This window comes from Manis javanica, chromosome 1 (assembly GCF_040802235.1).
Source record: "Manis javanica isolate MJ-LG chromosome 1, MJ_LKY, whole genome shotgun sequence".
Lineage (NCBI taxonomy): Eukaryota > Metazoa > Chordata > Mammalia > Pholidota > Manidae > Manis > Manis javanica.
Genome location: NC_133156.1, coordinates 39,287,503 through 39,359,591, shown reverse-complemented (window position 1 = coordinate 39,359,591; position 72,089 = coordinate 39,287,503).

The window sequence follows — 72,089 nt, the reverse complement described above, 5'->3', positions numbered from 1 at the left end:
TCCTGGTACTGCCCTTCCCTCAGGCAGGTAACCTTGCCGAACCTCAGTCACACAGGACAGAGGAAGACTTACTGACCCCATAAGAGGTATGGCCTAAAGGAGACAATGGGGTTCAAGCATCTGGAGGGTGAAAATGGCATTGTTATTAATAATATGTACATCCTGGAATAGGAGCCCTTCCCTAGAGTGGGAAGCACTTTGTCAAGACAGCAATCCCTTGAAGAAAACCATTTTCTTTAAACAGGGCTTAAACAGGACCATGGAGAACCAACGCAACTCTTTCACATGGTCTGTGTTTTGTAATTGCATCTGATACTATATTAAATTATAAAGACTGATGGTTATGGAGCAGTACTATGGACCAGGTACCATTCTAGGTATTTTTTAATGCATCTTATTATTTGATGATCAGAAAAGCCCTTATAATAATTAGTTACTATTATTATTATCCTAATTTTATAGGAAAATAAGACTTAGAAATTTATCCAAGATCCCTTAGAGAGCAGATTGCAGAGCCAGAATTTACCTACACACATACATGATCCATTTCATGCATCTTATCTAACTTTTCTGTGGAGAGATGTTGGGATGACCTTTTATCACATCACAGTAGCCTTTCATCCATGACCAGACTCACCTCCCACATTGTTCCATGCCTTAAGTTGGGACCCTGTTGACCGTGGCTGGAAATCATACTCAAAGGTTTCTCCAGCCAAGCCCTGAAAACCCCTTATTTTATATAATCATCCAAAGGTATACCCCAAGAACACTCGGAGATCATCACTGAATGCCCTCCCTTTGCAAATGAGAAAATAAGACTCAGAGAAGTGAAGAGACTGCAGTAAAGACACACAGCCAGCTCCCCGCCCAGCCAAGTCTAGAAGAATCCAGCTCTCCAAATCCCTTGTTCCCATTTCATGTTTTGTTGACTCTAATGTCACAGTCTTCCTCAGAATGAAGCATAGGCTTTCACCAAGGTTAGTACTAACTGTTGATAGTCCGCCTTCCATCCCTTGTTCCCAGGGCCTGTGCCCATGTGACAGCGGGGAGCCTCCACCATAAAGCTGACAAACTGACCCTTGTTGCCCTGCCAGTGAGAATGTCCACTTGCCAGCATAACAAAGCTGTCTTTGTGACACCCCTCTCCTCCTCCCACTCATTTCCTGCAGCCTATCTTTGCCCTCTTGCTACTCTGTTGGGACCATGCTTAGCCATCATGCTAAAAGCATAAGTCCATTGTGGATGTTTCTCCTCTTATCTACAAAGACTTTTTCACTAGGTTCCGGGATGTAAGGGTCATGAAGAGGCTGAGCGTCTGTTCATAAACTTAATAATCCAACAAATAATTATTGAGCACTTACTATGCAATAGGCACTGGGCTATGTGCTAGAATATAGTGAACAACGAGGCATGATCCTAGATCAGAATCTACAGTCCAGAAGGAAGCACAAATATTAAACAAGCAAACACACCAACAAATAAAATGATAGTGAAAATGCAATGAAGGAAACAAAACAGGGTACTTTGGAGAAAATAATCAGGAGGCCCACGTAGGATCAAGTACTCACAACAAGGCCTTGCTAATGGGGCAGCCTCTGAGCAAGTGCCTGAGGAGTGCTTGCAGTCTCCACAAGAACAGTACAAGAACTTCTTTATAATTCTATCCCTGGCCTTTATTCCAGGTTTTTGGCTTGTCCCAAATCATGTTTAATATGTTTTAATTATAAAAATAAGATATATTCATTGCAGAACACTTCTTACAAACTCTAAAAAAGATAAAAGAAGAAAAATTAAATGGCTCACTAGCTCATATTCCCATTATTGCTAGCGGATACATTTATATATATGCCATTATACAAAGGAAACTTTTATTATTGAAAAGAAAATGCATGGACATGGTAAAAAAAAAAAAAATCCAAGACATAAAAAATGTGTAATAAAAATTAAGTTCTCCACCCTAGCCACCACCACCCCCAGTTTTATTCCCCAGAGTAACAGTTTTGTGTAGACTTCAAGAAATACATGCTTTTTTTTTTTTACATAAAATAGATTACATTCTATAGGCCCTATTCTGCTCCTTGCTTTATCATTTAATGATATATCCTGGAGAAGCAAGGACAAATAATCTTTATTCCTTTTTTAATGATTACTAATGCCTATTTTTACATAGCTGAGACCACATCATTGTATAATAACCTTGCATCCTGCTTTTTTACTTAATATTACATAATTAAAAATTCTTACTTCATTTAAAATTATTTGTAATTTTTAAAAAAATTTTTAGTAACTGTAAAACACCCTGCTATATGAGTAAACCATAATTTACATAAACATAAACATTACCTTTATGAATATTTGTAATATTTTAGAAAATTTTATTAATGGATCCATGAAAAAGTTACATAAAGCCTTTCCTGTGTTTCTCTACTTAAAGAATCTTGAATTCATTTTTACAAGAATTTATTGAGACCTCTTCTGAACCCACCATTGTTCTTTAGTCTACTGTAATACCAAAGGTAGATATGATGTGCATATTAATATCTTTAAGAATAAGAATATGCACTGTGCCATCCACAGGCAGCCTAAATCAGCTCTGCTCTACGCAACAAGACTAATCTCTTTTCTTGCTGTTTTTGCTACCTGACTTATTCCTCTCACAACTGATCTTTCCTCACCAATAGAGTAATAAGATAAAGAAAGTCCAGGGCTCAGAAAACGGAAGAAAGGCCACTTGGGCAGCTTAGATTCTAGGTCTCAGCCTCTTTCTGTTTTAGGAAAAAGATGTCCTCCATGTAACCCAGAGCATTCTATATAAGCATAGAAGGCTAAGCCCAAGCTGGTAATGAAATGTGCCTTTACCTGGCCTTGCTATGGGCACACAGCTTTTGGGAGCCTTGCTGGAACTGGGAAGGAGTGGCTGAGACCACACAGCATTTGGATGCCTACCAAATACCTCCACTAAATAGTTTTCTATCTGCTTGCACATAATTACTGTTTCAGAAGATCTGAATGAAGGTAGATCCTGGAGCCAGAGAGATACACAAGTTATTTAACCTCTCTGTGGCTCCAGTGTTCCCATCTTTAAAATGGTGATGATGGGACCTATTTTATTGTACTAAGAGAATTTTCTGAGTTAATTTCATGTAACTTAGAACTATTCCAAGGACAGCAAAAATCCTTATAAATGTTTATCATTGGAATTTGTAGTAGGTAAAAAATGACAGTTGAGCACTTAAGTTTTCAAAAAAATTCCCACAGCATGACAGAAGAGGCCAAAAGGAATCAAATACTTCACAAAATCAACTGTAAATATTCAACATTCCTCAACAGATATTTGAGCATGGTTAGAATGAAGTAGGTGAAACATTGGCTGATGTGCTGAATTATTAAGACCAAGGACTAGACCAAGCCAGGTGGATTTCCCTTCATCCATTACATGGACTCTTGATAGAGGAAATGCTATTTATTATTTCAATCATTAATTGATCTAATCATTTCAGTTATCCAATTTTATTTCCAACAGTTCTAGGAAGGGTTGAGGGTATAAATTTCTCTGAAAGGCATTCCAGGCAGAGGGAATCATATTAGCCAAGCATGAAAACAAGTATACTGCGTGCTCAAAGGATGACAAATGACTCACTGGAGACAATACTGGAGACTTTTGCATGTTTGAAGCCAAAACCTAGCAGAAGATGATCCTTGAAATATTGCAAGTGGGTCAAAATATGCAGGACTTCTAAAGCCACAGAGAAGTAATTATCCAACAAATATAAGAAAAGGGGTAATTCTTCATATTTCTATTTTAAATAACACTCTATGTGGCCGTGTAGAGAATGTACCAAATGGCAGGAAAACTAAAATCAAAAGGCTGCTTTTAAGTTGTTTAGAATCTAGGTCAGAAACAAGAACCTGATGTAGTGTAATGAAAAATTCAAAAGAAAGAGAGGAAGACATCAAGAGACCAGAGGAAAAAATCAATGGGTCTCAGTGACTGTTTACGTCATAGACAAAAGAAAAAGAGAGAAGAGGTAAAGTTGTTACAAAGCATCACATTGGAAAGACAGGCAGTTAGAGCACAGAACAGTGAAGTGTTGGTGGTTACAAAATGTTCATTGCAAATGGCAGTATTAAAAAGGGCACATTCTGATTCATATTTGACCTGATTGTTTGTAGTTCATAATGCGTAATCAAAACCGAAAGTTTCTGTGATGACTGCCCTTGCACTGTTCACCATGTAAGAACTTATTTACTATGAAAGAATTTGTTCACCATGTAAGAACTTGTTCGTTATGCTTCAGAAGATTGGAGACTGTTGAGAATTAGGCTTGGGGTTGATTAATAATTGTGCATTGAGTCCCCTATACAGAATTTTATTGTTGTTAACAACCATTTGATCAATAAATATGAGAGATGCCCTCTCAAAAAAAAAAAAAAAAAGAAATAATAAGTGCCAGCAAGGGTGTGGAGAAAGGAAGCCTACTGCGCTGCTGGTGGGAATGTACATCGGTGCAGCCACTGTGGAAAGCAGTGTGGAGGTTCATCTAAAAACTAAAAACAGAAATGCCGTATAGCCCAGTAATTCCACTTATGGTAATTTATCTTAAGAAAATTAAATCACTAATCTGAAAACACACACCTATTCATTGGTGCACTATTCACAGCAGCCAAGATATGGAGGCAACCAAAGTGTCCATCAGTAGATGAATGGATAGAGAAGATATGGTACATAGACACGGTGGAATATTACTCGGCCATAAAAAAATATTACTCTGCCATTTGCTATTAACATGGATGGAGCTAGAGGGTATTATGCTCAGTGAAATAAGCCAGGCAGAGAAAGACAAGTACCAAATGATTTCACTTATATGTGGATTCTAAAAACAAATCAAACAAAACAGGAATAAACTCATAAACACAGGGAACAGACTGGTGGTTACAACAGGGGGTGGGGATAGGTGAAGGGGAAAAAAAGTAGTGAGAATGAGGTGATGGCTGCATGAGTGTGTACATAGGTCAAAATACACCAAGCAGCATGTTAACACTTGTGCATTTTATTGTATGCACCTCAATAAAAGGAAGAAACTCATAAAAAAATAAATAAATAATAAATAAATAAATAAAATAAAAGGGGCACATTCTGGTGGTACTGAGCCACAGAGGAATCCCTGGAGATCTAAGTCACTGTGTTCCCCTGATATCAGAAAACAGCTGAATTGGAAAGTTGCTGAAACCAGAGATGGAGGATATGCCGGAGATAGTCTTTACCCATTTGACTATGGTGCCAAATGTATGTTGGTCCTGTCAGTAAGAATCTCCCTTCATTGCCCTCCGATGTTGTGACATTCTCCCAAACCCTCCACATTGCATCTCTCTGCCTCCTGCCAAGAGTGATGTGTCTTTTCTCTGCATCCCCATGGTATCCAGCACACATAACCACATGATGTTATAATAATTTGTTCCACTACCTATTTTCCTCTAAACTATGAGCTTCTTACTGGCAAATAATGTGTCTTGTTTACCTCCATAATATCAATACCTAGCACAACATCCAGGGCACAAGCGACAATCAGAATTCCATGATGCAGAATCCCTTCATTGCCTCATACCCAAAGATAATCATGTTCAGTTCCATTAGCCCCTCAAAGAGAGTTGCAGTGTTAATGTTCCTTGACTTGTTAAGATTGACAGGAGATGTACAGTCTGACAAATTTTAACCAAGACACTCAGATGTTGTCTGCTGCACTCCAAAGGCACGATAGACCAATCTGTCTTTCTCATATCCCTACCCCAACTATTTTGCTTTCTCCATTTCTGGAGTCTCACAATAAAAATTTTAAAAATCTCTGCTTTACCAATACCCAGAAAAATAACAACAAAGGAAGTGAAAACCTAACTCAAAATGAAAAGCTGGTGACAAGCAACATATTTTTCTATTTTAATTATTTTATTTGTAAACCTCTTAGAGGTCTGAATGGATTGTAAAGAGTATGCCAGGATTTTGAGATTTAATTTGGGTTTTACAAGCAGTGAAAGCAAATGAGGCATTTATCTCAAAGTAATTTCTCAACTGATATTCTCCTTAGTGCACTGACAAGGAAACGAAGATGAAGAATAGAGAATTAAATAGTCCAAAGTCACATGCTGAACTGGGGAGGACAGGAAATGGAATAGAATTTCTGATTCTAAGCACTGACCAATGGCTCTTAACCTGTAATGGGCAGAAAAATCACCTGGTATATTTGCTTGAAATGCAAATTCTGGGCCCCAGGCCACCCGGCATATCAGACTCAAGAGGCTGTACTTTTCCAGGCTTCCCAAGCGATTCCTATGAACACTTAAATTTGAGTGCCACTGATCCGACAGTCAGGGGTCAGAAGCCACACCGTAAGAAACACTGCGCTAGACTCTTCAAATAGTTCTGCTCTATTTGGCTTAATCAGAAAGCCACTCTGAAGAATCTAAAGGAGGCAGCAAGCAGGGGCTCGGGGAGGCTCCTCCCTGTAAACCCTCTGGCTCTCCAGCACATTCCATGTTACCAAGCCAGGCCCGGCAGACAGGAGCCAGCCCCCCACACACCTATCCCCACTTTACCAAGGCCATTTTGCCGACATAAAAACTTTCCCTTCAGTGCTGCTTTTGAAGGGCTGCTGGGATGGGACAGCTCCCCATTCCCAATCCTTCCTGTAAGTTTTTTTTTTGTTCTCTGTACAATTAATTAGCTAATAATTTTTGCTTCTGATCCATTCCTCATTAAAAAGCTGAATCCCGAGTTGGAGCTGTCGGAACAAAGGTGGAAGAATTTATGTCTTAATTTTGGTTCATTATGGCAGGAAGCCTCTTGCTCCCATCACGCTCTCCTCGGCCCTCCCCTCCGAGCTCTGACGGCTCGGTGACCCTAAATGCCTCTCTCGTGGCAGCCGCCATGGAGGCTCTGTCTCTGCCCTTTATCTTCTGCTGCCTCATTAAGAGAAATGAACCTGAGTCTGAGAAAGATGACACAGGGGAAATAAAAATGTAATCCCTTGGTGCCACCTATAATGAATTGTTATGAAAACCATGAAAATATCTGTCTACGGATATTGTTCTTTGATTTGAAGTCAGTGTTGTAAGCGGTAATTTTTGTCATTAAAGCTGTTAATCTGCTCAGCGCTCCTCATAAGTTTTTATGAAGAAAAACAGCCCTGCTGCCTCCCCGCTCATTGCAGGGTACTTTGGAGGCCAACGAACATGCAGAGCACCGTGGAATAATTAGCTTTAATTATGGCTGATACTGCTGTCTGTTGAAAGTGGAAGGACTTCATGCTGCTAGGGCTGGGGATGGGGCCTGCTCAGCCTTCACAAGACCGGAGGAGAGGGGCCTGGAGCTTCGAGCCAAGCACAGCCAGCCAGAAACACCATGCACTACACCCCGGCCAGGGCAGATGCACGCCGGGCACATGCTCACACCCAAGCAAGAACCTGCACGCTCATGTGCATACACACACACACACACACACACACCTCACAACATAAACACTCCCACAATTTCATCTCCCTCATCCCCCAATCATCATACTCGGGTTCAACAACACAAACACCCACACCATCCATTATTCCCATACACTTCTCATCGTAACATAGGTATACCAAGTCAGGACAAGACTTAAACCGGCTAAGACAGGCGCCACAGAAACTCAGTACACACAGCCAGCTACAGCAACATACACATTCAGCCATATCAAAAGCATACCCCCATTCGCTCAGCCACAACCCACAGCCACCACAGCACACACATCTTCACCATGACGTATGTGCTTTTGATATATAAAGCCAACCCCAAATAGATACATACCCACCTATGAAACACACAGCTGTGCATTAGCTCCAAAAGGCAGCCAGAGAAATTACCCCTATTACATGAAAAGCCTGGTAAGCAGTTCTGGAGCAGCAAATGTTCTTGACCTCAAAGAACTCATTATATGGTCAGACATAACCATCTAGACCAAAAACAACTGGCAATTCATGTATTGATGCACTGAGTATTAATTATGTGTCAAGCACAGGGTTAGGCACTCTGGGGCCTTCACAGATAAGCAAAACATGATCGGTGCCTCAAGAAGCTTGTGGCAGACATAGATTGCCTCTTTTGGAACAATTTGTCCCACCTACTGGGAGTGCTGCCTGCCACTCCAGGGATTCTACCAGCTGCAGAGAGATGCCCTGCCCAAGGTCATTCCCTGCCCAGAGTGGCCACATCCAATGGCTAATCGCTGTCTGAGTGGACAAGCCTAGCCATTTCAGTCATTGCCAGGCAACTCTAACTGGCCACAGTCATCCTGTCATCAGTGGAGGTTCTAATAAGGTCTACATCACAGGTCAGTTTCTCCCTCTGCCATTCCTTCTTCAGTTTTCATTTTCTGGGAAGAGTCTGCTTCCCAGGGAATGTAACCTGTGACAGCTAAATTTAACACCATGGATGCTTTAACACACATTACTCTAGCAAGTAAGCATACAGACAGTAAGTGCTAAGGGGACTCTTTGGAAAGAGTAAGGAATTGAGTAGTAAGAGAAGAATTTATGGAGAAAGTGAGGTTTAAACTGGGTCTGGAATGATGGTTAGCATTAAACAGCTAAGGAAGCACATAGCTTTTCAGAGAGAAATGACAGGAAAAGGCACAGGAGCAGCAAGTACAGTGTGTTCTTACCTCAAGGAAATAGTGAATGTGAGAATTAAATGAAACTGTGAATGGAGCTTCAATTGATACTTCTAAAAAGGTTGCATTTCATCTGTTAGAACATTTGATTTCAACATCTAGCATATTAATCACAAGGGACACTTACCCAAAAGTACATCTAGCATAGTTACAGTTGTAGTTGATGGGACATCATAAATTGAGGAATATTTAAAAAGAGAGAGCAGGTTATGGTTATATTTTACAAGGCTGGTAACCATCACCAAAGCAAAGACAATATTAGAGTTCTATCATTGTGGTCCTCCAGGCCATCCAGCCAACCATCCAGCCATTCAATATTTACTGGGCACACACTATGAGCAAATCACATTCCAAATAAGTGCCCTCATGGACCTTACCCTCTAAATGTAAAGACAGATATTAAACCAAGATATGAACAAAAATACAGAAATGATTTTCGTTTTGGTTGGGATAGTAATGTGAATACAGTGTACAATATAAATATATCAGCTGATTCAAGCTGTCCTAAATTGGGGAAAGACAGTAAGTCAAAGTTTTCCCTGAAAATTTTAAATTTTCAATGGTGGAACCATTTTAGTACTCAGTTGCTGGGTCTTCAAGTATATGAATAAGACTTGCTCCCTTCTGAAAAATAGGAGGGAAGAGAGTTGCAAAAATTTAAAGACAAATTTTGCCAAATTCACTTTTCCATAGGAGTGTGCTTACGTGGAGAAGGAAAAGTAGGTAATGCCATTTGCTTGGTCATGACAGTGGGTGGTTACGGATGGACTGCATATATGTGCATGTGCAGTTTACTTATTCCTCTTAAAAGAGTATCTCCTAGGAATACTTGAGCTTGAGCTTGAGCTGGATTCCTTGTATCAGGTTGACCAAGGTTCACACTCTGCTCAAATCCTGGAGCAATGCTGGGGTGAGGGGTAAACAGTGTACTGTAACATCGGAAGCAGGAGCTGAAGTTGTGCTACCGCTTCTGGAGTCCGGCTGCCCCCTCCCCAACCCCAGTCCCCAGGCATTATGCCTCCTGTTACTAGGGACTTTGCATAGATGAAGCATTTGTTCCCAGCAGACTGAATTTTGAAACATTTGAAGTTCTCCCTTTGTTCCATTTTAACAGTATTCAAAAATATATAGCTTTGGTGCTGCTTTGAACTAATTGCCTCAGGAGTTTTAAAAAGAGAAAAAAGACCTTTTCTTTGGCTCATCACTCAATTAAAAAATAACATTTGGGTTTAGTTTCAGAATTCAAAAATTAGTATTCATTTAATCATTACAGTTCAAGTTCCTGTAGTTGGCCTAACCCAGAAGAATCTCTTCAGTGAGGCATTGTAGTTGCTTAGAATTCATCGAAACTGCCCAACTACTCCCTCCTAGGCCTAAGTCTATGGGCTCAAGGGGAACGGGAAGACGGTCCTAGCCTGAATGAATGAGAACACTGACTCCTACTAAAGGGAGCAAATAAATCAAACTATAAACTCTTACTAAGCTAGGAAACAGGGGAAACTTTTGCAATATGATATTTATATATATATATATATATCAGACACTGAAAATATACATAATGGTGAAACACTAAGGATACCTGTATGAAAACTAAGAACAAGCAAAGATGCTTGAGATTTGCTGTCGAGGTTTTTAGCCAAATCAGTAGGAAAAGAAAAAGAAATGTTGAATAAATATTGGAAAAGAAAAGATGAAATTATTATTTATAATCATAATTATCTTCCTAGAAAAATCCAAGGGAATCAACTGAAAAATTATTTAAACTAAAAGGGAATTCAACATGGGGTAAGATACAAGATAAACAAAAATTAATAGCTTTCCTCTATGCCAGCAAAATCTATTAGAAATTACATACTGAAGAAAGACCCCATTTACACAGAAATAAAAATGCAAAGTTCCTAAGAATAACTTAGTCAAAAAAGATCAAGACCTATATATTTTTTAATCTTTTATATAAACCCAGGCATGATCAAAAAGAATCAAGCAATCTGAACCTTACACACATGATGCTATAGAGAGCTTATAGATCTGAACTTCTTTCTATTATTAGTTTTCTTTGCAAATTCTCTTCATAGAAATAATAATTTTGCTTCAGTTTATGACTGAAAGTTCATATATAATATAAATATGCTTAGGTATTTGTTAAATGAATAATGCCTAAAATACGTCCAAAATTATCATATCTTTGTTATAACAATAAAACTGTTTAATTTTATGTGGCACCTTCACACGCCATCCTTAAAAAAACTCTATAAAGTAGGTAGTACATGTGTGATTTTTTAAAAATACTGTTATGTATAAAGCAGATATCCTGCTACACAGCTTACATAAGCAGTATGCTAAACTTTTTACACACAATGACTCATTCAATGATCTCTCATGACATCGCTCTGAGATCAGTGCTATTATTATGATACTTATTTTATGGATAAGGAAACTGAGGCTTAAATAGGTTAAAAATCTAATTACAGAACCAATAAGTGGCAGAGCTATGATGAGACAAGCTAAGTCTGACTTCAAAAGCTTCACTCCTAACCCTTATGCTTTGTCTGATGGTGGTGGTATTATTGTGACCCTTATCATAGACATCAGCATTATTATTTATTGCATTAGTTTTCTCAGGCTGCCATAACAGAATAAAACATAATTTGTGGCAAAAAACAACAGAAATATATTTTCTTACAGTTCTGGAAGCTCAAAGTCCAAGATCAAGGTGCCAGCAGGCCTCTCTCTTTGGTTTGCAGACAGCTTCCTTCTGCAATTTTACATGACACGTGTAAAGTTCTTCACACGGCCTCGCTTCTGTGCATGCATACCCCAGTACCTCTTCCCCTTCTTATAAGGACACCAGCCCTATTAGATAAGACTCCCACCCCTTGACCTCACTTAGCCTTAATTATGTTTTTGAAGGCCCTATCTCCAAATAAAATCATACTAAGGATTAGAGCTTCTGCCTATGAACTTCAGTTCGTTAACACCTACACTTAAACTGAGATACAGGTAAGTTAATGGACATGCTAAGGTCACACAGCTATAAAGTAGAGGAACCCAGGCTCAAACCTAGATGTATCCAAGTCTAAATTCCATGTTCTTTCCACTTCCCCACAGTAATTATTCACACTGTGGGAAGGGAAGTAGTATGTAAACAATGTAAATGAACAGATAATACAAAACTCATTTTCATTCCGCTTTGGAACACTTAGGGCATATTTTCAAACCCTGTTTTATCTTCACCATTATTTCTAAACAGCTACTAAAATGAGTTTGCATTGCCTTGCTGTGCCTTCACCCCCACCCCCAACCTGAGAACAAAGACGGGTAGCCCAAAACCAAATTGGCATGCATTGCAAAGACAGCAGGACACTAAAAACCAACCATAGCTAACCATACACATATAAACAAGAACTGACTGTATGTACTTTAATATACTTAGAGAGAAAGGGCTATATAAATTCAAATTGCTCTCCTACCTAGATATCTAACTCACCTTCACAGGGTCCGAGTGTACAGGCACAGTATCATTTTCCAGACACATTTATTCATTTATTTATTCAACTAGTATTTACGGAGCAGGGTCCAGCAATTAGTCAATCCTAAACTGACTCACTTTAGCCAACAGAATACAGCTGCTTCCCACACTTTCCTGCAGCCACAGACCCTTTTGGTCTGGAAGGGAACTTTGTTGGGATCTTACATACCAGATTGAGGTAATCTATCTCTGGAAATAACAAGACCGTATTGTCAGAGTGCTTATTTTACAGATAGGAAAACTGAGTCAGAAGGGATGAAGTTCAATGTCATACAACTTACACACGGTAGTGCCAGAATTAGAACACAGGCAGCCTGATTGCAGAGCCTGCACTTGTATCTCCTATGCTATACTTCCTGACGTGCTATCTCTCTTTAGTTTATCAACATGAGAAAAAAAAAGGAAATTTAGGCTTGCGAAGTTTAGAGAGACTTACCTAAAAAAAGGGAATCCTTAAGTGAGAAAAATAAGACCTGGGAAGTCAAGGGATTTATCCAAGGCCACCCAATGAAACAGAAGACAAACAGTGCTCAGAACATGGATTCTGTGCTTTGCCACACTGACCCTCTTTCTTGTACTCCCATAATCTTGGGACCGTGGTCTAGAAGGTACGAGGAACCCAAAGCCAAGCCCACTACTCATTGTCCACATGAGTATGGCATCCCCTCCCCCCATCAGGGTAAGCATGGAGGGCATGCATATACTGTACTGGGTCACAAAAGGAGCAACTCCCCCTGTTGGGAGGAGACTAAAAATAATAATAATAATAATAAAAATCTAATACATGAGTTAATGTATAATATGTAATGTGAGGGTGGGCTTCATTGAAAAGATCTGAACAAAGACATAAAGGAGATTACCATGCAGATATCAGAGGAACCAGCATTCCAGGCAGACGGAACAGCATGCTGCAAAATCCCCAAGGCAGCAGACGTAGGGAGCCCAGCTAGGAGGTCACTGTACTAACTAACCCAAGCCAGAGATGATAGTGGCTAGAGTGCTAGCGGTAGAGGTGGTGAGAAGTGATTGAATCCTGAATACGTTTTAAAGGCCAAGTCCACAGTGTTTCCTGACAGATTTTAGTGGGATGTGAGAGACAAAGTATTCAAGCATAACTTACACTTCGGGCTTGAGTACATGGAAGGATGTAAATGCTATCAACTGAGAAGGGAAAGTGTAGATGAACCAGGTTTGGGGTGGGGGTGAAAAGGAAGATCAAGAATTCGGTTTTGGAGAAGTTGAGTTTGAGGTGTCTACCAGACATCCAGATGAGGAAGCTGCGGAGGCTGCAGAATGGATGTGAGTCTGAGGTTCAGGAGAGAAGTCTGGCTGAAAATATAAATTTGAAAGTCAACGATATATAAATAAATGGCATTTAAAGCCAGGTGACTGGGGTCTAGAGCACAAGTGAAAGAATTTAGCTTTAGTTGAAAGCATGAGAAATTCATTTACTACAACAAGTCCAAAACATAAAGGTACAGATGCTGGTGGACAGGGTAACGTATAGGTGCTTAGAAAAGGGGCTGCCAAACTCTACAAGGGAGCAGATGTAGGCAGAAAAAAGAGGAAAAGTACATAAGAGTCCTGGCCATTCCCACATTCAGAGGTCAAGGAGAGGAGAAACCAGGAAGGGAGACTTAGAAGCAGCAATCAGTAAAGCAGGGAGGAGAAACAAGCAAGGGCTCTTCCGGAAGCCAAGGGAAGAAGTGTGTCAGGGAGGAGGAAGTAGTTGGCTACACCAAAAGCTCCCGACGAGTCACATAACAGGAGTTCTGGAAAATGACCACCAAAGTAAGCAACATGCAAGTCACTTGACCTTAACAGAAACCATTTTGATGGAGAGATACAGGTAAAAGCTTGATTACAGTGGGTTTAAGGAAAAAGGAAGGGAAGCGAGCACTGGGGAGCAAAGAAATGGTGTCACACTTGATATGAAAGGTGGAATCAAGAGAAGATGTGAAAAATAACAGCATATTTTAATGCTGATGGGAATAATCCAGTAAAGGGGAAGAGACTGAGGTTGGAAGAGAGAGAGGGGAGAACTGCTGAAATGATGTCCCTGAGTAGGCAAGAGGCTGGGGTCTAGAGCACAAGTGAAAGAATTTAGCTTTAGATGGAAGCATGAGTAATTCATTTATTACAAGTCCAAAACATAAGGGTACAGACACTGGTGGACAGGGTAATGTATAGGTGCTTAGAAAAGGGGCTGTCAATAAATAAAGACTAGTGAAGGAAGCAGAGCCAGATCATAAAGGATCATATAAACATCTGTAAATGGTCCAGACTTCATTCTGAGTGCATATAGAGCTACATTAAACTTTCAGGCAGATTCGCACTTCATAAAACTCATTTACAGGAATATTTAGAATAGATTTGTGGTAGAAAAGGGAACCTAAAGGAAAAGAAAGAAGTTAGGAAGATACTAAAGATGTCTAGATGAGAGAAGACAACAACATAAATAATGGTAACAGGAATACAAAGATGTTGACAAATTTGAAACTTTTAAAGCGATGGACTCCAAAGGACCTGATAATCAGCTGAATATGATGGAAGAGGGTAGGAGTCAGAAAAACAGTTTCCTGGCTCTGGCAACTGGAAGGACAGACATGACACTCACCAAGCTAAGGAAGTCAAGAGGAAAGTGTTAGGGACAGAACATAAACAGCCGGTTTCCGGACCTCTCGGGTGTTAGACATGGGGTCCCATGGTGAGGATATCTCCAGGTTATGGATTATGCAGAGCAAAAGCTAAGGAAACAGGTGTGAACTGGAGGTAAAAACCTGGGAGTCATTCTGGACAGTTACTGATCTCTGACATGGGCAGGTTATAAAGGATGGATTCACGTCTGCAGTGCTCTCTGGGCCTGCACTACGTGGTCCAGACCACTGTGCTTTCACAGGTTTCCTCCCTTTGACTTTGTCACCCTGATATCAATGGAACCTCCTCTTAATCTGCCTTTATCTTACTGGATCTGTGTAAAGGCATGAAAGTAGCTACAGAATAAAATAATAGAACTTTGCCACAGCAACTCAAAGATCTTTCCCATTTTCAATTTTATGGATATGTGCTTCTTAGTTAAGGTTTCTGATAAAAGGATGCTATTATAAAATGCATTTTAGTTCTTAACTGTAAACGATTTTATCATGTGCTACTGTGAATGGTCTAAGCATTGTTTGTCTCCATCTAGAAGATTAGCAAAAAACTAATTATCTAAAGCAGTATTTCCCAAAATGTGAACACATACTCCTCCGTGTGCACTCGAGATGCTTTTAGGTGGTACTGGAGATGATTTCAGATGGTACGTGAACATGGCATTAAATAACCTTGACTCTCATTGTAATAAAGTTTATTTCATTTTCCATTTTCTTTCAATCCTTCTGATTAGGCTAGTAGAAGGAGAAAGACAAACTTTGATGTTAGTGTGTCCTTAATTCCCACAAATATTGCTTTTTAATAGAGATAAGGAAGGCCTTGGGTTCAGAATAAAATTTTGCACAAACCAGTTTCTAATTAAAACTCAATAACATTGTATGATTTTCATTATGTTTATTTTGTACTCAATTTCTACTTATAGCAAATTGTTTCCATTTGTAGTATGGATACCAAATGTGCTTCTAAAATAGATAAAGTATTTTAAAGTGACTCGATTTCAAGAAAGATATTAAGTAAAAGATGTTTCTTGGATATGTCCAAACACATGAAGAAGGTAGTGTTAACAGATCATTTCCACCTAAGTAAAGGTAAAATTATGACTCATACACATATAAACACATTAAAGATCTAGTTCATTACTTAACTTATTACTGAAATGAGAGAACCAGGCATATGACAAAACAAGTTCAAATGAAGAAGCAAAAATTTATATTCTTTAAAAGAATGTTAAAATGAATGTGGAAATGGACACAAAAGTGACTTTTGCGTGGGAGGGAGCATTGTCCTTTCACTAGACAGAATTCAACTGCATATCAAGAAACAAGAATGACTTTGCCTTTCTGTTACCTATAATTCACAGAGCAGTAAAACAGTTCAAGGGCAGGGAAGGGCGAGAATCAAATCGCCTAGAGGGGTATGTTCTAAACAATGCATACACAGCTTTCGATTGAAGAACTGGTCCAAGGCAATTTATAGGCCAAATCCTAGGGGGGGCAGCACTGAATAGACGCAAGACACATAGTCATGCAAGTCCAGAAATTTGGAGTCTGGACCCTACAACTGTATGAGCTTGGGCAAATAATTTCTCCCTTTTAGCCTCAGATAACTTATCTGTAAATGAAGGACCTGGACAAGTCCTTTCAAAGAGTCTTACATGTTATAAAATTCTCAGATTCATGACACTTAAACCCCCAGGACTTGATTTTTGTAAGAGAGGCATTTTGAAACAGTAACTTTATCTGTAGGGGTATCAGTCCAGAATCGGCCAGCTCACCAACATCCCCAGAGCAGAAGCTGGGATGTTGCCTCCACTTACGCAGACCAGAAGTGTGGTCTGGGCAGGTGATCAGTGATCGCCATTCATACACCAATGGCTTTGTTAGGAAGAGAATGTCTTCCTTTGTGTCCATCTTGTAATTAAGACTTTGCTGAAATCCAACAAGTGCACTTCACGAATCGTCATCATTATTACTGCCATTAATAACCGGAGTAGAAATCTCAGCTTCCATGGCTACATGATATCATTAACTTCCTTCTCCCTGAACTAGCTGCAGGTCCCAGTCCTGCTTAGAAAGTTCCTGTGCCATGGGAAGAATTAACATAGTTATTTTAAAAGTAATTTGATATGAGAATTTCAGAGATGCACAGTTCAATTTCTGTACCCCCCTCTGAGTTTTTCTGGACCACCATTTTGAGAAAGATGAATTAATATAATTTGCATTAAATCCAATCCATTTTTTCCTCAGATGACAGGGGATGGGGACAAGGGCAGAGGTTAAGAAGACTATACTCCATGAACTTACACAAGGAAAGAATTTGAAAGGGCCCTTTTTTCCTCAAACACTATTCCTGTATTGTCTTGGTACCCTGCCAGAGCAAGGGTGAAAAACTGAGGGGGTGAGCTTGCTGCCAGCAAGTCTTGCATCTGCGGCTTAATTCAAGCAAGTTCATTCATTTCTCTGCACCTCTCTTTCCTGATCAGTTAAAAAAAAAATTGTAATACAATCACAGGGTTCTTGTGAGTCTTAAAATTAGGCTCTCTTGCAATGTGAAATGTGAAACACTTAGCCCAACGCTAGTAAGCACTTAATAAATGTTACCTGTTGTAGTTGTCATGTCCCTGCCTGAATGCAATTGGAACTGGGAATCAGAAGTGACCACAAAAAAAAAATCATTGTTTCATTCAATCATTCAACAGACATTTTCTCTCTTACCTGTTTTAATTATTTTCCATTATACAAATTGTGAGTAATACAAGTTTATTAATATTTGCAGTTAGTATTGGAAAGTAACTACACCAAAGTATTAGGAGTAATTTCTGAAGTGTGGAATTAGGAGACTTTCACTTTTTACTTGCAACATATAGGGTCTTATTTAACAATAAATTTTGTCATAAATTTTTTAAAGATTTCCTTTGAAATGCAATTGCCATAAGTAAGTGATAAACAACTTCAAAAACAAAACAAAAAGAGAAGAAAGACTCATTCTCCTACCACTCCAGCTATCCTTGTCCTAACTCCTCTCAAAGTCCACTAAAGTTTAATCCCTGAAGAATGTTCATAAAAGACCTTGAATGCAAATGTAACAGCTCTGAAAAGTTGGAGTTCTTGAAATCTGGAAGGTCCTGGATCCCACTAAGTCCCACTAAGTGATGAAAGCTGTGGACCCTTCTACAAGGAACTGCACATACACAAAATAGCTGCTTACAATTATAGGGCTTCTAAAATCTGTCAAGGCAAAACAAACCCTAAGATTAATGTCCATGCTACCCCACTAAAGAGATTCTTCACCCATCTGCCTATCTGATCAAAATCATAGTAAGAAGGTCCCAGGACCAAAAATATCTTCCCCACCAAATATCTATTAGGAATTCCTTTGAATCAAGACATTATTAGCTATAAAACTGCAAGAGATTTATAAAATTCCAAGAGATTTAATACATTAAATTTGTATCATTTATTCATTTATTTTCCCATATGTATTTATTTATTAAGTAATAAATTTATTTATTGAGCACATGCTATCTCCCAGGCAATAGGATAAACAAGACAGTTCCCTTTGAACCCAGTCGAGTGTGCAGGACAAAAAGGGCAGAGAGGGGGACATAAACATATAAACAAACTGATTGGTTCTATAATTGGTTGACAATGAGGAAAGAAAGTAGTGATACAGAATGGCTCCAGGGAGGACGACTTTACACAGGCTCAAGGAGGCTTTCTGTAGACAGATGAGACTGATGAGAGTAAGCCAGTCATATTAAAATGTGTGAGGAAAGACATTTCATGTCAGTCGTGAAAATGGTCATTGAATCTGCACAGAACAATTTTTTTTCTCAGGAGAAGGCAGTTCCTAAAAATAGGAAGTGAGGGAGTCCAGAAAAGGAGATGGAGAAGGAGGAGGAAGGGGCAACCACAGGGAGGCCACGAACAGGGAAAGAGATTGAGAAAGACAGGCAGGGGAGAGAGGAAAAGGGCCCGACCTGACATTTTATTACACCTTGACACAGTTAGAATCTTTTCAGCTGCAAGTATCACACATCTAACCCAGATTGGCTTTAACAACAAGGAATTTTACCGACTTACACAGGTGGAAATTCAGAACGATTTGTAGGTGATACCATCAGGGCCTAAACTCTGTTTTCCTTTGATTCTCCACTGTGTCCTCCTCAGTAGAGACAGGAGGAGAGGGAGAGATAGAGACAGAGACAGGGATATAAATGGAGATAACAGACATCAGTAGAGATACAGGAGACAGAAAGATGTACAAACAGATACAGGAATAGATACAGGCATGTCTGGCATTCCCAGGCTTCCCTATCCAGAAATCTTTCTGGCTTTGCTCACTTGGTTCCTTCCACTCCCCTGCTCTTTGAGGCAGTTCTACTATTGTCAGACTAGTTCTTTAGATTTTGTGATAGAAGCAGGGAAGGTTAGACCCATGAGGTGCACCAAGGCTAGCCCTGGAGGGGCAGCTTTCCTGGGAATTGTATAAAGCTGTAGAAAAGGAGAAGCCACAGGGTATGAGGGAATTAGATGATTAGATAAGAGGGGCATATTTTAAAGAGCTGTTGAAGTATATGTATCCCCTTCTTACTGTTTGAACAATTTAAATAAGGAACTTGAGTTGTTTTGGATTGAATTTTTTGTTTTTTTTTAATGAAGTTCTTAAATTGCAGCACAGCTCTGAGACTGGAGTATGTGGAACCTGGCTTCAGTAGGGTTATACACTACACCACAAACACACATACACACACAAATGGCAAAAGTTCAACCACCCTGTTTCTCACACCTGGAGAGTACAAGCTTGTCATGATCTGCTTCAGTGCTGACCTTGTCTAGGCATGTCAGAAGGGACTGGAATTTTGGCAAGCCACTTTGTAAATGTCATTGGCCTCTTATTTACATTATAGTTCAAACCATGAACTCTGTACTGTAAATCATTATCATTAAAAGCAGCTTGGGTATAGTAGAAAAGTCTTGGATTTATGAGCAGGAAGCATGGACTGAAATGCAGTTCCATAGCTCACTGGTTGAGTAATATTTTGTACATGCCTTAACATTCCTTTCACATCTGTAAAAGGGGTATAATAGTACCTATGTTACTTAGTGCAAAACTGTGAGATCCTTGAATATATGAACTTATCTATGTAGAATTTTGTTTATTCACTTGTGTATTCTTAAGACCTAGCTCATTGGTGGCAAATACAGAGCCCTGTATTTGCTGCATAATGCTTCAACTCTCTACCCAGAAAAACAAACCTAACAAATAATAGTAGTTTGTTCCACTAAATCTTACACATAGGGGCACCAACTAAGTAGGTATTTGTTGAGTGAATAAATGAATGGACAGAGTGCACTAGGCAGTCACTAACAACTGATCGTAGCTGGATCTTGAGATGAAGCACAATTGCTATCCCTGGCCCTAGCCTTTACTCCAGCATTACCACAATGTCTGTAATTGACTGCCTGACCATGCCTTCTACACCAAGGATCCACCACCTATTTTTGTAAATAAAATCTTATTGTAACACAGCCCCACTCATTTGTTTACATATTGTCTATGGCAGCTTTTACACCACAGTGGCAGAGTTTAGTAGTTGTGACAGAGACTGTATGAACCACAAAGCCTAAAATACTTACTACTGGGATTTCCACAGAAAAAAAACTTGCTAACTCCTGCCTTAGACTGATCTCCTTGAAGGTAGAAGCCGTGTGCTTCATCTTCTTACCCCAGCATATGGTAAAGAGTAGGCATTTGATAAACATTCACTGAATCAACACACTAGGAATTCCAAGAAGGATTTTGGTTGGCCTGAAGTGATGAGTTCACTGGATTTAGCCCTTCTGTGTCTTATCAGGAGTCTCAGGTGAAGGAAAACGAGACAGTCTCTTCTCGTAAGAAGGACCATGGCAAGCAATGGGACCCAAAGACAAACTGCTGAGCAGTGGCCACAGCACTTAGGGTGGGGGTGGGATTGAAGGTGACAGGAGAGGGCAGGCCGAGAACAGCAAAGCAGTTCTTCATGGAGAGAACATGAAGGAGGAGGTCCAAAGTCAAACCTGTTCACCCACCTACTTTGCTAAAAACCAGTACTGCCCAACCCGATGTATTTTAGTTGAGAACTTCAAAGCATTGTTTGTGACCAACTCACATCTGGAATCATCTGAGGAGTCCGTTAACATAAGGATTTCCAGGAATCATCCCAGACATAAGAAGTAATGAATTCTAGGCATGCAATCCAGGAATTTGCATGGTTAACAAGCTCCCCAGGTATTTCCTGTCCCCACTGATTCTTTAGAACCACTGACCTCGAGAATATGCTCTTTCCCTAAGTTAGAATTCCAAATAAACATTTCTTTCAGATGGTTTCCTTGTCACACATATTTTCCATTCAAAGACTTTAAGACCAGTGCATTCTCACTGAAGATTTGAGAGATACTTTTACTATGTCCACATAATGCCAAATGCCTGGGCAACCCAACCAAAAATACCAGATAAAGTTGTACTTCAATGAACTGGCCAGTCAAAAATCGATTGATGAGCCAAGACTCTCATGCAGACATAGGCCCAGAGAGAGGCAAGGACTGTGGAGGGGGAACACGTGACAGAACAACTACACGTTATTGGAAAGTATCTTTACCCCAAAATAACCAAGATAAATGACTTGTGACTGTGACATAGGACAATGAATTTCAGTATAACAGAGTTGACTATGGAAAAAATGCAGCCAGTAGAGTAAATCACTCTATGGGGAAAAACAAAAAGGAAACAGTTCAGAATGAGTGCCTCCAGAGATAAAAATCACCTCTGAGATATTTTTGTTGAAGAAAAATTTCCTTAGAAATATTGGAAAATAATTTACAGTAAAAAAAGGCATTATAAACAAAATGGGCTTCCTACGTGATAGCAAAATATATATTTAACATGGGCTCATTATACCTTATTTACTATCAATTCTAAGTAGGTTTTTATTTGCTGCCAAGGTTTGGCCCCAAGAGTGCTAACTCTAAAGCCAACCCTTTCCTTTCAAGGCTATAAACAGCCATGAAAGGGGTTAAGAAATGAAGATAGACTCCCCCCTTACTCCTGCCTGTGGGACTCATTTCCTGACTTCTCAATAACAGTCATTCATTACTTGTGTACCTGGGATACTCAAGCTACCTACCAACTATTCCCATTCAGATTCTGGAAGCAGAATTCACAAACAGCAAACCTTCCAAAGAACTCTTATTTACTTTTTTTTTTTTTGAGAATTATAAAATGAGTAAAATGGTATTAGGAAAACAAAATAATCATCTGGGAAAATAAATGATGTTTGATTCCTAAATTACTCCCTACACCAAAAGGTATTTCAGATTGACCAAAGATTAAAGTGCAAACTATGAAACCATAAAGGTTCTAGACAAAAACACTGGGGGAAATGTTGTGATCTTACAACAGAGAGAGCATTTCTGTATGTGACATAAAATTCAGATGCCAGAATGAGATACAGTTGAATTTTGCTCCACAAAATTCTGAATGAAAGAAAGTACAAGAAAAAAAAATACCACAAAATAAATAACAAGCTGGAGGAAAGCTAGGATGCAAAGCATATCAGACACCGAAGGCTATTTTCATTAATATACAAACAGTACTTAGAAATCAATAAGAAAATCCAAGTACCAATGGAATATAAACTAGGACATACACACTTCATAGAAATTAGCTGAAATGACTTTTAAACATTAAATTTACTCAACTTCCTCGTAATAAGAAATGAACATTAAAAACTATACTGAGATACCATCTTTCACCTATCAGATTGGCAAAGATAAAAAAATGTTAGCAACTTCCATTGAAGGTAGGAAAACATGCTTTTAACACCTTATTATGGGAAATAAATTGATTTAACCTCTGAGAAAGGCAATTTGACAATGTTTACCAAAATTTGAAGTGCATATATCCTTTAACTTAATAATTAAAGTTACTGATTCAGCCTGGAATTTACCTTAACCTGTGTACAGTAACTGGGATTTTTAGTGTATCATTATTTATATTAGCAAAAGATTGTCCATAAACTGAGGGCTGGTAAAAGAATTACGTTAAGTACCTAAAGTAGAATATAGTATGAAGCTACAAAAATTAAAGATACCTTTGTATAAATATGTGAATAAAGTCAAAAATACATATTAAGCAAAAAAAGGTACAAAGTAGTATGCTATATTCATAATTGATTATACACAGAATTTTTCTAGGAGAAAACAACAAACAGGTAACAGTGGTTACCTCTGGGGAGAACTGGGTGGCTGGCTGGGCAATAAGGATGGAAGGTGACTTATCACAATGTATCTTTTTTGTATCTTTTGAATTCTGAACCATGGGCAAGTACTCCCTATTCACATGATAATTTCTAAAAGAGCTGCAAGAAAATTAGACAAATTTGCAAACCCTCTCATCAACTTCTAAAGGGGTCCTGAAAGCAGGTATTAACTGCATGAAATGAGTATTACCATCAGGCAGGAAGCTTTTTAAGATATTAATTAGTATTCTGCTTTATTTTTCCCTCTTTCCCTTTCCCCAACACGTATTCAGACCCTTAATTATTCCTTGACTTAGGGAGTTCTGCAAGGCAGAAAGCAGAAGCTGCTGAAGCCAATGATTCTTTCCATCTTTTGTAAAAAGCCCAGCATTTTGAAGAGATTATGGCAGTAAGACCAAAAAAGGAGGGAAGAGCTGTACCTTTGAGTATAATGAGTGGACAGGAAAGAAGAAAGTTTCTGTAATCAGGAAGAGGTTAAGTTCAAGCAGCACATCTAAAGTAAAGTTCACAGGGATGGCTATTTGGTGGGCTAATAGGTCTCAACCCAGGACACAGGGACTGCCAGGCTCATCTGAGTCCAAACGGCAAAAGCCAGCCACTAAAGACCCTGTGGAAGCAGCAAGAGCTGACCTATATGGACCAGTGAGGCATTTTTAAAAAGCCTATGGGCATATCTGGCATTTAAAAAAAGCCTAGGACCTTGGCAAATTCCTGGGTGGCAGGAGTTGGGGCCAGTGGGCAAGTGGGGAGCAGTAGGGGTGATTAAAGGAACTGGCATAATGATGGAAGCTGGGTTTCCCTCCAGCCAGCAGGATGCAGGGCCCCTAGTTTGGTTTAAGTGGATTCATTATATAACTGATCTTCTCGATGGAGAGTCCTTCCCACCACATAGCAGGGTGCACTGTGAATCGGCAGCTGTACAGTACACACTCAATACACTGGTCCTGCAGCACTGTGTCTTTTTTTATGGCACCATGTGGGAATATCTCTTTTTTATTTTCCACATGGTTTATTCCTCATGCATACATGCCCTATGCTCTACCTCAGCCTTTTCCCTGTTTTTTTCCTTTCCTGCTCCCCAAGATGTAGACATACCAAAAGTAAAAGCAAGGATGGCTTAGCACAACCAGAATCACTCGAACATGAAGATGCTCTTTTAAACTTACAGAATCCATGCCCATAATGTAGGAAATTCTCAAAATGCCTGCCTCTTCTAGGCAGAGTTCTCCATGAGGCTGAAGATGTTGATGACACTGAGGCAGACGACGAAGCTGACTCTCCGAGATCTCATAGAAGGCTTCCAGATAGGACCAGTTCTCTTTCAGCTAAGTGAAGACTTGGCCTATGGAACTGTCACCGAAAGCAACAGTGCCCTTGAACAGGAGTTCAGGGACACTGGTCCTTCTTGGCTCCTCACAGGGAGATGACAGGAGTTTAGTGAGAGACCCCAGCATCATTACTCATCAAAGAAATGCCTGGGGGAAAGTGAATGGGGAACTGAGACCCTGGAGGTATAAGGTCCCCTGCAGTGCTTCATTTACTGGGCAATGAAAGGCCCATTTTCTCAAGGGCCTAAGAATTCCAAAAATATCCTATTAATTGTGTTTTTATTTCAATGATAATTTCAAAATAAAAAAATTTTAGCAACTATAAGAGCACTTCTCTTTAGCAGTGACCGTTTGTAATGAAAAGTTTGTTACCTCAGTGTTTTCCAAATGGGGGTTGTCTTCTCTGGAGTTGAAAGAATTTTTTCCATTAAAATTGTCCATACTTTACACAAGTTTAGGAATCCCTGGTTTTACTCATTGTCTTTTCAGGAAATGCGATACAATGTGAATGTCATAATCTCCCATCAGTATCTTAGCATTAATGACTGAACACTCAACTACAACTTTGGAAAGCAAGGTCCTCGAGAAGCAGGGAAGTCCTGGAGCTGGAGTGGTGGAGAGCGTGGAGGAACCAGGTGAGACATGACGCATTAAGAGAAGGGTGATGTAAGTCGAGGGAAAGGAAATCCCGGGGCAAAATACCTCTAAAAACCAAAATCAGTCAAAGGGAAAAATAAAGTTTAAAACCCGTTTATTACTCACAAACTGCAGTCCCAGGCCGTCTTTCTTCTCTGCTTCAGCAGCAACCACACCGGCCCTCCCCCTCCCTTCTCAGGTACAGATAAGCCCTCCGTTGCCCAGGTAATCACCCATTGATATGGAGATGAACTTCTCCACCCCTGAGGAAAGATGCAAATGCACAAAAGCCATACTTCTTTCCACCTCTGAACGCCTGTTGATATGCAGTGTACTAAAGCAAGGCAAGGTACTCTGGAAATGTTTCAATTTTACCCACAGGTGGGCATCAGCAAGCAGAGAAGGACCTTGCAAAGGATCACTGAGGTGCCATCCAATATAGTCAGATGTCAACCTAACGGAATAGTCCATGACAAACCCTGAACTTGAGCTACATCCTTTAGAACAGCTATCCCCTTCCCTCCCCAGGGTGTCCGAACTGCCAGCATCCCACATGCCCAAATGTAGACTAGCCTGGGATTCCTGCCATTAGATATCTAAACCCCATCCTCTCTTCAAGGCCTACCTTCTCCCTGACCTTATCAACATTTTTTTTTATCATCTGTGCCACATACTTTATGACTTATCCATAAACTGTTTGAATTGCTCATTGTTGATCCATCTATATTCCTCTTGTCTGCCCAAGATTCCTGGAAAAGCCTTGTGGGTAGGGCCTAGAAAACACCAGCTGATAATAATCTCTATTGTTTTCATCAACCTCAAGGCACTTTTATGCATATTCTTTCCTCTTACTCAAGCATCCATCCCTGTTAGGCAAACTGGACAGAAATTACCAAAGCCACCTATCAGAAAAAGGAAACTGACACCCAGAACAGTTTGGTGGTTGAATTTGAACACATGGAACTCACAAGCAAGCTAATAAACTCTCTATAGGCTAATCTCCATAGTGACCTGAAAGTCCTTTTGATATTACATGATTTGCCTTAAAACTGTTTTTCAAAAGAAGGGTGCACATCCTGGCCTAGCAGCCTCACTATCTTGCCTTCCTATTACTCATTTGGGCTGCAATTTTAGAGTTATTTTGTGACACTAGGCCTGATCCAAAGTAAGTGTTAAATAAATATTTGCTAATGAATGGATTCGACCTCCTCCACTGGACTCTAAGTTTCATGAGAGCAATGACATATTTCCTTTGCTCCTTATCATATCCTCAGCTCCCAAACAGTGCTTAGCACAGAGTAGGTACTCACTAAATATTTACTGATAAACAAATGAATCGTCAACTAGTCAATGCCTAAATGCCCTCCTGTGAAAAGCATCCATGATGCCCACAAACAGATTTATTTTCAAAATCTACTTTATGTCAACCCTCCAAACCATGGCAATGAACCCAAAAGAGAATGAAATGACTTCCAAGAAAATGAACTGTTCCCCACTTGCAAATAGGCTCTGGCTGCTGCTGCTTCTCTCCCATTTACACTCTTTCCAGGCTGCTATTTCAGGTGATGGCATTATCATCGATGGAATTCAATAAAGGGACTGGCTTCCCCCACCCTCAATGTTTATTTTCTGTAATCGGTCTTACAGCGGGAGACCATTATCCAGTCAAACAACGTTCAGTTTCATCGGCATTACTGCTTCAAGGAAACATGCAGATTTGCACAAACGGGTGTGTAGTAAATTTAGTCTTTTAATAGGTTCATTCTTTATTAGGTATTTATTTCGGGAGGCAAAGTCCTAATTAGATTAAGTGAAGAAGCTAAAAGCTATGGAAACACACAGAGAGAGTCCAGAATTAGATGGATTTGGTTTAGGTTTCCAGTTTTCCTTTTATTTTATTTTCTTCAGATGACTGAAGAAATCCACACTACAATCTCCAGCCCCTCAAATAAGAGTCTGTGAAATGAAACCCTGCCAACGTTTTGTGTGAGGAAGTCACATTTGTCTTTTCCCTCCACAAAGTTATTGTAGGGCCAGAAACTAAGAAAAACCAGTTCCCAGAGCCAACGGTGAACCCAATTTACTGTGGCAGATGAATATAACAAAGGTGGTGGTCTAGATGTTTAGCCTCAAGGCACAATTCAATTTTCAGCTGTTTCAAAGCTATTATGTCAAAGGCTGTTTGCATAAACATAATGTTGCCAGGGTAATCTTGGGTAGGCAGGAGTGGAGGCGTCTGCCCTCTACTGCCCAAAATGGAAATAGCAGCTGGACATCCCTTCAAACCAGTATTAGAGCTACAAAAACGTCTATAGCCCCCCAATTCATGGGCCATCTCCAGAATTTTCTGAAACCATTTTTCTCAAGCTTTAAAACCAGATGTGATTATTCAGTTTTGTTTTGAGGGAGAACATGAAGTAGACTGAGGATGTGATGAGTTGATTGATGATGTGGGAACCTATGAGAAAGCCATTTCCCTTCCTAGAATTCAAAAGTCCCTTCACCCTCCCATCCACCCACACATATATATTTATATTATCACACTGATACTTAATATGTTTTTTTAACATAGAAAGAAGAAACAGACAATGACTCACAGGAAATAAATCAATGCGTTTCAGAATGGGCTAAAAATGTCACCATAAAAAAAAATTTAATGTTTATGAGGGCAAGAGTGGAAGAGGATATCTTTCCAGTTTCATGTAAAATTCGAGCTCTTTATTCAGGTTTCTTCTCTCTTCGTTCTTTAATTAAAAAGTCAGTTTTTATGCTAAGTACTTTACACACTCAGAGAACCACTCTCAACTACATTTAAATGTTTTTCCTTCCAAATACAGATAATTTTTTAGTGAAACAGAGGATGGACCACTTCTGGGGAGAATTTTTTAGGTAGGGTGCTACACTGGAGGATCCCCAGACAGAGACAGAAAATGTGTTCCAGGGGACACTGACCTAAACCCAAACCTTCATTAGAGTCAGTCTTGAGCCAAACTTGGAACAGAAACTGCCCATCAAATGATGTTATTCCCAAATGGCATAGAATTAATCCTCAAATGGATGTTGTAAGCTAACGTCCCGATAGCCAGAGTTGTCCTCTAAATGCTTTATATTCTAAAATGTCCAAACCTTGTTCAAGTCAGTGGACATAAGATATTCTTTCTGCATATCCAGGTCCCCAGTGACGCCATGCATCAAGACTGCACAACATGAACACATGCATGGAGTTCACAGGCTAGTGGAGTTTATAGTTCAATGAAAGGGACTGACTCTTATCAGATAACACAATTAAGCAAATGCTTTCAAAAATGGTGTTCATAGGGCATGTTTACTAGGGTACCAGCTCTAAAACAATCCCAATGGTGGCAAAATATTTGTCTGTAACAATAAAAGTATCTACCATTTAGTGGACTCTTTCCTCATTGGAGGCACTATATGAGGTCTTTATATGGTTTTCTCATTGAATCTTCACTATACGCCGTGAGGTAGGCATATTGTTACCCCCATTTTACTGATGAATACGCTGAGGTTCAAAGAAGTAAAGTAACTTGGCCAAGATCATACAGCCAATAAATGGCTCATACCTGTCTAAGTACAGGGTGAAAACTCTTCACGGCTTCCTAGTTTCCTAATTATCTAAGCTAAATATTCTAGAAAATTCAGTCAGTGAATTTAAGTTGAAAATCAACAACACTTACAGTAGGCAGAGTATTACATTTAATTTCCTGAAGTTTCAGGGGCAAAAAAGAGTTCCTATATTTAAGCAATTGGGGAAATGGGAGGTGACTGCCTGGAAGAGTTAGTAGACAAATGTTCTTTCTGAGGCCAGATTACATGGATTCAAATCCGAGAGCCACTAATTACCCACTGTGCGACCTTGGGCAAATTTCTTCATCTGCTCTGTACTTCAGTCTCCTTACCTGCAAAATAGTGATGATAATAATAGTATCTTATGTCATGAGGTTGTCTGCAAGGATTAAACAAAGTAACACTGTATTTGAGCACTTAAAACAGGGGCACAGAGTGAGCACTCTATCTTGGGTTCAGAATGAAAGCACAGGTGATGGTTTACCTTATAGAGTTCTTGAGAAGATTAAATGAGATAATATCTGAAAAGTGCCTAGAACAGTGCCCAGAAGCAAGTGGGTACTTAACTGTTCAGTGAAATTCCCTGCTGGCTGCCCACAGCTGAGAGGCAGGGGCTCAGCAGCCAGTATCACTCCTGCGCCAGCAACCACAGCTTGGAGCTGGACTGTGCTGTGCGTGGCCGGCCACGTGGATGTTGAGACCAGAGTGTGTGTCAAAGGCTCCGGTCTAACTGAAGGGTGATCTGATGCTGCATGCTCATATGCATCTCTTAGGGAAGTCTCAGGGTTGAGACTCCACAGAACTGCCCTAGTGGAAAAAAATTAATTAAATAAACCAAGAGGTTTGTGGGTTTCTTTCGACATTACCAGTGGCGGTTTGCCTCACTCTCCTACAAAGCAGGAATTCAGGGACTGGGTAATTAACATCTTCTCATTTAACATATTAAGGGATAGGAAGGCAGAACGGAATTGCAATTAAGGACGTGCAATTTGGAGTCAGGCAAAAATGGGTTCAAAAATTCCAGCTTTACCCTTTACTTATATATGATCCTGACTGAGTAGCTTAAGCTTTCTGAGCCTATATTCTCAGGGATAAAATGAAGATAAAAGACAGTATTTTCCTTATAGGTTTGGTGGAAGAATGAAACATGATAATATGAGAAGTGTCGATTATATATATATAAAATTAGAGCCAGTAGTTACTGAGTGCTAACCCTGCCAAGGGTCTTTCATGTCTATCTACGACTCACACAATCCAACATAAGTATTGCCATTGATTCCATTTTACAGATGATGCTTAAGATCATTGAGTCACTTGCTAGCATAGCATTTTAAATCAAGTCTGATATGACCTAGGAGATAATGTTCTATGAGTGGTAGTTGTTATTTCCTTTTGTGTCATCAATTTCCTCAATGATTCAAACCATTAAAAATTTCTTACATACTTACTTTTGTGACATGAGGGCCTGTGAGAAAAAGAAGCAGGACAAGTCAATGATTCTTACCTTCATGGATCTTTTAGTTTTATTATTTAAATGACACACTGGGACCTGATGAGTTATTCCTCTCATCTCCATATCTTCCAGATAAAACTGGAGTCCTCCAGGTAGGACATTCAGCTTTCCCCCTCATATTTGACTTCCCCAAACCATATTTCCATTGTATGAAGCTAATACTATTCACCGTTACCACAGCATGTTAGTTAGAAATTCTGGAGATGATCCAGCGTATTTGAGATATGATGGTGAAAAACAAACATTACTATGCTACTCAGCATAGACATCTACTACCTTTCTGCCTAACATCCATACCTCCCTCTTCAAATAATAGCATCCCAACTTTGCTCTGGCACATATCCCTGTAAAACGTCCCTCCAGAGTTGGGAATGCATTCTAAAAAACAGAAAGCACAAAACTTGCATAAAATCCTAGGAGTGGACCAAATTAACTCCACTAAACCCTGAATCCATCAGTGCAATAACATAGCATTGACTTCAGCATCTACCAGGTGTAAACTCATTCTATGTTCATGATGCAGGATTACTCAAAATCAAGGTTTGTGGGTGCAACTCTGGTTTCAATGAAAGTTAGCTTATAATGCCCTAAGCAACTGAGCTGAGAAAAGCAAAACCTAAAGGACTTTCCTTTGAAGGAAAGCAGACATTATGAGTCAAAGCAATGTGTTTTCTACTCGGACAACTGTTTGAGAAATTCATTTATATGTTTTTCCTTCCTTTCTTTTCCTCTTTCCTTTCCCCTCCCTCCAATCAGATACCAAGCCCTGTGCTTCCCTGCCTGAGGGAAGGTCTGGGGCGGTAAAACACTTTCTTCTCTGACTTTGGTTCTCAAAATTCTACACTGATGATGGCAGCCTGATGGCCCATGGACATTTTACTTTGCTCTACTCAGAGTAATTTGCAGTTACTTGAGCCAACGTTTAATATGAAGGAGATTGCTCATAAAAATCTGGATTTCTCCCTTTCTTGAAAAATCAGAAGATCAGCAGCACAGGGCAACATGAGTGACAATAGCAAGCCAGAACTAAGCAGCAGCCCCACCACGTGCCAACCTCCTGCCATGCAGCTTTACTCACGTCCATTCCTACCCAGGCTCTAGAGGCACTGGAGTTTGCAATTCTTGGCCTAAACCTACCGGGGAGTATGCCAGGGGTCTTCAAGGGACAGAATAGGGTTAGAGATTGGAGGGAATTCCTCTGATAGAAGCAAGAAGAGAAATAAATTCTCTCCAGTTTAAGAAGGAGATTCCCAAAAGTTGAGGGAGAAGACTTACCCCTTACCCCCATGTGCAGTAGAGACCCGAGGGGCTCACTCACAGAGTTCTGGAAAAGTAGCAGCATGAGAAGCTGTGTGGTTCTCTGCTTTGACAACAATGCTCTTGTTCCAGCTGCGGCACAGAAGCAGCAGAGCAGGAACCACATTATATGGGCTGAGTTCATGGGGCGGTCAGCAGCCCAGGCACACTGACGACCTGCGACACGGGGCCTCCCCAGGAGATGGTCCCCAGCACAAAGCAAGGTTGGATCTCTAGCCCACCAATGAAATGGGGACTTGATGTTGTTTTAAAGAAAAGAGCACATGAGACTGAGCACTGCTATAATTTCCAAGTGCTCCAGAAACATAAGTCACAAACATATCCCCGCAAAAAAAAAAAAAAAAAAAAATACATTTCTCCCTCGGTTTTGCTCTGGTTTTTGTTCATATATCTGGGAAGTTTTTCTTAGATGGCCATTCTTGTTTGCTCTGTTCCTATGGTTGCTAATGCCCTTGGCCTACAGAGGCCTCAGTTTTAGAGTGTCATTAGTCCCAGGATATTTGGAAACTTCCCACTGTTGCTCTGACCTGGACGCTATGATCCTGACATGGCACAGCAATCTGTACATTCCTCCCATACCGGAAAGAGCCCAGTGGGTTTCAGAGCTGACAAAAGGGTTCAGCTCACGCAAGTCCCAATGGGGTGAAAAGATACTCCCTGTGGTTTCTCTGAAACTAGTGGGAAGTACTGCCTTCTTTGGCTGCTCAGGAGGCAAATTTCCACATCATCATTAAAAGCACCAGCTTTAAAGTCAGACAAACCAAGTTCAAATCCTGGCTCTGCCACTTACCAGCTCTTTAGTTTTGACAGCCTCAGGTTCTCAAAATAATGGAACCCACCTCAAAGTTTTATTGGGAAGATTCAATGAGATAATGCATAGGAAGTGTCTAGTTCAATATCCATTCATAGTAAGAACTCAACTACGGGTTGGCGATTAAAATAGGAAATATTATTGTTAATGGAAAAACAGCCAAGGCCTTTCTGCCTAACATCCTGAGAATTCAGACCCTGGACAATAAAACCAGCTAAACCAACACCTGCCCAGTGATTTCATCCATAGACCATACATTAAAGAAAACAGGACATAGTGCAGCATGGGGTCATTACAGCCTCTGCAAAATTCAATATATATATATATATATACTTATTTGCCCCTCTCTGTCTTTAGGGGAGACCAGAGCTCCCCTGTGCTCAATGAAAATGGAAATTAATACATGTAAAGCATAAAAGGAGGGGATTTCAGGAGGCCAGTTGTTGCTGGTCCAGGGGCAGAAAGGAGCAAGGTCAGCCAGGCGGGCCGAGCAGCCAGGCCAGAGCCGGCAGACAGATGGTGGAGAAGACTGCAGGTTTTGTTTGGTTCCCTGGTATTCTTTTTTGGCACAGTACATTCTCTTTTTTTCGTATCCTCCCAATTAGGCACCCAGTGCTTCATGTTGCCCTTTTGGTGCCCAGGGTCTCAAAGTTAGCTGAAGTTCTTCCTAAGTGTCCTTGCGCCCTCTCTACCTGCAGATGATACAACCCTAGTCAAAACCTGCTGAGTGTCCCCTTGCCTCAAGAACACTCTCTTTTCACTAATCTGGAAACTTCATTGATTCCAAAGTCTTAGGGGTGGATGGAGGTTTCTTCTGCTACCACTTCTATCAAACCTGCATTCTTAACCAGGCTTTTCATAGCCTACGAAGTGAGCATCAGGCCTGCCTCCCGAGTGACTAAGACTTGATTGGTTATAAATCGTTAGGTGCTCCATAAACACGGCACGTGCGAGTTCTGCTGAAAGGGGCGCTGCTGCACACACCAGCGCAGGGTGGTGATGCCCCTCAGACCTGCGCAGGTAAGACCCCATCTCCTCCCTCCCACCCCCTCCCCTTCACCAGGCTCAGCCCAGGCATAGAAAGCCTACAGAGAAGGCCAGAAAAAAGTGGCCTAACAGACAGATCAGCCTATGGAGAGAGCGCATGGCCTACACAGAAAACCTCACTTACAAAATCACCTCTCTCTGCTTCTCTCATAACATGCAAGCATCAATGAAAAGATAGAGCAGAATTTCCTTTTGAGTTAACATCTAAGCTCCCTGAAAATTTTATTTCTTTATCATGTCATCTGGGACTTCTCAAGCCCTTGAAATCTAAATAGGATTGCTTCAAAATCCCATTTCGGTAAGTGTGAGGAAGCCCTACATCTCCCTAAGATACCCATAATTTCCTTAGACTTACTCAACTGCCCCCTCTTCCCTGACATCCAGGGAGCCACCTCTGCTTTCCACTGAAGGCACCCAGATGTGAGGTTCCACCCCTCCATGGGTTGTCCCCAAAGATCCACTCACAGAGACCTAGAAGTGAACAATGAGGATTTTACTGAAAATTTAGAGACAGCATGCAGTCCCTGGTGGGCTATATCAGAAAACACATTAATGACCTCTACCTGACTGCCCACCGATAGACCCAAACTTCCCATTACCTTCACAGAACTTATGCCAGATGCCCAAGCACTGTTACCCCCAATCTTGTTTTGGCAGTTGCGCTATATAATTTAATTAAGTAAAAAAGACTAAATATAAGCATAAAAATACAGTTCTCTTGTCTATCAAAACTAAGTTAATGCTTTGTATAGACTTGGTAAAGGTGCACTTCTAGAGAAATTACTGCCAGGTCCAATCCGTAGAAAAATATCATTATGAAGGAAAGGGGATAATAGTAAACCTCTAGGACTCTAGTCTGAGATTACTTCCCAAATTTCTTTTAAGCTGATGATCCAATTTTAAAAAATAAATACTAGAATTCACAGATAATACATTACAGAATGCCTGATGCTAGAAAAGCAAGAAACTCCAATAGCAGACACTTGGCCAGAAAGCAAAGGCCTTGGCCAGACATCAAATGATGAATAGATGAACATATGTTTTAAGTGTCTTAAGTTAAAATAAAGTGTATAAATGTGTTTTTTAATATCCTGATTTAACCATTCTTTTGCCCATTAACTGTGCAACTGCTCCTGTCATGTCAGATTAGAGGACCACTGCTAGTCTTAAAAATCCAGTTAACAGTGCTGTTTTTAAAGTCCCTCCTCAGGCACCTCATCCCTGGGTCATCCCCCACCCAGCGCCTTCTCTATCCAACACGCAGCTGTCCCTGGGATTTCAAACATCTTTCCCCTGTAACACAGAATCAGCCAGCACTCTCTGACTCCCAAACTTATAATCAGAACCTTTCATTGGGATTTTCACACAGAAGAAAAATAGTAACAGCCCACACTTAAGTAATGGTCTCTATGTACCAGACACTGCTCAGAGTTCCTTATATCTATTAATTCAACAATCCTGTGAAGTAGGTAATAATTTACAGGTGATGGATCTGATGTACACACAGGTTAATTGGCTAATAGTCACCAACTTCATAAGTGGCAACCATACCCTAGAACCCATCTTAACCATGGTTTGATGGCAAAGACTTTCCACCTAACCTGCCTTTCCACCTAACCCTTCTCTCTAAAAGACAGTTTAAAAGTAGCAACGACAACAGCTCCACATTATACAATACATGCATGCATAGGTGCTCTGTATATTAATATTTATTGAACACCTACTATGTTCATCAGGTGCTTTGCTAGTAGTGGGGACAGAGACAGACTCAGTGCCTGGCCCCATGGGATTTACAGTCCAGTCAGAGGGTCAGGCTCTAAACAAGTAACTATATGTGACAGGCACAAGCCGGTAGCAAATCACTCTTCATAGAGAACGGCAAGAAAAGCCACAGATGGAAAGAGATACTTGCAACATATATAAACAACAAATCTAAGCAGTAAAAATAGAAAATTAGCAAATGATGTGAACAGGTGTTTCACAAAAAAGGAAACAATGAATACCAATAAACATGAAAAGATGCTCAGCCTTATATGTAATCAGAAAAAAAATTTTTAATCTCAATGAGATACTATTTCACATCTACCAGATAAGCAAAAAACAGCAAGTGTGACCACACCAAGAGCTGGGGGCCTGTGGAGAAACGGGGCCTTCTTGTGGGGCTGTAACTTCCATAAACACCTGGAAAAACAATAAGCACAGAGTAGAAGGTACATCTATTCTTCAACCCAAAAATTCTGCTCCTAAATGTGCTCCCTGGAGAAACACTTTTCTTCATGTACCAGGAAGACATGTGTGAGAATGTTGATAGCATTGTTTGTAACAAGAGGCAAAAAGAAAGCATGAATCAACCCAAATGCCTGACAATGGTACCCTGGATAAGTAGGTTGGAATATATTTATTCAATGGAAGACCATGCAATACTAAAAATTTAGGGCACAGAGTTGTCTTCAAATGACCAATGATGTTCTATTTCTTAGGCTGGTTAGTGGGTATGTAGTTGTTTATCATTACTCTTTAGAATAGTATTTATAATATTCAGCCATGTGTATATATTTCATTAAGTTTTTTAAAAGAGATAAGTGCTATGAAGAGAAAGGAGTGAGAGCTAGATAAGCATATGCCTTTTTCATATTTTCCATATGATATTTCCAGATTCTATTGGACCCATGACCTGCCTCAATTCTTCACATAGTGAAATAGTAAATAAGTTCAATCAACTTGATCAATATGAACCGTCAAAACAGATCACTGTGACCTCCAAGTGGGTTTAGAAGAAAGGCTTGAATTAACTAAGTGAATGAATATCCACCCAGAGACTACCTCACTTTATGCAACATGGACATAGGCGCTACTCTGCATTCTATTGATCCACATTCTGGGGGAGCAATTAGAGGCCCACGGCAACCTCACCACCAATTTCCTGAGTCTCCAAGAAAGATCTTCACAGGTTTTGCCAAAAGAAGAATGAGGAAAGTGCCTTGGAACCTGGATGATTTTCTCAAAGCTTGTCTTCCTAATCAGAAATTCACATATAGTCTTCCAAGAATCCAAGAAACCCCTGAAAATGTATGCAAAACATTGCATGCATGTGGATATGTGTTTGTAGGGGAGACTGCTTATAACCATCATTCAAGTTGCACATGTCGTTCAAGTTTCTAAAAAAGCAACCAGATTACCTCATTAGGGTGACCAGTCATGCCTATGTGATTGTCCCAGCTTTAGACAGAAAGTCCTGAGTCCTGGGACATCCCTCAGACCTAGGAAAGCCAGGATGCTTCTTCACTCTAACATAGGATTGCTAATAAAATAGACTGCCCAGTTAAATTTGAATTTCAGACAAACAGTAGTTTTTTAGTTTAAGTGTGTCCTGAGAAATAGTAATTGTTTATCTGAAATTCAGATTTACCTGGGCATCCTGTATTTTTACTTGAAAAATCTGGCAATCCTACCCTAATAGAATAAGATTCAATAATAACAGTAGAAACAGAAATAGTAGCAGCAATAGCAGTAATTAACAATTATTGAGCACTTCCTTCATGTCAGGCACGTTTCTTATTCAGTCCTAACCATATCACAAGAGGTTATGAATGATAAGATCATACCCACTTTATGGATGCAATAATTAAATACTAAAGAGGTGAAATACCTTGCCCACCACCATATGGTTAGCCAATGGCAGAGTCAAACTCAAACCCACCAAAATCCATGTTCTATAAAAGGGGAAAGGGAGAAAGCTGTACCTAGAGATGGAAAGGTGACTGCGTTTTCCACCTGGATGCCCCCTGCCCTCGCCCCAACCCTCACACTTGTAATCAGTAATTTATCCCCAGGCTCTGAACACAGGCTATGTTCAGGAGGCTTGCAGATTCAAGCATTAGCACCATGGCTTGGCAAGCATCCTGTTTCCTGAACTCTGCTCTAACTCCCCCACTTTCTCTCCCTGAAGCCTTTCAGCCTACCAGAGTTGACAGTGGCTCACACATCAGCTGTAATTCATTTGTCTCCTTGTGCAGCTTCCTGTTCTCCAAAATCTATGAGTACTTTGCCCAAATATTCTGTATGCCTTTGGAATGGGACTTGCAGATCCATCCCACCACTTTGATCTGACTGGAAGTGAGAGATATCTGAGGATGCAGAGCATTGGTGCTAAGGAGAGGGAAGTCCCAAGAAAATCAAGACAGTTATTCACGCTACCTGAAAAACCATATGCTTGTACGAATATTTATCTCACTTGATCCTCAGCACAACCCTGGGACAGAACTCACTGTATAGATGAGGAAACTGAGTCACAGAGATATTCAGTAATTGTGAAAGTGTGCAGGGTTGTGAACTGCAAAGTTGAGCCTGCCAGATATGTTTCACTCCAAATATGGGTCTAGAAGTGGTTTAATGCCCTGGGCTTCAGAATCATACTGCCTGAATCTGAACCCCAAGTCTGACCTCAGGTCACTTTACCAACCTCTCTGAGCATCCCAGTTCCCTTCCCTATAAAAATGGAGATGATATTAAAACCTACCATCCCATTCTGTGAAGATTAAGTGACATGATGCATTTAAAGCACCCAACACAATGCCTGGGGCATAGTAAAGTGCTCACTGCGGGAAGCTATCCTGACTTCATCCTATTGCTGCAGGAATGAGGTATGGAAAGAATTGTCTTTGCATCAATTTCAAAAGCAGGGAATATTCCCAAAATGTCTTTCTTTCTCCTCAATAACAAGTTATCCATCTATTATCAAAGTTTTTTCCTAAATATTTTCAAAAGCTACATTGTCAGCTTTTACTATTTCTTCTCAGATTCATGCTCTGATCACAAGCTGTGCCTACTAGGGCTTACTTTCATTCAACCTAGATTTAGCTGTATCTTTCTCATGCTCCGAGGAAGTAAAGATCAGTCAGGGTTTACTTAAAGAACACATCCTCCTTGATCGCGTCCCAAGTGACGTGGTGAGCATAGGGACCACATCTGCTTTATTCACCTGAGTCACCTCTGGTGCCCCAATCATTGCAGGTGTTTAATAAATATTTATTGAATTCATCAAATAATCAACCAGCATTGATTCCCCCATTCTCAGTCATTCTTGCTACTCTGTATCTGGAATGAACCATTCCATCCTGTGAATCTTGTTTTGCAGTAATTTTAAATCCCCATCTTACAGTAGCTAATTTTCCAAAATTTATAGACAAAGTTATACACCAACCCACTCATGAGAAGAATATAGTTGAGACTACATAACACTGAAGGAATGAGTGAAGGTGGGTAGAAGGAATCCCAAGCCAGAAGTCAGAAGAACTGGAGGCCAGATTTGCTACTAATCAGCTATGTGTCTTGGTGTGGGAGGTGGGTGTCGGGAGGGGTGTGAAGGCGATGAGAACATCTGTGTAGTCCTTGCTATGGGCCAACTGAAAACTTTCTACAGATTATTTCAATTTAATTCCCCTTCCAAGAAGCTATTTCTACCCCAGTTCTAGGAGTAAAGAAACTAAAACTCGGGAACTTTGAGTAGTTTACCCAAGTTATACCAAGTAGTGAAGTCAAGATTTGAACCCAGGTCTACTGACCAACAAGCCCAGACTCATCTCATTTTCCTCACCACCACAAAGTTGCCACCTTAAAATAAGAGATAGTAATAGAAAACTGTTGCATTCAGTCTCTCCAAGTCTTTCCTTAAATCAAATCATCTCATCGACTTAAGCCTTAGTTTTCCTCCAGGTAAAATGAGATTAAACTAGCTGACGCCTTTCACATTGTAAATCCTGTGACCAGGTGCCGATGTACTGAGGTTCACTCTGAGAAAAGCTGCTGTTAGTTGGAGCACTCAGAAGAAGGCAGCCTGTGTGTTCAAGCATCTACCCTTCTAGCATTTTCAGTCTGCCACATTAATATGCTAATTTCCAGGGAAGGTAGGTGGAACTAATTCCATGCATCATTCAAGTTAGGGCATCCAGGTGGCACCAAGATACCAGAGCACTGAAATCAGCTTGATTGCACTGACTTGGAGTGTGACGTGGCTGGAGAACAGGAAAGGGGTTCTCCACCAGAGCTCCTTAACATGTTCATTCCAAACAGTCCAACAGAAAGAAGGCTCTTCCTTACATTTTCTTCTGTGTTGGCATTGTCCCATATATAAACGACACTGGCAGCCTCCTCAAGCTCTCCAGGAGCCCATCAAAAAGTAGTAACCCTGACGCCTTAGGGCTGGGTAAATCTGTTGTTCTCAGAATCCCCACCCAGCTTTGAAGGGTGGCTGACTTGAATAGATGGGGCTAAAAGAATGTTCCAGTTGGCTTTTTCAGAATCTTGACTAATTGAACCATCTGGTGGAGGACAAAAACCATGTCATTTGGGGCATGATGATTTTAAATAAGCTGCCAGCATGTGCAGGATGAAAAGGATTGGCGGCATGTTGGTGATGGCTACAGGGGAACTTGGCACATCTGCCAGAATGGACCTTGAAATAAAACTTCTTAAATGCAAAATCACCCTTTTTTTTCCTCCATGACCTCTGCTCTGTTCCATAAACCAAATATCTGCTTACATTTTTTCACAACCATTGGCCAGATAAGGGCATCCGTAGTTTCCTCTTTTCCTTCCTTTACAAAGAACAAGCCTAACATATCAAAATGTAAGCCACCTACATGGCTCAGTTTGCAGGATCCCACAGAGTCCTCCTGTCTGATACCTCATACCATCGACCCACCAAAAATAAATGCATTAAATAAACCCTGGCTTTGCCACAGTGGCTGATATTCCCATTGTTTTTCCTTCATAGTCAATGTGTTTACACGTATTAAATCTCTCAATGTGGAAGCACAGTGTTAGTTGGGACTCCTCAGAAACAGACCCTGGAAGGAGAATTCACGGGCAAGTGATATGTTATAGAAATGTTCCCAGGAGAAATTAGTAAAGGAGAAGGAGGACTGAGAAGAGGAAGATGTTAAGCCAAGGCTTGATTTTTGGCAAGTCCACATGAAGAGCAGAAGCATCGTCTTCCCACAGGGAACCCTGAAGTATAAGTCATAGACCTCAGAGTTTGTCTCGATTTGAGGCAAAGAAACTGGGCTTTCACACTCCTGCCCAGTCAGTTGTTGGCTAGAAGCAGCCCTGGGCAAGTAAACCCTAGGCATTTCCACCACTCTGAGAATTTGGGTGAAGCCACTCCAGCAGCCCAAGAATGTCCTTCAAAGAGAGTCACAAGGACAAGTCATAGAAAAAAATCACCCAGGAGAAGGTACGTGAAAGAGATCCAGGCGGTCTGGGTGAAGCGTGACAGTGTCTGCTACACACAGGAAGCTTTTCCCAGCTGTCTGCAGTGTGATGCAAAATAGGTAAGTTAGCCTTAGAAGAGAACAGGATCCAGGAGGAAGGGTGCAGATGGTAGGAAAGTTAAGTGACAAGTGAAGAGATGATCCAGAGTAGAGGAGGTGGGGCTCTGTGAGAGGATGTGTCAAGAGCTAAAGGAGAGGATGCAGTGTGGAAGCGGGTGGGAGGGCATGGCCACATCCCTACCTACAGTGCATACATCCACAGAAACAGCTACCAAGCATGCAAGGGAAGGAGAGAACAAAGAGCAGAGGGAAGAGTACTAGATCAGGATGGGGTTCTAGTCCTGGTTCCCCTATGAACTCATGTGACTTCGGACAAACCCTTTTCACTCTCTTCACTTAGCTTCCTTTTTGGTAAAATAAGCGTTGACCAAAGTAGGACTTCCAGCGCCTATTACAAACAAGGAGCCCTGGAGTTTTGTGAGCTATTCATTGTTGTTCATAGAAAAGAGTTCTACAGACATAAAGTTTAAGGGACACTGCATTTCCCTCTTGGAAATACACATGAGCATACTAAAAGTCTTGGCTTGAAGAAATTCATTCAACTGTTGAACTCTGTTTGTTTACTTGACCACAGGACTCTTTTGGGGCCCAACATCTAGAACCTTCTTTCAGGACACTAATGTTCAAGAAACTGAGGGTTCTTCTTGCTCTAGTGTTGAGTCCATTTCACAACTTAACAATTTTTACAATCAAAAATTAGATTAAATAAAACTATATCCAGTGAGGAAGACCTATGACTATCAAAAGGCAGCCAAGAAACTCAGTGATAATAACTACCAGGTTAACCTATATATGGTAGTGTAAGTCTGGGGAAAGGAAATCCCAGGGCAAAACACCTCTAAGAACCGAAATCAGTCAAAGGGAGAAATAAAGGTTAAAATCTGTTTATTGCTTACAAAACTGCAGTCTGGCCCATCTCTCTCTCCTGCTCCAGCAGCAGCAAAAACAGCCCTTCCCCTCACCTCTCAGGTACAGATAAACCTCCTTGCCCAGGTAATTACCCATTGATATGGAGATGCACTTCTCTCCACCCCTGAGGAATGATGCAAATACACTAAAGCCATACTTCTTTCCACCTCTGAACACCTACTGATACGCAGATGTATTAAAGCCAGGTGAGATACTCTGCAAATGTTACAATTTTACCCACAGGCCAACCTCTCCAGAAATCTCACCTTACAAGTTATCCATTCCCCCCCTCTTCCAACCAAGCTAATAACATACAATAGCAACAGCAATAAAATCTTGATAATCCTCAAGCCAGAGAATTCAGCCTATGCAGATGAAGTAAATGTACTTTACAGCACAATCTCTAACTAGGCACAAAATATGTTTCTACACTTGTTTACTCATTCCTAACAACCATGCTAGATTGCTCACAAAACTTTTACCAAACATTAGACAAAGTAAAACCTTTCTTTAACCATTTTTTCTTGACAGCAGCAACACAATCATGGTAATTCTCAAGTCAGAGGGTTCAGCTAGGTTCAAAGTCCCATGTAGATTAGTCCAAAACTAGTCCCTTCCAGCCATCATGCGGCAGCTGCAGCCAGGGGGCACATCCAGGACCCAAGGACTGTAGAAGAAAATAACCGTGATTGTGGGGGACCACTTTGCTATTATTCCAGGTTGGCTAGCTTCCAGCCTTTTGCCCAAGGTGCCAGAGAGCCAGCCATCGCTGGTCCATGTGTCAAAAGTCCAGGGCCACATCCATTTTATTCCTAATTGCTGCACCCATCCTTGCAATGTATGTCCAATAAAGTGGGTGCCTTAATTGCTCCTCAATCATCAGTGACTGGTCATAGGCTGCAAAGAGATGCTCTAAGCCCCTCTTGGTGGTTTGCTGATCTGCACAACGTGCAGGGCACTCTTTTCGGACTCAGCTGACTTCATCAAAGGTCAATGACAAGCCCCACTGATGGACTATAGCCCACATTGTCTTTTGCCCCACGTGCAACAAACGCTGATGTAGCCATTGGGCCACATCAGAGGCAGACTTTCCTTCTGGCCAGAGCACCTGGGCCAATGCATCTGCTTCATTATTCCCTGGGGATGCCAAAGGCAAATGGCTGGTCACATTATATATGGTAGATATCTGTGCCACACCACTCCGTGGCCTTTGGGTCTAGCCTCTCACCCACCCCGCAATTGGATAGGTGGTTATTACCTTGATTGGAGCTATTCCAGCGATGGGCTCCATAGCTAACAAGGTGCGGTACATAGCAGCCAGTTGCTTCTCTGTCAAGGTGACTCATACCTCTGCTCCTTCCCATAGTTGTTGAAAGGAAAGGAGTGACACACAGCAGCAATTCACCGGAGAAATCCACTTTATTAGGGAAAGGTGCTGGGTTATATAGGAAGGGGCACGGGGTGATTGTGGTGTTACTTCTATGGGGCTGGTGGCTATTGGCTAGGTGCTGGGATTGGGGGTGGGGGGGCGAGAAGTGATTGGGCTTCAGGTGGCGCCGGCGGGAACCGAGGACCCCGAAGAGAAGCCGGAAGTTTGCCATCTTACTGGTGGGGGCCCTTCATTCACCCCTTTCTCCTCTATGGGGTTGTGGACGTTGCTTTCTCTCTGACTGCTTCCTGCTGAACGGAGGTGGAGAAGGGAGTGAGGGCTTGAGGATTGGGAGGAAAGGGTTGATAGGACTCCCCGCAGTAAGGACGAGTAGATGTGGACTTCTTCAGTTTTGGAAATCAATGAAGGTTCCCTGTAACCATAGGTCGAGGACCTGTTGATTCCAATGGTGCCAAGAGGATATGGGTGTCAGGAGCCAGGCGTCTGCGGCCATTGTTTCCAGGAACAGTTTCCAGTGGAGAGAGGGGTCCATCTCAGCGTGTGGTGAGGAGGTCACGTGAGGGTGAGGGATCTTCTGTGGCCAGAAGCTGGTAGTTCCTGAGTAAAAGCTGGTTGAAAGTTTGATTAGAGATTTTTCCGACTTGGAATTTGATGAACTTTATTATACAGGGTAAGAAGAGACAGGCGAGAAGAATGATTATTATGGGGCCTGCAATGGGCCAGAGCCAGGTGAGGAGGGGGTTTGTTAGTATTGAAGAGAATGGGTTGGAATTGGAGGCAGAGTGGAGGCTGGAGGCAAGGTCAGTGAGTTTGGTGATGTCAGTTTCTACAATGCCGGATTCGTTGATGTAATAGCAGCACTCTTCCTGGAGGAAGACGCAGGTGCCGCCCTTCTCGGCTGTAAGCAGATCTAGGGCCCGCCGGTTTTGAAGGGTGACCTTAGCTAGCGAAGTGACCTGTCTTTGGAGAGAGGCTAGGGAATCAGCAGTGGATGTCAAGGTTCCCTCAAGTTTGGCGTTGAGATCTCTAACTGCCCATAGAGAGTGACCCAAGGCTCCTCCCGAAAACCCTGCCCCAATGGCTGAGGTGGTCAAAGAGATACCGACCATGATGGGAAGGAAAGCAGCCCTTTTTGTACGTGAGGGCAAGGGAGATTGGAGCTCAAGGAATTCTGCCATGCTGTAAAGTGTATGCTGTGGGATTAGGGTGATGAGAATGCAGGGTATATTGGAGTTGGGAGGCAGTGAGTTGAAAAGACTGCCATTACACCAAAAGAAGTGTCCCGGTTGCGTAAAAGTCTTAGAGCCGGAGGTAGGGGTGTAGATAGAGAGGCAGTGAATTGCGCTGGAGGGGGGTGGAGTTGGGCCTACACAGTGGTGGATGGTGAGATTATCTGCGTATTCTGGTTCCCATAGGGGTATGTCTGCCAGGGGGCAGAGGGGTTGTCCATCTGCATGGAAGGAGTAGTTGGAAATATTAAGGGGCACGGCGGCCAGCAGTGGGCGCTGTAGTGATGCACACAAGAAACAATTGGCGGTGTTGAGGGTGTGGTTGAGAAAGATGGTGGTGTCTTGAATGAGCTGTAACCAAGAGTAGGAGGAATAAGAAGATGAAGAGGCGCCGTCAAGAGTTTGGATAATGACTTTTTCGGAATGTCTGATATCTGATGCAACTTGAGAGATCTGGGAGTGAGAGGGAACATACTCTCGAGAGATATGAAGGGTACCGTGGGGGGTGGAGGACCCCCCGTAGTAAACTGAGGCTGTGACTCCGGTGGCCCATCGAGAGTCCCAGGGACCTGGGATTGATAAGGAGAATGAGCCGTTGGGATATTTCATGAAACAGTTGGAGGAGTAATACTGTGGGTACTGGAAGTTACCCATGTAGTGAATGGCACAAGACCAGTAGGGACATCCCCTGTAGGTGTCTTGCCATCACCTGCAATAGACTTGTCTTTGGTCATAGAGGAAGCAGAGGTAGGGAGAATAAGGGTAGCTGCTAGTGAACACTTCGGTGGAGGGAGGAAAGTGGAGGTATAAAGGCTCAGAGCAGCCTTTCAGAGGGCAGTCTGATGTGGCAATGAGGGCAGTAACTTTTGTTTGATGCTGTGTGTAAGTCTGTCTGACTTTGAATCGCCATACAAAGGAGGCTGGGGTGGCAGGGAAGACAATGGGAATGAAGAAAAAAGCGAGAGAGCAGTAAAGGAGGAAAAAGTCATGATTCGGGTATGGATGGCAAAGGGGGGTGAATGGGATTTTGGAGGAAAGAGGATAGTAAGGTCAGGAGTCTGGAGGGAGGGAGAGTCTGTAAACTTTTGTAGGTTAAGAGATCTTTTAGGTGATGTGGGGACAGAATGGTAAGGGGCGCCCTGAATGTCAGTTTATGAGCTTCCTTCTGCAAGAGCTGTCCAGCGGCTAATGCCTGTAGGCAGGGGGCCCATCCTCAAACTGTGGGGTCTAATTGCTTGGAGAGATAAGCTACTGGGGCAAAGGATGGGCCATAATATTGGCCTAGGACTCCTATAGCTTGACTGGACCTCTCATGAATGTATAATGAGAAGGGTTGCGACAAATCAGGGAGATGGAGAGCTGGAGCTTCCACAAGGGCTTGACAGAGCTTAATGAAGGAGTGTCAGGGTGAGGATGATAATGGTTCTTCAGGGGGGCCCTTGCTGAGGTCATATAGGGGTCTTGCTAACAGGGAGAGGTTAGGGATCCACGCTGTAAAATACTCAGCCAGGCCTAGAAAGGAAAGGATTTCTGTCTTGGTTTTGGGAACGGGCAGGTCAGAGAGGAGCCGTTTTCTGTCTAAGGTAATGGACTTTCTTTGTTGAGATAGGAAGAATCCAAGGTAAGTGACAGAAGGGGAAGAGATCTGAGCTTTGAGGGGGGATACCCAGTAACCTCTGGAAGCTAGAAGGTTAAGTAGAGAGGCAGTGTCAAGTTGAGACTGTTCCCACGAGGGACTGCAGAGTAGAAGATCATCTACGTATTGTAATAAGGTGGACTCGGAGTGATCATGATGAAACTGTTTGAGGTCCTGAGCTAGGACTTGTCCAAAAATATGGGGACTATCTTGGAAGCCTTGTGGCAAAACTGTCCAAGTGAGTTGTTCAGAATGTCTTGTGTATGGGTCCGTCCAGGTGAAGGTGAAGAAATCTTGGGAGGAGGGGTCCAGAGGGATAGAAAAAAATGCATCCTTGAGATCTAGGACTGAGAAGTGGGAGGCTGAGGCAGGGATCTGCGATAAAAGGGTGTATGGATTTGGAACTAAGGGATGGATAGGGACAACGGCCATGTTGATGAGGCGAAGGTCTTGGATGAGGCGGAAAGATCCGTTGGTTTTTTTAACAGCTAATATGGGGGTATTAAATGGGGAGTGAGTGGGTCTGAGATAATTTTTGTTTCAGAGATCTTGGATGATGGGTTGGAGGACTATGAGGGCTGAAGTGGTTAGGGGGTATTGGGCCTGACAGATATACTGAGAGAGGTCATGTAATTTGATAGAGGCAGGAGGACATAGAGCCACGGAGGGGCTTGTAATGTCCCAAACTTTGGTATTTACAGGGTATATGAGGGAGGAACCAGAGCTTTCACTGGGTAGAGGGGGGTCATCGGCTATGAGGGCCATCAGAAAGGGAGTACTGGGGGCTGTGGGAGTGGATATAGTTATGGAAACATGGAGAAGAGAAAGGATGTCCCGTCCTAGTAAAGGGATGGGACACTGGGGCATAACCAGAAAGGAGTGGAAGAAAGGTATGGGATTGTCTTGGATTGTGCATAAAAAGGGGGGGCTTAATGGGAAAATCTGTTTACCTCCTACCCCAACTATAGGAGTAATGGCAGGCATGGTAGGGCCCCAGTATTCTCGCAAGACTGAGAAGGTGGCTCCTGTATCTAGGAGGAAGGAGATGGGGCGACCATCTACTATTAAAGTAACCCTGGGCTCCTGTTTGGTGATGGAAATGGTCGGGCGAGAAGCCCCCGGGCCCCGTCAATCTTCTTCTGCCAGCCCCGCTACGTCGGGCTTAGGATGGGGGTTGTTCGTCCAGCCTCCCCTTCGGGTAGCTGGGCAATCAGACCCCCAGTGGCCCTTTTTGTGGCATCTGGGGCATGGGGTGGTAGGAGATCTGGGGGAGGGGCATGCCCTTGACCAATGTCGTTCTTGTCCACACTTGAAAGAAGCTCCTGGGGGGGGCTTATTTGTAGAAGGGCGCCCAGGTTGTGGTTTTATCAGCTGGGCCAACATTTGGAAATTGGCCTGATCAGCCTTTTGTTTATGACGTTCTTTCTCCTCCTCCTGGTTATGGAAGACTTTAAAGGCCACTGTTAGGATCTCAGTCTGTGGGGCAGCGGGGCCCTCTTCTAACTTTTTGAGTTTAGCTTTAATATCAGGGTAGGTTTGAGCTAGGAAGTATGTCATAAGGACATGTCTTCCATCAGGCGTTTCTGGGTTCCAGGCTGGTATACTGTAATAGGGCTTGAGTGAGTCTGTCTAAGAACTCGGAGGGGGTTTCATCTCTCTTTTGAATTATGTCTTGGAGCTTTTGAAAATTGACTACTTTACGAGCTGCCTTTTTCAGACCTGCTATTAAGCAGGAGGCAAAAATATCTCAAGAGCAGAGACTGATGGCGGTGTTATAATCCCAGTGTGGGTCTTATTCGGAGACAGCAGTTGGGCCAGGGGGATAGGTGGGGTCAGTCCTGTGGGTTTCGGAGGCGTGCATTTGGGCGAAGTCCCAGACTCGTCTACGCTCTTCAGGGAGGAGAGTATTGGCCAGGAGCATGAAAATGTCATGATGTGTGAGGCTGTAAGACTGGAGGGTCCATTGAAACTCCCTGATGTATGTCGTGGGATCAGTGGAAAAGGAACCTAGGCATTTCTCTAGTTGGGCTAAATCTCCTAAGGAGAAAGGGACGTGAACACACACGATGCCTTCGGAACCTGCTACTTCCCGGAGGGGGGCGATAATTTTGGGAGGCCCTCGGGACCGAGTCTGAGGGGTACTGAAGGGTTCTGGCTCAGTCTGTGGGGGGGAAACAGGTGATGGGGGCAAAGACGCGATAATTTTGGGAGGCCCTCGGGACCAAGTCTGAGGGGGCAAAGACAGAGGAGGCTCCTGGAACTTAGTTAGAGGGGGGCTGAAAGGCTCAGGCTCGATCTGTGGGAGGGGGGTGAGGGGAACGGAGGAGGAGGGGGTGAGGTGGGGGAGGAGATGGTGGTGAAGGAAGGAGAGGAGGGAGAAGGGAGAGGACCGGATGCTTCTGCGGGGGTGGAGGCAGCGGCGGCAGTGGAGAGTGGAGGGGTTGTAGGAGGGGGAGGGGCTAAAGGGGGAAGTCTGTATGGTGGAGGCTCGTCGGCCAGGTCAAAGATAATTGAAGAGGGACTGGGAGTGTGTGGAGGGGAGGGAGACGGCTTGCAGGCTAGGAGAACTTGGGGCAGGGAGCAGGTGGTGCAGAGGCTGGGATTTTGAGATAAGAGGTGAAAAGCTTCGATATAGGGAATCTCCTTCCATTTTTTCAGGCACTGGCAGTAGTTAAAAAGATCGCGAGTGATGTTAGGATCAAGAGTTCCCCCTGCGGGCCATTGGTTATGATTGTCTAGGGGGTATGTTGGCCAATCTTGGGAGCAGTATTTACGGAGAAGTTTTGGTTTTATATCAGGCGTCAGGGAGAGGGTAGCCAGATGCTTAAGCAGGTTTAAGCTGGTTCAAGAGGTGAACTTTCAGGGAGGGATGAGGAGGCTCCCATGGCTAAAGGACAGAGAAGGAGACAAACAGGGGAAGATGAACGGAGATCCTTGGACTGGGAGCAGACCGCAAGGAGACAAAGGGTGTCCCCGATGATCCTTGGTGGTCTGCGGAAACTCATACATGAGTCGGAATTTCTTAGGAAGTGTGGGTCGTCACCCAGACTTCTCTAAGAAGGCAGAGTGCCGGAGTCACGAGGAACCTAGTACTAGGAATTTTCGGCGGACAGAACGGATTTCGGCGGACCGAACAGAAGGAGGAGGGGGGGAAAAGGGAGCGTTCTCATCCGCAAGGGAGTCACCTCATTTATGGCTGTTGGAGGGGGGCCTGAGGGTCTGCCGCAGCCGTGAAGGCCTGAGGCGGGGAGAGTTCCCTCCTCGTCCCCGAGTGTCAGGGCCTTGCCGGACAATCACGGTCAATGGCACTGCGATAGCTCGGGGAAGAGTGGCCCGCTCCGGGGGGAAAACTTACCTAAAGGCCAGAGAGGAGTGGTGAGTATGATGAGCCAGCGCCGGAAAAAGAGGACAAGGGCAAGCTGCTGCTGGTGTCGGGGGGAAGACGGGGCCCAGTTGGGGTGTCCCGTCTCCCAGGTTTCGGCACCAATGAAAGGAAAGGAGCGACACACAGCAGCAATTCACCGGAGTAATCCGCTTTATTAGGGAAAGGTGCTGGGTTATATAGGAAGGGGCATGGGGTGATTGTGGTGTTACTTCTACGGGGCTGGTGGCTTTTGGCTAGGTGCTGGGATTGGGGGGGGCGAGAGGTGATTGGGCTTCAGGTGGCGCCGGTGGGAACCAAGGACCCCGAAGAGAAGCCGGAAGTTCGCCATCTTACTGGTGGGGGTGCTTCAGTTGTGACCAGGCCCCAGCCAGCAGCAGAAGCAGCAGCAGTGGCAGAAGCAGTAGCTTTAGGCTCAGGCCACAGGCTGGGGTCGGTGTGGCCAGCAGTGGTGGTGGCACCTCCACGCCCACAGGAGTGTAGACACACGTCCCTCAGCATGATCACCACTTCTCCCCATCATTTCTAGGGGTGGCCTTCCTGAAGGTTGCACCCATTATGACAGATTTTGGGTTCAGAGGAATCCTGCCAACTGTGCCAGATGTAAGTCTGGGGAAAGGAAATCCTGGGGCAAAATACCTCTAAGAACTGAAATCAGTCAAAGGAAGAAATAAAGTTTAAAACCTGTTTATTGCTTACAAAACTTCAGTCTGGCGCATCTGTCTCTCCTGCCCCAGCAACAGCAAAACCAGCCCTCCCCCTTACTTCTCAGGTACAGATAAGCCCTCCTTGCCCAGGTAATTACCTGAGGAATGATGCAAATGCACTAAAGCCATACTTCCTTCCACCTCTGAATGCCTACTGATATGCAGATGTACTGAACTCAGGTGAGATATTCTGGAAATGTTACAATTTTACCCACAGTAGTTAACCTTTGTCAAGCACTATAGCAAGCACTCTATAAATACTGGTTTGATTTGATTTCCATAGGGAGCTTGATGAGTATTTTTATCTCCATTTTCCAGATGATGGAACTGAGGCTTAGGTTAAATAATTTGCCTTGGTCTCACAGTAAGTTTTAAAGCCACAAGCCAAGCCTCAGTAGCCTAACACCATGCCCTGGTCTTCATCATTACCCCAAGCTCTGTGGGTGCCTTTGTTTCTCATCCTTCTCAAGCTACTCTTCATGTGTGGGAATCTTGGTCTTTTCGTCACCTTTGATACACCCATAAAATGGGGATAACAGCACTTGGATAACAACATGTATATTTAGGAGCTCTCACAAAAGTAATTGTAAAGTACTTTTCAAATAAAAAGGACTCAAAAATATCACTACTGTAGCACTTCCCATCCTGCTAGAGTACTGATTTGAAGCTGATTTTCAGTACTGACTGAAAATACAGTTCAGTACACAGCTGTTGACTTTTGAGAAAATTGTTTCAGTGACTCAGTGAGGGGACTTACATCAGCATCATAGGGGAGAGACGTAGTGAGAAGGCAATGATGCTGTGCTGGGTTAGAACCAGAGCTTGGTTCACTGAGATTCCATTATGCTCCTATGGTCAGTACTTCCAGGTGATGTCACCGACAGGTCCCACCTGCACTGATGTGGCCTCTGCAACAGACTGTAAGTGCCTGTCTTACTTTGTCCAGGCTGCTGTAACAAAAATTGCATAGACTGGGTGCCTTAAACAACAAACGTGTTTCCCCACAGTACTGGAGGCAGGGAAGCTCAAGATCAAGGTACCAGCAGATTTGGTGTTGGGTGAGAGTGCACTTCCTGGTTCATAAACAGTTGTCTTCTGTCTAGGTCTTTGTATGGCAAAAGGGGGAAAGGGGCTCTCTGGGGCCTCTTTTATTAGGTCAAGAATCCCATTCATGAGGGCCCACCCCCATGACCTAATCTCCTCCCCAAAGCACTACCTCCTAATACCATCACATTGGGGATTAAACCTCAACATATGAATTTGAGGGCACGTGCATTCAGCCCACAGCAGTGCTTTAAAGGAAAGAGTCTGCATTTCATGTGTGTTGCATCCCTCACAGCTATGGACACAATCCCAGAACTGAACATTACAAAAGCAAAATTTGAGTGTTTCTGTTTTTGTCTCCTTGAGGGCAGGGACATAGCTTGTTTTGCCCAGTTTATCTTCAGAATCTAGCATAGTCCCTAGCATACAATGAATTATTTAAAAAAATTTTTTTTGTTAGATAAATGAAAGAATAATTAAGTAGGAGACACTCAACTAATAATAATAATATCATAATGACAACATTTATTGAATATTTGCCATATGGCAGGCACCATGCTAAGTGCTAGTATTATATTTACAGTTATCTGAACCTCACAACAAACTGTGATGTCAGTGCTATTATGGGCTCCTTTAGAGATGGGGAAACTGAGGCACAAACAGGTTGAATGATGGGCCCAAGGTCACATAGCAATCAAGGATTTAAGCCCAATCAGTCTAACTCCATGGCCCATGCTCTTAAGGATGAAGCTAATACAATATATGGACATTCTGACAACCTCTGCAATGCTCCTGAAGATGAAAAGAATCCAGAAAGAAATTCAGATATTTTAATTGATCTAGGCCACAAAATACAGGACTCAATTTTCATAAACTTGCCCTCAATATAGTTGCCTCATCAATATGCTGCTTTACGAGACACTGACAGATAAGAGAAAATGAAGGAAATTAAGAAGAAAACTGAGAAAGCTGGAGAAGCAAGCAGGCAGAATGTGAAGCTAGCACTGCGTAGAGCTTCTGCCAGGAGGACTGACCTCTTTAGTCATTCACTTAACAAGCTTTTCTTAACTATTCATGTGAGAAATACATGAGTATTAGAAATACCCTAATGAATAAGACAGTCAAGGTACCTGCTCTCATATAAAGCCCATTCTGGAGGGAAAAACCAAGCATAATCCAGTGAACCAATCCAGATAATGTCAGAAAGAGCCAAATGCCAGAACAGCAATAAAAGGGCGCAATATTATAACTATTAATGGGGTAAGGTGGAGGCTACAACTAGAAAGAGTGGGCAAGGAAAGCCTTTCTCGGGCTGTCATTGGAGCAGAGAATTGAATGGAGTAGAGAATGAATATATCTATGCAAAAATCTAAGGGAGGATACATGACCTGGTTTGGTCTGGTTTTGTTTTAAATCACTGAAGCTGTTATGTAGAGGATGAATTGTTACTGGACAAGCATGGAAATAGACCAGTTAAGAGACTTTTCTCAAAGACCAAGGGAGAAGGCCATGGCTTACTTCCAGGTGGAAGCAGTGGGAATGATGAGGCGTAGAAGACATAAGGAGGCATCGCAGAGGGATGAAAACGATGTCACCTAGGATGCAACCCTGAGAACCGCACTTGGGGGAGACAGTTATGGTATTCAAAAACTATTTTTTTATCCCTGTCTTCTTTCTTGCCTATCTGTCCATTTCAGGAAATAATCAAGTTCATCAACATCAAGACTCAATATCCAAATAAACTGACAACAAAAAGGACCTTGAACTCATCTAGTCCAAATGTTATCCTTTCCAGAGCCCAAATCCAAATTCCTCTAGGCCAGGGTCAGCAAACTTTTCCTCTACACAGCCAGATAGTATTTTTTGGCTTTGCAGCCACATAGTCTCTGCCACAACCACTCAATTTGTAGAGGGAAAAGCTGCTGTGGTAATATGTAAACAAATGGGTGTGGCTATGTCCAGATAAAAAAATTTATGGACAATGAGATTTTAATTTCATTTAATTTGCCCATGCCACAAAATATTGTTCTTCTTTTGATTTTTTTTAAGCTATTTAAAAATATAAAACCATACTCAGTTCATAGGATATACAAAACAGGCAGTTTTTGGCCCGAGGACCATGGTTTGCAGACCCCTACCTCTAAGAGGATGCTGCCTGGAAGAGCAGGATCTCTATCAGCCTCTTCCCTGTTTACTCTCCTATGTAGCACTCCTAGGGGTGCAATATATGTCATACTACATATCTTAGATATGAAATAGGCCAGATTTTTTATTCCCCTCCATAGAGTTCCCTCTGGAGATTCAATGGTCTAATAGTCAGTGAGCACATTTGCCAACAATCCCCATTTTCCATAATGGAATTTAATTATTTGGTCTGAGAAGCATTTAAGCTTCCCTATACAGAAAGAGTCAAATAAATAAATAATAAAGGGGCACATTTTGATAGCACCTGCCTCAAAGACCTTAAAGGCACTGTCATGCCTGCTTTAATATTTTATGGTGTAGAAATGTGACTGTTACCAGGGTCATAAAAATATACTGCTTTTTTATACCAGGTCAAAATCTAGGGCCAGTAGTCCTGTTTTGTGGCAGGATGCAGAAAGCCAGCCAGGAAAGAGGATAGAGTTACCTTTTTTGAAATCTGAAGAGGGCTATTTAAAGATGATGTGCCAGATAAATGCATATTGAGTTCTTTTTTTCTCTCTCTCTTGCATCTCAGAACAGGTTTCAGAGTCTCTCAGCAGCTGGTGCAACATTCATTATTTACCACTGAAAAGCCAAGAATCTCAGCCTCTGACCCTCCATTGTTGCTTAGGCATATTCTTGGAAGAAACCCAGAGGCAGGCAGGTGCCTCCTGGAGCCAACAACACAAGGGTTCTGTGCAAACACTCTGAATCTCCAGGTTGGAAGTAGCTCTAGAAGAGATCTACCCCGACCACATCCTGGAAGAAGGACTCCTGCAGTGTACCTAACTGACTGAGGATGATCCCATCACAGGGCAGGGAATTCATCTCCTCCTGGCCAGACTTCATCATCGCTGGAGAGAGAACTGTTTGCTGTTTCATTTTCACAATAATCCCAGGAAATAGGGACCATTTTAATGTCCACTTTACCAGTGACGAAACTGAGATCACTGAACCTGCTCGAAAGTAGCAGCTTTATGTATGTGGCAGAGCTGGGGTTTGAACCCGTTTTTCAGACTCCTCAAGGGACTGCCTCATGCCCTCAGCATCCTCACCACCCACCTCTCAAAACTCATTAGTGTAACAAAGTCCTCCTTGATCCGTGAGCTGCCCTAGTTCCTACCCAGGGAAAATGATTTCCAAGACTGAGATGAAAAAAGAAAATGAGAGGGAGAGGGAGAGAGAGGAGTTAGAGTTCTGCAGTTAGAGTGAGGTACTAACAAAGCTATTAACTGATGTACAAGCAAACAAATGCAGAGAAAGGTTTTTGGCGCTATAAAAAAGAGATTAATTAATACTAGGTTACAATGGAATTCCTATAGAATCACACTTGATCCAGACACCAGGATAACAAAGGAATTCAATATGATTAATGCTTTGAATAACAAGGAAGGTCAGAATGATTTACCTCTTATTACTAAAAAGGGCTGCCAGATTGCTTTAAAAAGCTCTGCCTGACTCAGAATATTGCAATCTCCAGTGCGATCGGCAATCTGAGTTTACTCATCTGACAAGAGCACCGATTCTTTGCCAACTGGGCTTCATTTTGCATATCTTGTTTCCCCTTCCCTGCCCTTGCCCCACCCTCTCTCCCAGCGAGGAGGAATTCTGAACCCCCAACCAGCCAAGCCGGGTAGCCCTGGTGCTCAGAAGAACCACTCAGAGGCGACAGACGGCAAAAATGCCAGCTGTCCCACCAGCTCTGGAGTGGCTCCTTTATTTTATCTTCTCATTGTTCCTGTTCGGAAAAATCTTTGCTGGTGAGTCATTTGTGGCTATAGGTGTTTAAAGCATTTATATGAGGAGAAAGACAGATTGATGCCTTTAGCACAGCCTGCCTGCCCCGGTCTAAGGAGAGGTCAGGAGGATGACACGAATACTAAAGCTGAAGACGACAGAGTTGGCGCCAACATGCATTTTAGCAGAGACTATGAGTCCAGAATTCCTGGACATCATAAAGAATCTATTATCATTGTGGTCACTTTCAGCAAGACTGATTTCATTACCATCTGTCTTTATCCACCACTGCTTGGTGAATAAATATTAAATATGGAACTTTTCCTGGACTCAAGTCATAAGGCCTAGAGGGAAGCAGTTATGCAGCCATGTGATCTCCGCACACCTCACAGCCCGGAGGAGAGCGGACGAGGTGAGGGGATGGCGTGGGGGCTGCTGAAGGAGGGAGGTGCTGTGGACTAAGCTAAAATCATTAGCTCTACTAAGTCGAAAATAAGGGTTCAGTTCTCGGTTGAGTAATAATTCTCTTTTCAAGGTGGGCAATATTTAAGCAATCATCCCTTGAAAATTGGCCATTACCACCAGCTAATAACTGATTTGTTAGTTAATAGCCCAAGGTGAAGCCAAGGACATCAAAGCTCTGGCACACTATTCTCCAATGGCAGGATTAACAGATTTCAAGGGCATTCTTGCTATGATGAACCATGTTCATTGATTTATAACAACACTGATATGTTTTATTAAAAAAGAATGCAATGTCCTAGAAAAAGAAAATCTTCATTGTCTGCTGCTTTGAAGCTGAATAGCCTCTATTCAGAGAGAGATGCCCTCTGGTCCAATTCTGGGCATTACCAAAGTCTAGGCTGGCCCTGGGTAGATTGTACAGTGTGGGATTAGAGAACCCAGAAAAACATCACTCAGAAGGGCCTAGCCACAGCTTTGATAACAAAGATGTCACTTTTTTCCCTAAATGTAGATGCCTGGCTGTGTATTAAACCTGCCAGTATGAAGTCTAGAAGGATAAACATTAAGATTTTATCAGTGGCACTTCTGAGGAGTGCGACTGGCATGGGAGAATAGCAAGACTTGTTCATTAACTGCTTTAGAATTTGTTTCTTTTTTGAATTTTTAATAAAATTTGATCAGAAAAAAAAAATCTTGTAACTGCCTACTAGGGAATCCTGAGGCTCTGGGTGTGAGCTAATGTCTGCTGGTAAGACAAGGTATCCCCCAAACAGCAGGTTTGCACACTGTCACAGGGTCTGAGGGAGAGACACTGCAATGGGGGGGCTAAGTCGTGAGCGTCCTGGTGGAAGCTACCCGACAGCACTCTAGCCGAATGATCATGACTTCCATTCTCAAAGTCAGAGCTTTCCCAGTGAGCCGCAATCATGTCCCCCTAACTTCATGTGAAAGCCCTTTGCCCCTTCTTTCTGGAGGGCACAAGTCTAATTTTATGCTTCAAAAAAGGAAGGACCCCTCCCCATTCCCAAGAGTAAATCTTAATTAATCTAAGGTAATCACTGTAATTCCAATTATCTTCCAATGACTGGTTTAAGAGTGGGCATGTGATCCAGCTCAAGCCAGTAAGATTAAGAGGAGATCTGTAGAGGGATTTCTGAGAAAGGTTTTCCTGCTCTTAAAATCCAGTCTACAAGAAGACAGAAGCCTGTTTTCTTTCCCTTAGCATGGCTGGTGAGGAGTTGATGCCCAGAACCACTGCAGCCTTACTGCAATCATGAAAGGATGTCAATCTGAGGACAAAAGCCGAGGAAGGCAGAGCAGAAAGATGGAAATAACCTAGCGATTTCACTTGGTTGAACCTGCAAATGAACCAACCATATAACTGCCTTATCTTCAAACTTCCTTATTATTTGACAGAAAATGTCCAGATTGTTTACATCACTTTTCACTGGGTTTCTTTTTACTTAGAGCTGACAACATCCAATCTCATACACCCCTGTAGCCTCCTGAAGAAATATGGAGAAGGGCTGCTCCTCTGGAGCACACCCATACTCCCTCTTGGAGTGTGTACTTTTTCTTTATTAAACCACTTTTTTCTTGGAAAAAAAAAAGAAGTACAGTTAAGGAAAGGTCCACAGAGAAGGAAATGAGGACAGAGTCATGACAGAAGCTAAGGACACAGCATTTAGAAAATTCAGAGAACATTTAAGTGAGTCCCATAAAACTGAATGATTCTATGTACCTTAAAGATTAGGTGGAGTCTTTCCATTGAAAATGTAAAGTGTGTATGTACTTAGCCAAAATAATAAATATTTACTTGTGCCAAGGCCCTCAAAAAAATAAGATTGCAACTAAGGAAAATCGGTTGGCACATCCAGTGAAAATCAAGTCATGGAATGGGTTATAATCAATCTCAACTTCATTGAAGTTGTCTTTCAGAGAAATCTGTGTATGGGGAAATAGCATTTAGTGAAGGTGGCTCTCTCAGGGGGATGAAGAAAAATAAAAGGTGCAAATTCAGAACTGACTGGCTCACTAGATAAACATTTACTCACTGACTGTAATTGAGAGGTACTGTGTGTCAGGATAATGGAATAGTTGAAGATGCCTCTGTCTTCAGGGAGCTCACAGTCTGTAGATACCTAATAAAAGGTGATTGTAGGTTTCTTGGAGGAGCTCATGTAAAAAATCAAAGCTTCAGTAATGAGCTGAGACAAAAACCTATCACTAACGGGCTCACAACCAATATACATGCCTGAAATCAGCAGTTCCACGTTATAGGAATAGATTATCCTTTTCCATCTTCTTTGCACCTTTTATCTTTAGCCTGAAGCAGAGGTCTTCCAGCAGCTGACAGTTGACTTTGAACTTCTAAAGCTGCCAATGTAGGAGTGGCCGGTTGAAGAAGAGAACAGTGAGGAGGAATATTTGACTATGACAGAGATTTTACTTTGAAAAAACCTTTTATGTGATCATTTTTTTCTCATTTACCATTTTTTGAGTGAGCTGAGATTAGCCACCCAATGCCAACATCATTTGGTTCTAGGCCTTCTCCAAGACAGAATTTTAAATATCTCTGAATTCTTCCAGAGATGTGCAGAGGGAAAGTCTTCACAGCAGACCATGAAAAGGTATGATCAATTTAAGAGAAAAATGTACCTTACTCATGCCATTTTTCTTACTCATAAGTAACAGAAAGGTTAGTTTTTCACCTGTACTCTGGAATAAAACCCAAAAGATCTTTCATGAAAAGCTTTCTGAACAATTTTTTTTTTTTAAAGCCAAACTTCATCCTGGGGACAAAGCTTGGCTGCCTTCCTCTTTCTCCTTCTCACTCCCCACTATCTTATTTCTTTAGCCTCTGTCTTGCCAATGGGTGTCAGCCTTGGGCAAGTTCACTATGGATTCAGTGAGACAAAAGAATGACAGTGGAACGTTCTTGGGGTGAAAGGGTTATACCCAACTTTACTCCCACGGTGGCAAGTCAATCACTAGAATCCCGTCCACTCAGAGCGAGTCTGCAGGCAGCAAGCCGGTCTCTGCCTCTGAGCCTCTCTGCCCCCGCAGCCATCCCAGTCTCTGTCCTTGGCGCTGCCTCCACTCTGGTCTCTGCTCTCCTGCAGCCATCAGCCATGCCACCGTGTTGCCCAGAGCACTGGGTGGAGCTCTTTATATAGAGTCAACAACAACGGATTGCCCACACGTGTGTAGTGAGCTAGCCGACCAGGGCCAGGTGAGAATCCTGGCTGCAGGAACCTTCACTTTATCCACACCTTCCTTCTTTTGCAAGGTTCCCGGATATTCAGGGGTTGCTGAACTATAGTCTCCCAACCGGATCTTCTTTACCCAGGTTGACACCCCCTCACTCTGAACATTCCCATCTCTCCTCACCAGCTCTGCTCCATCAGAAGTCCATCTGACCAGTGTGTCATCCCTTTAGCATCAGGTGCTCTGCTCAGAATCTGAGAAGCTACATGCTTTTGATGGGTAGTCATATTGGTTAAGCTGGCACCTCTTACAGGTGACTTATAAACATCTTTATAGGAACCTCCTGAGATAGTTTTCTAGTCCTCCAGTTAAGGATTCTAATAATGAGAATTTTTCAGTGCCCTAGGAAACTTGTGAAGGAAGTTGGGGAAGTACTCCTAAAAGCACAACTAGCAAGCCCTTGGAATTCACTTATTTGTAGGGTTGGTCTTCTCCTGAGTTCATCCAACTCTGTTCTGTGGGTTTACATGGGATGCTTCTCCTGTAAAACACCTCACTCATTAACAGGCTTGCTTTGGAAGATTCCAGTGCTCACCTGAAGACTACAGTGCTACCTGACATACCCTATGACTGAGGCAGTTCTAGAATGCACTGTTCAACTGAGTCTAGGCATTGGGTGCCTTTTAGGAAGATACTCTGCTTAATGATGGCCATCTTCCCCCTGCATATTCCATAGGCAAGCTAGCCATAGTAACAAACACCAAAATTTCAGAAGTTTAAAATAGTAAAGATTTGTCTCTCCTAAAATTCAAGTAGCTCTCCTCCAAATAATGATTCAGAAACCCAGGCTCTTTCTACTTGAGCTATGCCCTCTGCAACCTATTGCTGACAAAATTCCCTGGGCTTCAACTCTGAGCCGGGGTACAATGCTTTGAAGGAACACGGAGTCCAGGAATGTCTTGGAGCCAGGGGCAGAAATGACATACAGTACTTCAACCCCCAAGCTAGTGACCAGAACTCAGCCACATGCCAGCTGCAGAGGAGGCTAGGAAATGTAGTTAAGCTGTGTACGTGACAACCAAGTAATGGAGTACAGTGAGCAGTGTCTGCCACACCCCAAACACAGAGGTGAAAAGTGCACTCACTCCACACAGGCCCACAACTGACCCACAGCTGCAGCAGATTACGTCTGACCAGACTTGAATCTATTCCAGCGGTTTCCTCTGTGGCTTTCAGTTTGTGAGACTTGACAGAGATTCTTTGCTTGACCAAACTTTAGTGAGGCCCCTAAACCTTCTCCTAGGCCCATCTGTGCTCTTCCTTGTAACATCTGGTTTTAACAAGAATACTGCTAATTCCATTTAACCAGAATATTTGATCAGGTTCCTTTTCCCCAATCATCCCTTAACTGATGTCTGATTACCCTGGCCTGTCTCCTGCAAGAATCCTGTTAGGTCAGTTTAGCCAGAATTCTCTCTTATCCCTGTTGTTTTCTCTTAGTGGTTTTCCATCCACTGACCCCCACATTGCTCCTTAGCTTTTGATTCTTACTGGCCCACGCTGTCTTCAGAGTTGAGCACAATCTCTCTCCCCTATTGTAAAATCCCATTGCAGTGGTCCCTATACCTACTGCAATGGTCCTGAATAAAGTCTGCCTTACCATTTTAACAAGTGTCATTGAATATTTTTTTTCCTTTAACAAACAAAAGCATAACATTTGGGGAGATAAAGACTGAAGAGTTGGATATTCTCAGATATGACAGATTCTTCTGGAAAAATTACCTTCGGTGTGAGGGAAATTACACATCTTCCAAGAATGTTCACCATTCAAGAAAAACTGGTTTTTCCCTTTAGGAATTTTCTGCTCCACTCCCAAAAAATACATCCAAAAACACATATGGTCTGAGAACAATGTCAAGTATAAGATGAAGAGGCCTGTGGAAACCCTGCCCCTCCCTACTGAGTTCAAGTAGCTTTCTCCAGTGTGGACCCATAGCATTTCTTTTTGGTTGGCCACTTCACAGAAAAACCATAAAGGAGGACTAATCCAAGGATTGCATAGTCTCTTTGACCCAGTGATCACTCTACAGCAGCATCACCACTGACAATCCAACTCCATCCACTTCATCCTCAGAAAACCGTTCCAAAATGCCTGGAGGAAAATTCACTGCTTTCTGTGAGACAGCAATGAGGTGATGTCTGGTTTGTATGCAATAGGATAATTATTAATTCAATATCAAATTATTAATTTATGCCAGAAACTAAAGTATGGATGCTGTCCTATTACAGCATGAATAATAGAGGAGACCAGACCTCGGATCACACTTTGAGAATCTCTAATATAATTGATTTCCACTCCCAGCTGGCCCCATCTGGGCAGAACCACATGACCAGTTCACCCTCTCAATCTGAGTACCACTGATTGAAAGAAGCAGCCACTATTTTATGAATGATCAACCTCACTCAAAGATGACATTTTTAACATAGAAGGTAAAAGCAAATGTTGACTAGTGAAAATGGTATAAGCAAATACTTTTTTTGGCTTGATATGAAAGAGTCTTTTTATCTCATAAGTTATTTATCATTATAATCTCTAGATTTATTGAGTACTTACTATTTGCCACAAATTCTTCTAGAAGGCTTTACATGTTTTATTACATCTACCCCTCGGAATAATCCAATGAGATAGATACAGCTGCTGTCTCCATTTAACAAATGAAGAAAGTGATGCTTTTGTTTAAGGTTACATTAATAATACCTCATATTTGTATCAGGTACTACAAGTTATAAAAATATTTTTATTTGCATTATCTCATTTGAACTTTACAAAAACATGGGAAGTAGGCAGACTATGTCATATTTTTCCCATTTTAGAGATGGGAAAACTGATGCTAAAAGAATTTAAATCACTTCATCAACATCTCACAAGGAATGGTAGAGCCAGGACTCAAATCTCTATCTCCTGACTCCCAATCTCATCTACAGCATATTCTCTATTTTAAAAAGCACCCATAAAATGTTAATTCATTTCAAGAGAGTGGACTGAACCAAAACTTAAATTTGAAGCATGTCTTCATACTGTATTAAGTCAACTCAAAAGTAATGTAAAAAGAAAAGATAGGTAATACAAAATACTGTCTGAAACAGTCCTTGCTTTGGTAGAGAGGAGAGTGTCTGTAGGAGAATCAGCCGCATTACGTCCACCTATGAGAACATGTAAATGGACTGGAGGGCCCACAAGCACTGAGCAAATAGCAAACTCAGCGATCAATTTCAAAGCCCAGATACATGAAATCCTAGAGTTTCCCTTCCCTCCTCCAGAAGTCCTTTCCAACCTCCTCATCCCACAGTGGTTCTTCCTTCCTGTGGATGTACATTTCTTTCACGGTGTACACCACACAGTCTAGTGCCTGCTGATATCTGAAATTTACTGTCTTCTACATATGACAAATATATGTCTAGCCATTTGACTCCCAGAAAGTAGAGATCATGTCTCCCTTTTCCTTTTGTATCTACAAGAAGATGAGTGCCATTCTGGGTCCAGAAGAGTGATTTCTAAAACTTGAAATATATTTCTAATGATAAAAGCCATTCTACTAAAATGCTAATATTGTATGATAAGACTAACCCTTTATGAACTTAACACAATTGTACTGAGATTTTATGCTATGAAGTTATATTTCAGTGTACATAGTTTGATCCCTATCAAATTCTGAAATCCCAGAAATAAGAGATAGACATAGCTAGGTAAATATTTTATATTTATACATAGTACAAATGAATCAATGATAATAAAGATACATGATAAGCTCCACCCAGAAGTTTTAATGAAAACAAGCCTCTAAACCTGTATATTACTGCTAGAAGAAAAATGGAACTATTTTCAGAACTCATCTACCTAATGAACTCTACATATCTTTTCCTCTGTCTCAGAGGATGAGCAGATACGGATAGGACAGGCCATGCTTGGCAATGATATTACTGATTACTGGAAGATCTTTGACTACTACCTTTAGCATACAGACCTCCAGTGATTTATACCTCAAATCTGTGGGTTTCAATGTATAAGAACATACAAAGTATTTGACAGCATAAAAAGGCTGATAGTCAGGAACAGCCAGCAGAAAACTCTGTTCATTGCCAGGAACAGAAGAGAAAAACAAATAATAACTCACTGTTCTTTATCTTCTGCAGAAATACATCCCCATTATCTCTCTCCATCTGAGAACCAAGGCCATGTCCCTGGACACAAAAACCCAGTTGGGCAAAACATCCTGGGCTAAACTTTTGTGTAAGTATATGCCTGTTCTGTGTGCATTTGCCAAACCCGAAGAATGCCTATAAATAATGTAACTGAATGGCTACACTTCAAAACTACTTTTCCAATCATGTTCAATAGCACAAGGAATCAATCACAAGCTGGTCTACAACTTCAGTTTTTGACCTGACTACTCTGACTCACTGGGATCCATGAGCTTGGGTTGATTCATGACTATGATCTAGAAAATGCAAGTGGGAGGAAACACGGACTTCTTCACAAAACCAGAAAAATTCCAAGTCTAGAGACAATAAATGCTGCCTGCCAGCTAGCCCCAGGGAAATGGTACATAATGCCCAAGGCATTTGTTTTTAAAACTGACCTGAAAAACAACCACATATTCTGCTACCTGTTGAAGCAAATATTTAAAGACAAAGAAAAGTGGTTGGGAACGATTGGCAGTACACTTGGGCAATTATAGGCCAGAATGTGTTTCCAATGTAGCCTTAACTTAAAATGTTTGCCACAGAGAGAAAAATCCCTGAGTTAAGACTCTAATCTTAACTCTGCACAAACAAGTTAACAGCCTTAAGCAAGTGAATGAAACTCTCTGGGCTTCTGTTGTCACCATTCAAAGATGATGAAACTGCAGAATTATCTGTAGTAGTCCTTAGCTCAGACCGCTGTAACAAAAATGCTGTAGACTGGGTGGCTTATAAACAACAGACATTTATTTTCAGAGTTTTGGAGGATGAGAAGTACAAGATCAAAGTGCTGGCAGATCCAGGATCTGGTGAGAGCCTGCTTCCTACTTGTAGACAGATGGCTGTCTTTACATTGTGCCCTCATGTGGCAAAGAGCAGAAAAGAAAGAGAAAAGCTCTCTCATGTCTCCTCTTACTAAGGCACCTACCGATTCCACCCTCCTGACCTAATCACCTTCTAAACGCCCCACCCTTTAATACAATCACAGTGGGGTTAGGATTTTAACATATGAATTTTGAGGGGACATAACATTCAATTTTACCCATTGCTTCCTTCAAATTTTTGAGGGGCTTGCTGTTGAGTCCTGAAACTTTTTATAGCTAGATTATTATGCCTTCACTCTAGGATATTCTGAGACAACATGCCCCAAAGCCTTGGAGGTAGACTGGATGTTGCCAAGACAATCCACGAAGATTCTATGGTGAAATAAATTTGGAAAACGTGGTATAACATAACCTCATTTTTGGATATTCAGTATCTATATTAGTACATGAAAAAATATAATAAGTCCTAAAGTTAAAACAAACAAACAAAAACCTTTGCTTTGTTTAGCCCATATCCCTTAAGTCCTGTGAACTTCCAACTGTCCGTACCCACTTCTCTGTCTGAGGCCTCTGTCTCACTCTGCCTCTCTCTCCATCCCTTTCTCCTTCCCTTCCCCTCCTCTCTGCTTGCAGAGCAGGCCTGATGTACCAGGAAATTAACACCCACTCCAAGAGGAGCTTCGAAGTGATAACTGATGGGAGTTGAGCGGGGGTGTAACTGTCCTGGCAACCTGCTGCTCTCTTGGGAACTCTGGGCCGTGTACTTTATTCTGTCTCCCACAGCTTCCCTGTCGAATTAAGTCGCTAGCTTGATACAGTACAACTTATTAGACGCCCCCCCCCCCCGCCTTCACTGTCTTATTTTCCCACTCTCCACTCCCCAAATAAACTACTTGCACATAAATCTTATTGCAGGGTGTGCTTCTGGGAGAACCCAAAGCCATATGCACAGGACTCCTCACACACGTTTGACGACAGATCGGTCTTCACATAACACTTTTTCAATTAGCCAAAACCCTTTTGGTAGCCCAACACAAACTGGCTAAAACAAAAAGATTAATTTATTCAAGACCAGGGATAGGCTGGCTTCAGGCCTGGCAGGGCTCAGGATCTTGGACAATATCACGGTGACTTGCTTTGTCTACATTTCTGGGCTCTACATTCCTTTGTGTTGGCCGCATTCAAGTAGGTGCTTCCCACAAGGCAGAAAAATGACCATTAGCACTGAGCTTATACCCTCTCCTTTCAGCAACCCCAATGAAAAGGGGACTTCTCCCAATAGTTCCAAAAAGGGCCCAGAATGAATCTTACTGGACCATCGTTGGTCGCACGGCCATCCCTGCACCAATTCCCAGGACAGGTGTGATAGAATGTGCTGACTGAACAGTCCTGGGCCCTGTGCACGCCTTGAGACTCAGTCACACCCATGCCACGTGGACCAGCGGTGGGGGGGCAGGGATGGCTCCTCAAAGGCAGATCAGGGTGTTGCTACCAGCAGAAGAAATGGCTTCAGGGCACGCCAAGGTAACAAGTGTCCGCTGCCCTCTTCGACATTGTGTAGAGCCCACTTGGGAAAATGCTGCTCTACAGCATTCACAATTACTTCTTCAAAAATTCCTGAGAAAGCCTTTCTTGGGAAAGGCTTAAAGTGCCCTTTAAAAAGAATTGAGTCTCTGACAATTTCATGTCAGACCAATCAACCCTTCATACATGAACATTTTACTGGTGTTGCCAGTTCTCTACCTGGCTTCCCGATTTAGGTATGCTTAAAGAAACGCGGATTATCAGCTTCAGCATTCCTTGTCAAAAGAAAATGATATTCTATCAGTTCCTTCCCATCAGCCTATATCTTCATGATTAATTTCTTTACTATTCCTATCAAGGAAAGTAGTCAAATAGCCTTATGCAAATGAGAGAGACATATTCCCAGCAATGAAAAGACTAAAGAATAATGGAGGTTCGAAACTTATTCTATAAATCACCCATCCACTCATGGAAACTTTTTTTTTTTTTACTTTCTTGTCTTTCCCACAGGAAAAAAAATTAAAACTGAAAAACAAAAGAAAAAAAAACAGAAAAAAGAAGAATGCTTTAACTGCACACTTATGGTTTTACTGGTTTTTCTATAATTCACTACAATGCTCAAATTTAATTTATAAATAATGGCAAGCATGGGATTGCAACCAATGTCAAGTGAAGGAAAGGAAAACACCTCAAGAATGTTCTGACTGGCAGGGAAACACTCATCTGTGGCTGGAGTAGCCAAAAGAGAATGGCAAGTTTCACATGCCAGCCTTGAAAAGTATTATGGGTTTTCGAAGTCTACAGCAATGTGATAATTGACTTTCCATTTTTTTTCCTACTTCTTTTCTCTGCTCCTACGCTCATCCTCCTGGAGGCACCCCACTGAGGTAGGGGCACATACTAAATTATCAGAGGAGCCATGGCGCCCCTTTCTTCCATCTTGTTTCCATCCTTCTCTACTTTTTGAAAGAAGGGTCCTATGTCATTTCTATTTTATGGTTCCCCTGACAAATATAACTACTACTGTTTGTTGCAATAAAAAAAAAAGAATCACCACATTAAAGTCATATGATTACAAAGTTCCTTGGTCTACCAATGATAAGCAGCTTTTCTAACATAGAACAAAGGCCCTCTTTGACTTTTCAGCCATGACACCTGTTATTGTGCTCATGTGTGTACAAGCTTGGGGGGGGACGTGGGTTAATCACTGCTTTCATGCCCCAAGTGGCTGCACCCCTCACTTAAATGTACCCCAAGTGAGCATACCTCCATTTTCATGAGATTCTACTCTCCCCCAGGTATCCCAGGACAGTCCCAACACTAGGCCTATGTTGCCCAAGGAATGAGGAACTTAGCTACATAAACTTTAAAAAACTGAACATTAGGGGACCAGGAAATAAATGGTGAGACTTTAAAAAAACATTTCCCCAAAGAATATTAATGATGTGAGAAATGCCAACAATGAAACATTTTTTAAAGAATGCAAAGAAATATAGTCAAATGTTAACAGTAACATTCCATCTCTGGATGATAAAATTATGAATAGTTCTCTTTCTTCATGTTTTTCTATTTTCCCATGTTTTAAACAATGACTATCTATTACTTTATAATCAGAAAAAAAAATACAAAAAGTCTCTGAGAAGAATTTATAAAATTCTGGACCAGAGCTGGTATGACCAAGTAGATCATTACTACAAAAATCAGGGTCCTAGATTCCTCTCCATATTATTAAATGCCTGTCATCACTGCTTCATCCTATCTACTCGCATGCCCCACCACACTGGAACTCCCTAGATTGTAGGGGCCACATCTCCGCCTCCTTATTGTCTCAAAAGTGCTTAGTGCTGTGCTTTGCACTAAATAGATGTAGTGTGGATTCATTTATGAGAGCACAGTGGTTCTGGGATGGGTGTGGTTAGGCAGGGGACCCTCAGGGGACAGGAAACACTAAGGGTCTGGGTGCTCTGGACGTTTCAAACTTCAGTTAAGTATCTGAAATCAGAGAAGTTCTCAGGAAGAGTTAAAGGTCCAGGAAGTCAGGCAGGACTTCTGGGATTGGGGGTTAAAACAAGCATCTAGGAAGTCAGTAGAGTCAACAGCCCAGAAAGCCGAGACAGCAGAGCAATGCCGAGTCTGCTTTTGACTTTCTCCTAAGCAATGTGGTCCTAGGAGCAGGTGCACTTTGTGGTCACCCGGGGCTGCCCCCTGCATACACAGGTCCAAATTTCTTGACTAAAAACAATTTGGCCACAGAAATGTACTCAAGTGAACAACTGAGGCCAAGAACAGAGGATTCATTGGAACAACCTAATCCCACAACAGAATGTCTTGTAAAATGTCATTACTTTTTGCCAATTTTTTAAATAATGCATTCTTATTAGAGAAACATCTTGGATGAATAGTAAGCATATCAAAAGGAACATGTCCAAAACTGAGCTTCTGATCTTGCCTCCCAAATACCTTTGTCCTACAAACCTCTCCATTTCGATTAATGCAGCTGCATCCTTCCAGCTGGCTAGGCCAAAAAACTTGACTATTTATACACACACATGCACGCACACACACACATATGACATGCTCCCTGGCAGAACTTTTGCACCTGCTGTTACTTCTCTAGCATGCATTTTCCTCAGATATTCACCGGGCTCACGCCTGTATATCCTTTAGGTCTTTACTCAAAAATTACTTTACCAGTGAATCCTCCCCCCGGGTGACCTCATTTAAAGTTACAACCCGTCTCCGACACTCTATCTCCCTTCCCTGCTTCATTTTTCCCTGTACACTTTTCACTGTCGAATCTGTGATATATTTTACTTAATTATTCTATCCACTCTTGCTCCTCACTAGTATATTACCTTCATGAGGACAGATGTTTCTTGTCTTTTTTCTTTGTTGTTTTATCCCCAACACAGAGAATAGTAGGAGCTTTTAGTAGGAGCTTAATACAATTTAGCTAAATGAATTAATAAAATTCAAATAAGCAAAAGAATTCCACCCAGGCAAACACTATTCAGACCTTGATGCATACTTATCTAGACATTTTTCTAAATTTTATTATTCTTCTATAAATAGAGCATTCCACCATATACATGGCTTGAATCTGTGTTTATCACACTAGGAACTGTTGGACACTTTGGATGTTTCAACTAAATCCTATTATCCCAACTTTCCACTTCAGTAAATACCAAAGAATAGGCATAACAGACTGGACATGAATTTGAAATGTAATAACAAATATGCAGGGAAATGATCGAAAAGCTAAATTTTAAATAGGCAAAAATCTTTAAAGAGGAATAAAGGGTACAAAGTAATCAGAGTCACAGACCAAAATTATGAAGGAATAGTGTCTGAAGAATACTTTATTTTTCTTTTACCAAATAGTTATATCGACCAATTTATTTTTTACTAAATTGTTTTCAGCCGAATGCCCTGGAGTTGGTGTTGGCAGAAGTCAATGGAGCCATAGGAGAGCCAAAAGCTCTCAGGATCATCCAGATTCTGGCAGAAGCAGGAGCAGAGAGTTTAGAATCATGAGAAAATCATCATAAACATTCTCCTCGGAGGACTTCAAGGCGTCAGACCATGGGAATTACCCTACACTTCATTTTCTCTACCTACCACCTGAAGACAGAACTGCTCCTCACCTCCCTGCCCCTAAAGGGTGGGCAAATAAAGGCAAGAAAGACCTCTCTGGAATTTTCAAAGAACAGTCTTGGCTTGGCACTGCTCAGTGGGCTTTTCCAGAGCCAGAAGCCAGTGAGATTGTGACCGTCAGCTGTTTTTCCTTATCCTGCATGGAGGTGCACACAGGATGCAGAGAGGATCAGGTTTTGCTCCACAGCCATCACCCCTGCAGACCACCTTAGTTCCTTGGCCTCTCTATTCTTTTGAAAACCACCCAGTTGGTAGAAATTTTGAGCATTTAGGTTGACTTACCATCATCTGAATAAAGAGGATTACATGGCTTTTTGCTTCTTTTCTAAGAAAATGGAAATCAGACCTTCTGTTTTGTGTTATCAGTTCAGCTACCAAGTTGAGGTGTCATAGCAACTGTTTTGGGTTTTAACCACCTCCAGAAGGGGTTTTCTGAGAAAGAACACTAAGTTGGCTCCTATAAAGGACTCGGTCTTCAAATAAAGGGAGAAGAGAGACCAGTTATCCTTTAACAATTTAACTCAGGGCCCATCTGAAAGAGACATGAAGGAATGAAGAAAATAATGTTCTGAACCTATACTAGGTGACGTGTGTGGGGGCCCGGCCTACGGCCGAGGCTGAGCCCCACTCTAGCTGGACAACGCCCTAAAGATGGCGCCTGCTTCCTAGACACCACCCTTCCTGGCCCTACAGCTCAGCGCATAAGGAAGTCTCCATGATTGGCTTGTCCCCATTTCCGTGCTCATGCTCATAGCATGCTTTTCACATGTTTCCAATAAGACTGAACATGGCGCGTGATCAGTCAGCTGATTGGTTGGGATATGCTATGTAAGCTGCTGCCCTGGAGGAAGTGGTGGTGGTGGTTGTTTTTTGCTTTTGCCTTTCGCTAGATGGATGCTCGGACGCCCATAATAAAGATTCCTAATGAACCAGGCCTTCGGTGATCATTCTCCTGCCGTCGCCCTAGGTGGCAGGACATGATAACGTGCTCTATGCTGGTGCTTTCACATACGTTATCTTCGTTAATCCTCACAACTACCATGTTAATAATAACTACTTGTGATGTGGGTTTCATTATACCAATTTTATAGATGAAGAAAATGTGACTCAAAGAAATTAATTCCTAAGAAGAAATGCCAAAATTTGGAATCTTCTTGAAACTTCTAATTCCCAGTTCATTGCCCTAGTATAGCCCCTCCACCATGCTGTTTTTAGCCTTCAGATGTAAATGGAATAGTGGTGTCTAGAGTTAGGGGAGATGGAAAGACTGAGAGGTGACTGCTAAAGAATATGGGATTTCTTTTTGGTACTGAAAATGTTCTAGGATTGGTTGAAGTGATGTTTGCCCAACTATGTAGATATACCAAAATCCACTGAATTATATACTGTAGATGGGTGAATTATATGGTATGTGAATTATATTGTAATAAAGCTGTTGCCAAAAAAATAGTATTTAATGGAAGGTTATGCCAGTCACAAAAAACTGTCAATTTCCAATAATCAACATATCCTGAGGTTCAAAGCCTATTCTCTATATGTCTTTGTAATTTTATATAGTAGTCAATAAACAAATGGCTCTGGATAGTAATGATGTACTAGAACCAAATTTCCCCACTTTAACTGGTAGAGGAAATGACCAGTTAAAAGCAGCTGAATGGAGGCCAAGACCATAAACCCAAGGAAAGATAAAATGAAAAACTTTTCTCTAGCGTAGTTTCTCTCCCATTTCAAGAGTCTGCCCCCAATCTCTTCACATCCTCCTCTTCCATCGCCACCACTGCGATCTTGTGTTTGCATAATTTCATTCAGAGTCAGAGTCAGAAATTAACTAAAGAAGCTATGGTGTTCTCCTGATCTTAACATGTCATTTAAAATAATCAGTTTAATAACAGTTTTCCAAGAAATAAACATTTCACATCATAGTAAGCACATACATCATACACTAATTAAGCATTTCAAAGTGTTAAAATATGAGAGAAAATGCATCTTAGAATCAAAGAAAGTAATGCCCATGAAGGTGGTAATCTAGTTAAAATATTACTCCGTATTTGAAGAGAAGCAAAATGCTTTTTTAGAATCAGAGGAGTGATGAATCTTAATGATGGAAATATAGGCCCGAGACAAGAGTGGTATTTATTATTATGGTGGAGGGGGCAGCTTCCCAGAAGCTATCAAATGCTCAAAAGCTGTGCCCTACCCATTCGTTTTGGCGGAGGTGAAATTTCACTCTCATTTTGTAAGGGTAACAGGGGCTTTGGGCTTGTGCACTGAAATCTCCCGTGTTCTCAAAGGCCTGAAGAGATGTGCATAATTGCTGGGACCTCAAGGCTATTACCAGCAGGCTGCAGAATTTTCAACAAAGGATTGGTAATGGGACCACCCAAGCTCTGAAGAAGTGTGGAGCCTCATTTCTCTTCATGCACAAGAAAAAAAAAAGATTTATTAGAGACCAAAAAGAGAACCAAATCCAGCCTATAAATGAATGCTTTGACTCTCTAGTATTGGTCAGTCCATTGCAAGCATAACCGGGTTGGAGTTAGTAAGGAAATCCTAGCATCTCTGATCCTGGCTTAATCATGGGAAGGATTTGCCCAACCTAACACCCCTTGGTTCCCTTCTGCCTAAAGAAATGAGATCTGGGATCCCCACCACTACCTCAGCAAAAGAGATCAAACAGGGCACAGTATAAACCCTCATAGTGTTACTCTTACCAACAACTTAATTTCTTCAACTCTGGAATACCTATACTGCTCGCCTCATCCGTCCCCTACTGGATTTGAGCCTCAAGTGTTTACTTGGTGGGAAACCCAGGAAAATTCTAAAACCATCCATCTAGCCCCATGAAAGATGTTTCTCCATGACAAAGGAAACACAAAACTCCAACCAAATAGTGGTAACATAAGACAAGATTTTCTATAGAGAAGTCCATAAAGGACCATATTTGCTGGAACAGAAGTTGCAGAGATATTTTGAATAGAGATTTTCTAAGAGAAGAACTTTTAATTATATTATTACATACAATTGAAAAGTAACATTAATGGCAATTTCAGAGGATAATGTTATTTAGTTTTACAAAAACAGCATTTTATTTTACAAATACTAGAGTTTAGTAGGAAAGTATATATTCTGGATTTGCAGTAATAAGCTATCAGCTTTGAGAAAATTGTAATACCAATGGCCAGAAATTTACATTGGTATCAGTAAATATGGCATA